Source organism: Spinacia oleracea, chromosome 3 (genome assembly GCF_020520425.1).
Source record: "Spinacia oleracea cultivar Varoflay chromosome 3, BTI_SOV_V1, whole genome shotgun sequence".
Taxonomy (NCBI): domain Eukaryota; kingdom Viridiplantae; phylum Streptophyta; class Magnoliopsida; order Caryophyllales; family Amaranthaceae; genus Spinacia; species Spinacia oleracea.
Window position 1 is genome coordinate 16874463 of NC_079489.1, and position 72089 is coordinate 16946551.

At 35.0% G+C, this 72089-nt stretch overlaps 4 protein-coding genes across 6 annotated transcripts; 2 read left to right on the forward strand and 2 right to left on the reverse strand.

Moving 5' to 3' along the window:
- The first annotated feature begins 553 nt into the window (after positions 1-553).
- Positions 554-10667, forward strand: LOC110805827 (lysine--tRNA ligase). Its single transcript, XM_022011437.2, has 17 exons — positions 554-816; positions 908-986; positions 1321-1386; positions 1505-1670; positions 1765-1858; positions 2009-2094; positions 2500-2615; positions 2699-2761; positions 5632-5757; positions 6393-6675; positions 6748-6844; positions 6940-7096; positions 7573-7716; positions 7810-7878; positions 7962-8105; positions 8295-8355; positions 10336-10667. The coding sequence occupies exons 1-17, from the start codon at positions 554-556 to the stop codon at positions 10353-10355; spliced, it is 2034 nt and encodes a 677-aa protein (XP_021867129.2). The 3' UTR covers positions 10356-10667.
- Positions 10668-20656: 9989 nt separating this feature from the next.
- On the reverse strand, positions 20657-23067 carry LOC110805823 (zinc transporter 1-like). The gene is made up of 3 exons (XM_022011434.2): positions 22244-23067; positions 21241-21390; positions 20657-21070 (listed from the first exon to the last, which is right to left on the reverse strand). The coding sequence occupies exons 1-3, from the start codon at positions 22862-22864 to the stop codon at positions 20765-20767; spliced, it is 1077 nt and encodes a 358-aa protein (XP_021867126.1). The 5' UTR covers positions 22865-23067; the 3' UTR covers positions 20657-20764.
- A 4683-nt stretch (positions 23068-27750) lies between these two features.
- Positions 27751-48796, forward strand: LOC110805816 (serine/threonine-protein kinase TIO). Of its 3 annotated transcripts, none has more exons than XM_056839159.1 (22): positions 27751-28006; positions 28095-28169; positions 29191-29283; positions 29515-29589; positions 29757-29855; positions 30365-30428; positions 30708-30792; positions 30967-31039; positions 31134-31202; positions 31297-31377; positions 31466-31535; positions 31684-31797; positions 32494-32632; positions 40956-41124; positions 41770-41868; positions 42651-43178; positions 44250-45374; positions 46160-46393; positions 46477-46620; positions 47034-47114; positions 47243-47431; positions 48452-48796. In XM_056839159.1, the coding sequence occupies exons 1-22, from the start codon at positions 27917-27919 to the stop codon at positions 48695-48697; spliced, it is 3942 nt and encodes a 1313-aa protein (XP_056695137.1). In that variant the 5' UTR covers positions 27751-27916; the 3' UTR covers positions 48698-48796. The 3 variants fall into 3 exon arrangements, with proteins under 3 accessions (XP_056695137.1, XP_056695138.1, XP_056695139.1); XM_056839160.1 differs by having other exon boundaries at positions 29763-29855; XM_056839161.1 differs by having other exon boundaries at positions 47243-47438; positions 48452-48594.
- Positions 48797-54646: 5850 nt separating this feature from the next.
- LOC110805821 (uncharacterized) lies at positions 54647-58159 on the reverse strand. The gene is made up of 6 exons (XM_022011431.2): positions 57611-58159; positions 56291-56458; positions 55855-56107; positions 55565-55731; positions 55317-55457; positions 54647-55210 (listed from the first exon to the last, which is right to left on the reverse strand). Exons 1-6 carry the CDS (start codon positions 57653-57655, stop codon positions 54860-54862), a joined length of 1125 nt encoding a protein of 374 aa, XP_021867123.2. The 5' UTR covers positions 57656-58159; the 3' UTR covers positions 54647-54859.
- Positions 58160-72089: the final 13930 nt, after the last annotated feature.

The following is a 72089-nucleotide window of genomic DNA, read 5'->3' on the forward strand; positions in this document are numbered from 1 at the left end:
AGGAAGTATATCTGTTTGGAAGTACTTTAAAAAGTTATAAAAATAGTTAAGGGTGTAAATAAAGTAGGGAGCAGACAGACAGGTGAACGCGTAGGAGAATATGGGGTGGGTATCATGAGTTCATATCCACCAACTACCCACAACCCATGGCAAGTATACTTTCGATATCCATACCCGCCCACTATCAGCCAAAGTCATGTCCATACCCACACCCATTCCCCTACCCATATTCGTTTATACCCACGACCATCTATACTCTTTAGGCAAGTCATACAACTAAACACAATCGACTTGTCAATAAACAATGTCAAACAAAGTCAACCAATTTTTTTTTTGCTTGGTCACCAAGTAATACTTCTTAATTACCTTTAGTTTTTTATGACTAACTTCATTACAAGTCCTTTTTTAACTTAAAACCTTTTGAATGTAACTTTCATTTTCAATTATAATTAAAAAAAACCCTTAAAAAAAATTAGGGGTCAAAGACTAAATTAAAATTTCCAAAAATTGGGCCAATATAATTTCAACATACACCATACTACTTTCTTCCCCCATGAATATCGTCATCAAACATTTCATAAAGCCCAAACTAAAACCCCTAACCCCATTTTTTCTCTCTCACTCTCCCACTCTCTCCGCCGTCCTTCTGCGTCGACTTATTCCTCAACCGCCACCTTCTTTTTCCTTCCTCCGCCACCTCTCCTCTTCTTCTCCGCCGTCAAACATGGCGAATCCCGCCGACGACGCTACCAAGTCCGTCGCCAATTTGTCAATGGATTCCAATCCTAATCCGGAATCCGAAACTCTCAGCAAGAAGTAAGTTCAGATTGAGTTGGTCACTTTTTTATTTTAGGTTTGTTGTACTTGCAATTTCGTAGATTTAGTTTCTTCTTCTTCCTGGAATTAGTGCGCAGAAGAAGCAAGCGAAGAACAAGCAGAAAGAAGAAGAGCGTCGCCGTAAGGAGGAAGAGAAGGCTGCTAAGCAGGTATTTGTGAAATTGGGGCTATTTTCTGTTAATGAGTATACATTTATCTTGAATTATTATCCAAAATTTTGTTTTTCGGAAAATTTCCATTGATTTTATGTAAATTATCACTTATATGGACATTTTCAGTTCATTTTTGTCATTGTAACTAAATTTGGCCGAATTATAATCCAAAAATTTGCTGATGTGAAGTTCTGTATGGATTTTATGTAGTACTTCGTATATGCGTTGGGAATGAATTGCTTATTCAAACTTTTATTTGCCTTTTTTGGTTTTAATGAATTGTTTTAAATACACGGAAGAACAATTTTATGGCGTTTTTTTTCCCTTGTAGGCTGCAATGCCAAGCACTCAAGGTCAGAAGTCTCAAGTAGCTGATGATGAGGACATGGACCCAACTGTATGTTTGCCTTACTTTTACAGGCTTTGATGATTAGTTCGTGGTTGTTATTAGATTAATTTCCTAAATAGAGTTGTTTGTTGATTTATTGAATCTGTGGGTTTTTAAATTCTGGCAGCAATACTTTGAGAATAGGGTGAAATCGCTGGATGCACAGAAGGCGGCTGGAATCAATCCCTACCCACATAAGTTCTCTGTTACACTGAGTGTAGCTGGATATATTGAGAAGTATGGTGTTTTGGGCAATGGGGAACATCTTGAGGATGTGCAAGTATCATTAGCTGGTAGGGAAGGCTTGAGTTTTATGTTTCTTTGGTGCAATTTTGGAGGGTTGTGATTAGCAATATTGATAACGTATGTAATGCTTTGTTTTTTAAGGGAGAATCATGAACAAGCGTGAATCCTCTTCGAAGCTTTTATTTTATGATTTGCATGGCGATGGTTTCAAAGTCCAAGTGATGACTGATGCCAAGTACTCCATCTGATCACCCCATTTCTTCTTTCTTATAATGCATTTATTGTTCTTAATATTTGTATGGTGGTGTTTCCCGGCGGGGAGGGGGTCTGGGGCATTATGCTAAAGGAGCATACCTGTTTACATTGGTAATTTATATTTTTATAGGATCTCTGAGCTTGGCGATGCTGAGTTTTTGAAGTTCCATTCTTCTGTGAAGCGTGGTGATATTGTTGGTGTAACTGGATTCCCAGGTTTGTGTTTTAGGACTTGTGATTTTGGCTGAACTTTCTAGATTTGTCTAGACTACATTTTTGAAAATACTCAACTTTCTGTGTTGTTTCATTGAGCTTTTACATTGCGTGTGATACTATTAGCTGGAATCTTTTGAAACACATAGTTTTTGTAAAACTTCCCAATGTTGTAAGGAACTAAGAAAAAATAAATGTTTCAGTTGCAACTTTTAGTCCATTGCTTTTAGAGAAGCATGGGAAGGTGCAAATGTCAGTTTACTTAATACTTTCAACAAGTGTTGTAGTGTGTAGAAATGTTTCTTTTCTAGAGTCAGCTTTAGAGGTTACCAACATAGTGTTACCTTACATATCTGAGCTGTCATCTTGCCACCTTTCTTCATGTTGACGCGTCTTCTTTGAATCCAGGGAAATCGAAGAGAGGGGAGCTAAGTATTTTTCCCAAGTCTTTTGTCGTTTTGTCTCATTGCCTACATATGCTGCCAAGGCAGAAGGCTGCTGCTGCTGCTTCAGAGAATGCCCATGTAAAGATACTTGGATTTCCCCCCTTGTTTGAGCATGCCTCTTTAGCTTTCTAGCTCTAATTATTACTTGTAATTTATTTCAGAAAGGTGAAGTTTGGGTCCCAGGAAGTACAAGAAATCCTGATTTGTACATCTTGAAGGATCAGGTATTGGTCTCTTTGTGAAATTGGAAATTTGAATGTCCTTCTTGCTTACTTCATCCCATTAGCTTTCTAGCTCCTTTGTAGCTTCATTTCACTGAGCTATGGCCTTCTGCTTTAAACAATTTCCTATTCCAAGAAGTCATCATTTCCTAGCTGGTCCTTGGCACTGCATTCACGCCGGATTATTATATTTTGTATGTGTTTTACCGTGTTGTAGTGTTCAGTGTTGGTTGAAACACCCAAAGGTTATTGCTAATGTGTTGTAGTGAAATGATATGCTGGTTCAGAATTTACAATAGAATCGTGAAGCTTTATCTTGATGAGTTACACATTATTTTATGCTATATATAGCTGTATTTAGAATATTTTCAATCCCTGCTATCCTGTCTAGTTTGTTATCGTCATTGGTATTGTTTGTGGCATTCTACTTTTTCTCAATGACTATGGTCTTTCCGTTGGTGGAGTATTTAAGTACTGATAGTTTAGTAGGAACACTTGACAAGAGGGGGGGTGAATTGGGTAAGTTTCTTGCGGAATTCAAACAATAAAGAGACTGAGAACAATAAGTGAAGAAAGATATAAAATTGAGGAACCTTCTTGATCCTAATCAAGAAGAACCTCACAATTCTTTTGTATTAATGCAATAACTCTATTACAAATACACTCTTTAACTCGAGTTCCTCTCGAACACGAGTTCCCCACAGCAATCCCCTTCGATTACTGTGCTACTCTTTCTCACTCTGACTCAACTCTAAGTCTCTCCTTTTCTCTTTGACTTAACTCTAAGTCGCTCCTTTTCTCTTTGACTTAACTCTAAGTCACTCAAGGATCACTCAACCCTTAAACCCAAAATAAAATATGATAGATAAACTCTAGTACATAATAAAGCTTATAGCAATAAGGAACTCAAGGGACACTCTTTTGAAAACTGATTCTCTTTTAAAACGTTTAAGCTCTTAAGATATATTTTGCAAAGATCAGTTGTGTGTTTTGAAAAGCAAAAACTCTTCTCCTTTTATAGAGGAGTTTTACATAAGGTAAAGTACCCATGTTCCCCTCAACTACCCATTAACTGTTACTGCTCAGTAACATGGGCATAGTTGGAGAGAAACAGTGGAGACCAAATCAAAACACTAATTGCACGTTTAAACAGAAATACGTGGGAGAGTTTCAAGGATCATGAAAAATATTTTGCTTGAGAAACAAGGAGAATGAAATCAGAATCCTATGTTCACATTTATTAATTAAATTCATTTTATTTATTAAAAAGATTTTCCAAGTTAAATCTCTTTTATAATTACAGTTAATATATTTCAATTAAAACGTACCAAAATACTTATGTCCCTTTCATTCCAAATTACGTATAAACATTATTAAATACTTACATAAATCCTTAACATAATCTCATATGTTGTAGTCTTCATGTTGCACCTTTAGAAGCTTCACTCGAAGTCTTCACAGTTTGTTCCTTCTCTGGAACATCGAGGATCCACATAATATATGAGGATCTCGCCTTAGGAACTCGCCTAAGGATCTCGCCTTTGTAAACTTGCTTAATGATTACTTCTTCAATGTAGTGTCTGACATGGATCAATTACTTGCTTATATTCCACGTTGCTTAGTTTATCCAACTCAGGATCTCCTTAACTTAGCCTTATCCCTCTAAGGATCTCGGAACCTATTATGCTACATAACTTAATCAATAGTCAGGAGTTTGCTTTGTCATCATCAAAACTTTAGGGTCAACAAGTACATTATCATTTCTTGTAGGTCAACCTGAAAACATTCTTACTTTATAGTATTAAGGTTTCTGAACCATTTTAATGCGGATGTTGGGGGAAGGTGCTGAGGGCCTGCATTTTGTAATGTCAGATACCATAAACGTGTGAAAACACAACTATAAGATGCTGCAACGGCCTTCCCTGTTACGGATATGTACATTTGTGACCCGTAGTTGAAATTTACTCGAAGCCCTCCCGATTGCTTACTGTTATATTGAATAACAAATATAACTAAAATAAAACCCAAATCGTTTAACTGCTTTTTCCTTTACTAGATGTCCATTCTGTTTGGCTTTATCTGCTAGCTGTTTCTTCTTTTCTCATCTATGGTTGTTGTTAACTATTGTGCTTCTTATCGAGTCTGCATGTATGGAATGGATGGCTTTTTCAAATACTCCTATTGCTTCGTTAGAGAAATAGTGGACTAGCTTTATGGGGAAGAGGAAAGTTGAGAGAAACTATAGTAAGGGTAGATATATCTTGTCAGAGAGAAGGGTGAGGAGAGGGGGATTACTCAAGAATGAGGATTATTGTGCGCGGTTTTCTCAAGAATGATTATTTGTTGTCTGTTTTATTTGAAAGGTATAGATTTTTTTTTCTTTTAATTTGAATAGATCGATGTATTTTTGATAAAATAAATTTGATATTTTTGTTAATAAATATATATTCAAAAACCGTGTCTGACTTGATTTTGTGTAGACACAATGGATGTCAACACAAGAATTATTATTTCAGATACGGATAGGTTTTGAGTGAGTCCTGACAGTGACTATTGTGTTTGGAATTGCACAAGATGCCAAACCATTAGTAATGTGTTCTATAGCAATTTTATGATCCACAAAGATCGAGGTTGTGTAAATGACAGAACATTCTAATGTCTGAGGTTCTCTCCATAGAGATGCTTAGTGATTATGGCTAGTTAAGGTTTACATGTTTGAAATGCTTAGTGTGGTTACTCTGTATGGCATGGTGTTTGAACATTGTTTTGTTTCTTTCTCAGTTTTTCAGATTTGTTCGTGGAAAAGGTTGATTGGCTTCTTGTTTTCCGTTTAACCATTGTTGATATCGTATTTGTTCTCTTACTGTTTGTAGGAAACCCGTTATCGTCAGAGATACTTGGATTTGATGGTGAATACTGAGGTCAGAGAGATATTCAGGACGCGATCAAAGATTGTTCAATATATAAGGAGGTTTCTGGACAACCAAGGTTTCCTAGAGGTAACGCTCTTTGTTCCCCTCAGTTCGTGCTTTCCCTTCCCTTCTGAAAAGGATATGGAGAATCTCTCTATCCTTATTTGTAAGTTGTTAGAATGTTAGATCTGATTTAGAATTCGTTCGTTAGTTGGTTGCTATAAGTAACCCTTGTTTGGTACTCCGTATTAGACACTGCCCCCTTCATTGTGGTATACTCACTAGAATATTTGCAAAATTGGTTCTGCTTGTTTATTGTCATCATATGTGATATTGCATGTAAAAGTATGCAGCTGTTGGACCCTTCAACCCAGAAACCCTCTCTTTCGTTGAGAAGCAGTCAACTGTGTACGATGCAAAATCAATTATTTATTGGGGTCATTGTGTCTCATTTGTAATTTGCTTGTTAGTGGGTGGCTTCCAGTAACTCCTGTTTTCTACTAAAACCACCTTCCTTCATTATGGTATCTCCCTAGAATATTGATTCAAAGTTGGTGGAGAATCTATTAAAATTCATCTTCTGCTTAGTTTATTGTCATCAATAATGTGGAGTTACATGTGAAACTATGAGGCTAAATGATCCTTTAACCCTAAAGTCCTTTTTTCTTTAAGAACCAATCGGTTGTTCATGATGCAAAATCAATTTCTTTCCTTCTCTTTAGGTGGAAACCCCTATGATGAATATGATTCCTGGTGGTGCCGCTGCACGCCCGTTTGTGACTTATCACAATGACCTGAATATGAAGCTGTATATGCGTATTGCGCCTGAACTTTATCTGAAAGAGCTAGTTGTTGGTGGATTGGACCGTGTCTATGAAATTGGAAAGCTGTTTAGGAATGAGGGTATTGACCTGACACATAACCCTGAGTTTACAACGTGCGAGTTTTACATGGCATTTGCTGATTATAATGATCTGATGGAGATGACTGAAACGTTGTTGAGTGGTAAGCAACTTTGTTATACATATTTGGATGGATTATTTTATTTCATTGGCATAAAAATTAGTGTTCCAACAGGGATGGTGAAGGAATTGACTGGGGGCTATGTCATTAAGTTCCACGCAAATGGGCTGGATAAGGAGGCAATTGAGATTGATTTCACTCCACCTTACAGGTTTGTGCCTCTGTGATCATATATGTATTTAGCGTCTTCTTTAAATTTGTTGGGTATTGCATGTATTAACACCCATCAAATCTCTGAACTTGCAGGAGGATTGACATGATAGAGGAATTAGAGAAAATGGCAAATCTGTCCATACCCAAGGATTTAGCTAGCGAGGAAACTAATAAATATTTAATAGATGCATGTGCAAAGTATGATGTGAAGTGCCCAGCTCCTCAGACAACAACTCGTTTATTGGATAAAGTGAGTTTATATTTTTCCTGTATGATGATCTGCATGTGATAATATTACTGCCTTTATATCTTCATTGCCCCAATCTTAAATTTTCCTTGAACTTGAGTTGGTGACTGCAAATCTGTCGGCATGTGAGTTTGTTCTGTCAAGTGTTTCTAATACATTGATGTGTTCACTTGGAATTCAATAATTTGAGTCTGATTAGTGGTGAAGACAAGATGACAACATTTAGGTTACCTGGAGTTTATGTTGGGCTTACTATAGAAAGTTGATACGGAAGAAAACAGGATATTTGATAAAGATACTTTTTATGTCAATAAAAGCGCGGCTAGGAGCTCACAAAAACTCACGTGCAGCATGTTTGATTAGGAACTAAACTTGTGCAAGCTCTTTCCCCTTCTTGACCCTCTTTCCAGTTCCGTTCCTAACTAGTTATACACCCTCAATTTCTGTTTGAAACTTATACTGTTGTATATTGTTTGCAGCTGGTGGGACACTTCTTGGAGGAAACTTGTGTAAATCCAGCCTTTATCATAAACCATCCAGAGCTAATGAGTCCATTAGCTAAGTGGCACAGGTCAAAGCCCGGGTTGACTGAACGTTTTGAGTTGTTTGTGAACAAGCATGAGGTATGTGGCTGACCCTTTCTTTTTTCCTTTTCAATTAGCCTTGTTCATATTTATATTAATTGATTTATATTTGTTTGTTGATCGACTACTCAGCTTTGTAACGCGTACACTGAATTAAATGACCCTATAGTACAGCGCCAGAGGTTTGCTGAACAACTGAAGGTGCTGAAAGCTTGCTCTTGATAACTGAATTTTTATTGTCTCAATCTTCTGGATTGTTTTCAAAATCTCTTCTGTTTTTTCAGGATCGACAATCTGGTGATGATGAAGCTATGGCTTTGGACGAGACATTTTGTACAGCTCTTGAGTATGGGTTACCCCCTACTGGCGGATGGGGTATGGGTATTGATCGACTTACAATGATGCTGACAGATTCCCAAAATATAAAGGTTCATTTCTTGTTCCCTCAAAATATGTGCACATCTCTGTCTGCATGTGGGAGTAGGTGCATGCTAACTAATTGCTAATTAGTCCTCTAGTCATCAACTTCATGTGTCATTTACAATTGATGACTGCCTATTGGGATATAAATGGCAAGTGTCAAGTTTTTAGGTCTGATTACTTGTGTGCATGTACAGGAGGTTCTGCTCTTCCCAGCCATGAAGCCTCAGGATGAGCCATCAGCTATACCAGCTAAAGGTACTGACTTTTTTTTTTAATTTAAATGTTTCTCTAGTTACACATGGTTTGTCGGTAGATGGCATGCATTTCTATCCGCAGGGGGGAGGGGGCTGCAACATATTTCAGTCTGGTCTCTATTGTAATGCGAGACTGGACTAAATTGTCAAAATATAAAGTTTATAGGGGAGAGACAGATTGTTTTTAATTATCAAATTGCTGTTTGCTAAAAGGTGTTTTTCTTCTTTGGGACTTCAACCTGCTTACGTAATTTTATTAGAAGAATCCTTGACAAGTCCGAAATTCTAATTGTCTTTATTTTTAAACAAAGCTAAGTATTAGTAAACAGCAACTGTGAATCATGTACAATCTAGATAGGCATTACGTTGTACTACCTCCGTTCCTGAAAGTTCTTTACGCCTTGGACTAACTTTGACTGTAAATTCTCACTACTATATATTTCAAAACGTTATCATGTAAGATCTTGTTAGATTGGTCTCCGTATTATTTTCAGAATATCAACTTTTTATAATTTTTTTCACATACGAAATTGGATATATTAGTGGTTAAATATTGCATTAGAGTCCGTGCAAATAGTAAGCGTAAAGAACATTAAGGAACGGAGGTAGTAGATTCTAAGTTGCATTCAAAATATTAGATAACTAAGTGGATATACAATATTAACATTGGTTTAATAAGCTATATTTGGCATAGGACTTTCTATTGAGATTTGGTAGTCGGGTGGGGGGTAAGTGAAAAAGAGAACTTTTGTCAGTAACAGGATAAAATTAAAAAGGTTGCTGATGGAGGAAAACTTGTGGTTAGAACTTGTGCCTGGAAACACTACAAGTGACAAGGAGAAATTTGTGACATGTGAGGTGAAACGGAATGTAATAGGGAGAGGAGTTGAGGAACCAAAAAGTGTGCTGATGATGATTTACTAAATTGCATTGAATGCTTGCAAATCCAGTGTATGCTTTCTTTTGTTTATTAAGTTGAGAAAAGATAGATGACTTCCAAAACTGCGTTTTAGTTTTAGAACTTCAAATTTCGCCGGATTAGATATACCTAAACCCTTAATGTTTGCCCCAAGTCACCAAAGGGCATGCTTGGATTGAGGGTAATGCATTAAGGGGTAATAAAAGTCAAACTAAAAAAAATAAGGTAATCGAAGGTGATGATGAGGGGATAAAGTGGCGGCAAAGAGAATAAACTAGTATCGGTAAAAAGAAAAAGAAAGGGGTAATACCGTAATAGTTAACCACCATCCCACTAGGGTGATTATTACCCTCATTTGGGCGGGAATAGCTTTTTTCTTCCTCCCTTCTCACAACACGTCAACACCACCACTTCTCATTCATAATACCACAACATCACCCTCCTTGCAATCATCTCAATCCACATTCTTTATTAAGATGGTTGATTTTTATTTTACCCTCCTAACCTATTGCACCCAATCTAGGCATGCCCTGGCATGCTTGGATGGAGGGTAATGCATTAAGGGTTTAATAAAAGTCAAACTAAAAAAAAATAAGGTAATTGAAGGTGATGATGAGGGGATGAAGTGGTGGCAAAGAGAACAAGCTAGTGTTGGCAAGAAGAAAATTAAAGGAAAGTGGGAATAAATACCCTCATTATGGGGGAAATAGTTACCCACTTCACTAGGGTGAATGGGTGATTATTATCCTCATTTTTGGGATAATAACTCCCCCTTCCTCTCTTCTCCTCACAACACCACCACTACCACAACTTCTCATCACAATACCACCACACCATCCTCCTTGCAATCACCTCAATTCACCTTCATTGTGCTTTTATTGAGGTGGTTTGACTTTTATTACCCCCCATTACACCCAATCTTCCCTAAGTCTCACAATAACGCGGGCTGCTTTTATCTATAATTCAGAGTATGTTTTTGGTAGTGCAATCTCTGTCACAATTTACATTTGCTGACTGCTCTATTTCCTCATCTAAAGTCATCCAAATTTTGGAATTTTGCAGCTGCAGCTGAAGCACACTGATGTTTACACCACTAGCAAATGTTGCGTGATGACTTGTGCTTGGTGATTGAGTCGTAAATCATTTATCAACACCACTCCGTTTTTGTTACTCTCTTGGAATAGTGTGGTTCATCATTTTCTAACAAAAATCAGCGATTCTAATTATTAACTGCATATGATTAGAATTTTACGATACCTGCTTTTTTTTTCCTTTGCCTGCATGCATATTATATTTTCATTAGCTAGACTGGTGCTTGTTTTTAAAGCTAGATGATCTACGCATGAAGACGTTTGAGACAAAAGTTTTCAATAACTGATAATCTTATTAACAAATGTCTTCCTTTTCGCAAAAAACCGCTACCAAAACTGGGTATTTGAACGTTTTTTACTTGCACAATTTGCAATCTAGAAGGGCTAAGATGTAAAATGATAACAATATCAATTTTTTATAGAATTATTTCATATTATACCATATTATTATTTAGTTGCAATATTGGTCACTTTAATTGCATACCAATGTACAACTTGGCCGCTTTGATAAATCTCTTTCAAAAGGTCTTGTTGGACTTGAAATTAGTTGGGCCCGTTAGGCCTTTTAGCTTCATGAAGCAATTTTGTGGGCCAGTGTAGATAAATAGGTACTTTGTTAACCCTAAATTACAAGAAATACTTTTCAGGTTTCTTTTTCTTCCTATTCAACGCGAGTATTAATTACTCTTTTATCCTATTTGGTGCCATCACATTATTTTCTATGTTTAACAAACATTTTTTAAATTTCAAAATTAGTTACAAAATTTTATTTTTTATTGGTTGGTTTCTAACGACTTACTATGCAGCGCCCTAATAACTCGATAAATATGGCTGTTTTAATTATATACATTAGATATATTGATATTAGATTAGATAAGATTTATTCCTTCAAAATTACGAAAAGTTATTCCAATGTACAATAAATTTATATAAGATCTTATTAAGGTGTAATTTACGATGTAGTTTACATTGTATATAGGGTTGTCAGATATCAACCCGAACTATTGAACCCGTTGTGTTAATCCGAATCGTTAAGAACTCAAACCGTTAAATAACCCGTTAGTTGGAACCCGAAAACTAAACGAACCGATAACTTTCAACCCGAACCGTCTCGAAAATAGTAAACCGACTAAGACATGATACCCTATAACAAACCGCTATGCGTCAACCCTAACCGTTTCTACCCGAATCGAATGGACCTAAAAATCGTTAATGACCTGATTTATTTCAACCCGAACCGTTTCATCCCGGGAAAAATTCGTTCACATCCCGAATTATTTCAATTCGAACTGTTTCAACCCGGACTGTATACAACTAGAACTGTTTCAACCCAGACCGTTTACAACTCAGACTGTTTAGAACTTGAATCGTTTATAACCCGTGATCCGTTTACAACCCGTTTAATTCAAACCGTTTATAGCCCACAATATCAAATAAGACACTAACATGAGTGTTTCTAGGTTTGATTTTGCAGGTGCTCCATTAGAAAAAGTATTAGGGTTATTAACCCCTTTCTGATTACTTACACGAAATGACAATTGATTTGAATTAGGAAAAAATTGGCTACTATTGATATTGTTATTGTTGTAGCCGAAATGAGAGATAATTAATTATTAAAAAATAAATTAAAAAAACAAAAAAATTATATAAAATTATTACCAAAGGGTTGTGTGATATGTGTTTGTTGAATTTTGATGATTGTTTGCGTCTTGGGTAGAAAATTTTATGTGAATATTATTTGATTTTGCCTTTTTAGAAATTCGAAACTGGAATTAATCTGGTTTTGTGACGTGGGTTTGTGGAATGTTAGATGTTTGATGGATTTTAATCTGGTTGATTGTTCAGTGACAAATTATTATTATTATTATTATTATTATTATTATTATTTATTTGTTTTTTTTATATTATTATTGTTATAATAATAATAATAATATTTATTATTATTATTATTATTATTATTATTATTATTATTATTGCGAAAGTAATAATGTATAACCATGTAATTGACTAATTGTGTAGCTGTGTAAAATTTATGTTTTAAATTATTATCATTCAAGAAATAAATCACTGGTGTTTCGTGCTCGTTGATTGTCTTATGATATAATTTGTTTGATTCATGTTCAATTAACTAATTCTTAATCATAATACTCATTTTTAAATATAATGACGAAATTTGTTCTATTCAAGATTATTTAACTCGTAAGTAATCAAATTATATGGCATCTTTTACCTTTCACTTTGCTTTAATAATGTAGATATTATAATATAAACGTATTGAAAATTGTGATTTTAAGAATAACCCGACCTTGTTTGTAATTTGTATCTGAATTGATCTGACTAAACATGAATCCGACCCGATTACAATCCGTCTAAACCCGTCAACAAACCGAACCGAATTGACCCATCTGACCCGACCTGTAGGAACTCGTACCACCTAACCCGAATTCGAACCGAACCGTAAAATTTTCAACCCGACCCGAACCGAACCGATAGCAAAATGAACCGGTTTCAACCCAAACCGATGAACCCGAACCGAAACCGAATCGATGACCCGATTTAACACCCCTGATTGTATATGATAGTTTCCTATTAGTTGTCCTATTGAGACACAATCTATCACTTAGCTTACATTGTTTAGGATAGTTTGCTATTGGTTGTAGACCTTGTAGTTTATATTGATTATTACTTCTCCTTTGTACGTCATATATATTTTGTCATCAATGATAATACACAACAAGTCTTTCCGTTCAGTAATATCTCAAACAAAATCACATGCATCTTTCTCCCCTAGATATCAGGTTTCTTGTTCTTCCTATCCAACTTGAGTTTTGTTTTATCTTCCTGCAATTTTGTGATTTTGCAAGTTCTATATTATTTCTTATTTTTTTTTATGCAAGCTAGGACTATTTCATTAAACTAAATTTTTTATTTTTTATTTTTAATTTTTATAATTATTTCGTGCCCTATTAACTAAATATTCAAGGTCCTAATACTGTAAAAAAAAGTCCAAATACTTTCACGTTCCATTCGACCGAAAGCTCAGGGCTTCCACATGATGAATTGATGATACGATCTATAATACATACAATATAATTATTATTCACATAGGCTATATCGCATAATCTCATCTTTTTTCTACAGACTTTTGTGAACGTATTGAGCAGTCAGCCCCGTTGATGAGGGTGTGCAAGGTGCCCCCTTGCACAGGGGCCTCACACCTGGTACCCAATTAGAGACCCAATTAGAGGGCCCAAAATGCCAACTAACTCCTTTAAATTTGGTTAATATTTAGATGTTCAATCTCATTAACTATTAACTCATTCACATTAATTGTTGGCAATTGTAAAGGTTGAAGTTAATTAATAATTATTCTCATTGTTCTAAGATATATGTCAACCTTCTCCTAATAATACATTATATTGTCCGACTGTTTTTGCAAGATTGAAGAAACAACCCTTCTTTATTGCACCCTATAGTTAATCAAGACAAAACTAATTAAACATATACGGTTTAATAAAATGACTTAAAATGAAAGGTTAAAACAATAACACTATTTATAATGTACTTAATGAATCTTAATTTCATAATTTTTTTTAATAATTCAAAATTAATCATCCTTCACTCACTGAGGTATATTATAGAGTTATACTAGTTTAGGGCCCGTACAACGCACGGCTACTACTAAAACAATTTATTATTTTAATAGTAATTAAAAGACTTGTGATATTAGTAAAACATGAAAGTAAAAGGATATATGAAAAAGTATAAATTCAAAGTTGTGTAAAAAAAAATATTCAAAGGAACTAAATTTGCATATTCCTATACAAAGTTAAAAATTATAGTCGTTTACTTGTATGTAGAACGATCTAACAACGTTAACCAAACCCGAATGACTCAAGACTAATTTTCGAAAAGACCCGAGCATAACCGAGTTAGTCAAATACAACATGTTTTGAATTGAGTAAAATCTTGATAAATAAACTTATATGTTAGTCTACTTGCCATGTGTTATTATTTTAATTAACATTCTTACTTACCAGTTACCATGTATTATACTATTAATAGTAGACTAACATTAGAAGTTCATTTATCAATATTTTTTATATTTCTTATCAGATTGTAATAATACATAAATAAAATTATATTATAAAGGAAAAAATAATATTGATTTAGCTTTCCTCCAATAATATATTATTGAGTACACATCTATGGTAATTAAAATATATTTTTGTTTTAGTTTCCTAACAAAACGTAATGTAATTTATTTATTTTAAAGTAAAAAAAAATATTTTGGCGGGAAAAAAGCGCATCAAGAAATGACACGTGTAATTCCTGGTGTCCCTTTTAGTATATAGTAATAGATTTTTAACATACTCGTTTAAATTTATTAATCTAATATGCATATTTAAAATACTACTCCCTCCATTCCTTTTTGTTGTTCCCATTTCCTTTTTTGGCATTTCTTTTTGTTGTTCCCCTACTGAATCTTTATTATTTTTGGCCATAGTTTTTTTACCAATTTACCCTAAGATTCCCCACTATTTACCAAAAAACCTTAAGATTCTACCCTTTTTCCACCCTCTTTTTCCCCACCACCCTTATTTAATTAATTTCCCATCCCCCATAACCCCACCCCACTACCGTCACTTTCACTCTCTCTCACCTCTCTGATTTCACTCTCTCTCACCTCTCTCACCTGCAGATTTTTATTTTTTTTATTATCATCCGAGCAAAAATTGAATTGGGTTCCTAGGAGAATATGAATTCTTCCTCGCTGATTTCACTCTCTCTCACCTCCGATTTCACTCTCTCTCACCTCACTGATTTCTCTCTCTCTCTTCAACCTCCTTTCATTTTTCTCTCTCTCCTCCTTCCTTCTCTGTTTCGATTGCTGATACCCTCAAGAACATCAAAGATGTTCTTCATTTTCATATTCCTCCTCTCACTTTTCTCTCTCTCCTCCTTCCTCTCTCACTTTTCTCTCTCCTCGTTCAATATCGCCGCCACCACCACCACAACTCCGCCACCGCCACCACCACCCGAAAAAGCTGTAGAATACGTATTATGGTTTTAGATGGTGAAATTCGACCACGAAAACCCTAGATCTAGAGTTTTCATGGTCGAATTTGACCTCTAAATCCTCAAAATCGTGAAATTGAGATCAATTGGGTATTTATTTATTTTTGTATTCACGTTTCAAATTTTTAGGGTTTTTTTTTTTTGCGAACTTATGACGAATTTCTGGGTTGTTTTTTTGGTTGATTTTGGTCGAGTTTTTGGTTTAATTTTTGTCGAATTTTTGGTTGATTTTGGACGAACTTTTTGCCGAAATTTTTGTCGAATTTCGGGTTGAATGTTCTCGAATTTTGGTTTGATTTTGGTCGATTTTTTGGGGTTTATTTTGGTCTAAATTTGGGTTGAATTATCTCGATTTTCTTGTCTAATTTTTGGGTTGATTTTGGTTGAACTTTCTCGAATTTCTGGGTTTAATTTTGGTTGAATTTGTTCGATTTGGGTTTAATTTCTGGGTTTAATTTCTGGGTTTAATTTTCTGGGTTTAATTTTCTGGGTTTAATTTTCTGGGTTGAATTTCTGGGTTGAATTTGTTCGATTTGGGTTGAATTTTCCTGATTTTCTGGGTTGAATATGTTCGTATTTATGGGTTGAATTGTGCTCGAATTTGTTCACGAATTTGTGAGTTATTGAAGTCTAAATTTCTGGGTTTTTGTTGGATTTTCTTATTTTTTGGTTATATTTTAAATCGAATTTTCTGGTTCGATTTAGTGGTTCGATTTAGAGTTGTTCTAATTTTGTTCTTTTTCTGGTTCGATTTTAATCTGATTATTTTGTTAATGAAATATCTCTCATTTATCTTATTTATTTAATATTTTCTCTCTCCTTCCTTTATTTTAAATATATAATCTCTTACACACAATCATTATTCTTACACCCAATCATTACTCTTATCCCAATACAAACAAAGATTCAATTTTCTTAAAAACCCCCCAACATTCTTTATGGGAACAACATAAAGGAATGGAGGGAGTAATATGGTAATTTGATCAAAATATTGAGTGCTATATTTTCTATTATTAATATAGCTATTTGACTAACATTAGAATAATTATTATTATTACGCCGTAGCTATTATTGTTATGATTTATAAACTTAATTTTGTTTCCATACATAAATAGTTAATAAAAAAAGGTAAAGAATAAAAATAAAATAAAATAGATACACTTTTTTGGGAAAGTAGTTTTTGGCGGGAAAAAATCGCACCAGGAATTGATACGTGTCATTCGTGGTGTCTCTTTTAGTATATAGTAATAGATTTATTAAATTGAAAATAATTAATTCAATTACAGGGCCCAATTTACATCTTTAGCATAGGGCCTTCAAAAAGTCTAAGATGGCCCTGTGAGCAGTTGAGGAATCTCGAGAGGGTTTTGATTTTGAAGCTTCAAACTTGATGAAGAATATGAAATCAAGTCGTTCCGTTTTTGAAGAAATCCCATCTCCAATTCTATGGGATATATTTTCAAGACTCCCAAGTCCCAACTAAAGCATGCTTGAATTGTAGTCTTGTTTGCAAAGACTGGTATAATATCATCAAAAGTCCTGAAAAGTTGACGAGTCAGGTAATCTTATCATCAATTCGGATGCTATGCTAAGATTCAAGTTCGAAATGGAAATCCCTTTTCACAAATTGTATGTGGTAAACGAATGCGAAGGGCTAATCTGTATGAAATCTGCGGAGAATGAATCTTAGCATAGCATATATTTAATCTCAAGCAAACTCGTAAACCATATAATTATTCCGTGGCGAGTTTTGGGTTCGGTAGCTGCCCTGTGACACACCAGTTCAAAGTCCTGAGAATCATCAAGATAAACAACGAAGGTGATTATGTGGCTGAAATACAAACAGTTGGGACTAATATTTGGACAAGTATTGGTAAATCTCCAGCACTATTGCAAATGTGGAAGAATAGTGTAGCTTATATCCATGGATCACTTCACCAGTACATGGGCTCTTATAAGGAAAGATGTATATGGTCATTCAATTTTGGAAACGAACAGTTTTTGAAAATCCCGATTCCTGACCGAATTATGAACGAATCGTATATAGACTTGTGTGTGTACGATTCTCATCTTTGTATGAGTTGTGTGTCTGAACGGGGGCCGCATGATGTATTTGATGTATGGGTTATGAAGGAATATGGTAAAGAAATTCACAAATTCTTATTTACACGGGGTGTACGATAAATATTGTACACCTAAGTTAAAATTAACGTAAAATACTTAAAAGTTACCCTTATATACGTAAAAGTTATCTATTTTTTTACTGATAAATTTTTTCATTTTAATAAAAAAGCATTTCTTCAAAATCACTAAGAATGTATAAAATCTATCATTTATCCAAGTTAGAGAAAACTAGGTAAAAGTTATGTTGGTGTACAATAAATTTATTATACACTTTGTGCATGCAGGACCTTTTGAAAGAAATTTGTGTTACGAGGATATTGTCCGAAACAAGTGTGTGCTGGGTTTCATCCGCTTCCTCTATTGCAAATGGATAATGGTAAAATCTTGGTATTTTCTTCTCGTGCTTTTAAGGGTCTTGTATTATATGACATGGAAACCAAATAATGGAAACAAGCACGCGTTTCTGGGATTCGTGATCGATCTTAGAGTGATGGGGTGCAGTCCCAGGTTTTCAAAGTTTCAACTTTGAATGATATCACAAGTCACGGACTCACGGTTAATTTATTGTTGGTGTTCTTTAATTTTTAATTTTGCAAAAAATATGATTTATTGAGGGATGATTTTACAATAGCCACAATAAAATAGTAGCCACCATAACTCATTAAATCTTAGCCCTTAAATAAAAGTGGACTATTCTTATCCATTGATTTTGCTGACTTTTAATTTATTTTTAACCATTTCATAATGAAATTATAATAAATTTTCGAACAAACTTTATACTAAAAAATAACATTCAAAATTAAAAATTTAAAACCGTCTCATCTACAACTATTGTCTGATCTTTCGAAAACAATTTCTGCAACAAAACAATCAAATTCGAATCCAGAAGTATTTGAAGTGGCCACTTTGAGCAACGGTTTCGATGACTAAGACCTTTAATCCACTCGCAAGTTTCGTTTTTATTTTCACAAACTTGCAGAATCGGTTTATGTTAAATATCAAATTACTTTGCTAAGTTTTGATGAGTTAAAAAACAGAACTGCAAATTACAAGTTTGATAATGAATTAATGGATATCCCTTTCCCTTCTTTTCTTTAGATAATTATAATTTGCAGGTCTCTGTTACGACTTGCCATTAAAACAAAACTTCTTTGTTCCAATTTCAAATTTTGTATTTCCTCGGAGAAGTAAATTTTCGAATTTTAATCAAATTAAATAATCTGAGATGGTTTTAATGTTAAAATAAGATGATTAGAAATATAATCATGTTTTCATTTATGTACTTTTTCGTCGAATTTTAATGGCTGAGCGGTTGGAAAATAGGAGAAGGGGCTAAGAAAGAGAAAACACCAGAAAATGAACGTGGAATAAAAACCAGGATTTTTTTTGTCAATTTTTAAAATAAACTATAAAGTTAACTGAATCAATGACCCAGATCGTTCAACAGTAATGAAGAGCTAAGATTTAGTTAATTGTAGTGTCTACCGTTTTGTTGTAGCCATTGAAAAACCTTCCTTTTTTGAGATAAGTTTAAGTAGAATTTCATCAACGTCTTATTCGCGCCGTTTTCGTGGATTGCTTGTTCTTGCTGTTTTCGTGGTTGCTATTTTCTGTTGCTTGACTTATATGGGCTTTGTTTTCTTTACTTTATTTTTGTTACTTATTAGATTGGACCAGAAAATCAGATTAAATCCGATCATATCAGACCAGAAAAAGCAAATAACACTCCCATACTGTTATAAATGAAGGACCTTTTAGGCTTGAATGTTGATTTGTATGACAATTTGATGTTTGAATAATGAGAAGAAATAATTAAAGAAATTAAAAATACACACAAAGATTTAAGGTGGTTCACTCTTCAATGAGCTACATCCACCATGGGGGAGGGTTTGGAGCTTGTATTACTCTTCAATGGAGAAAGGATTACAAAGAGGAATTCTCAAAGGTGAAGAAGAGAGAATTCTATGTATGCTTAGATCTAGGGTTTCAACCTCACTTGTGTTTCTTTCTCTTGATTCTGAAAATCTCATTACATTTGGTATTTATAGTGTTAGACATCAAACCAATCTAAGGGACAAGAAAAGGCCACGTCGATTGTACCGTGCGGAGAAGAAAACAGATTACCCGCAGAGTTCGGTCGAACCTTCAAAGGGTTCGGCCGAACCAGGTCAGGTTCGGCCGAACTTACCAAAAAGTTCGGACGAACCTCCAAAAAACATAGTTCCTGATTCTCTTCAGGTTCGGCCGAACATTCTAAGAGTTCGGCCGAACTTTCCCAAAGTTCGGCCGAACCTCCAAAATCACAGCTACTGACTTCAGGTTCGGCCGAACCACCTAATAGTTCGGCCGAACTTCCAGTAGGTTCGGCCGAACTTCCAGTAGGTTCGGCCGAACTTCCCCTGCTGCATGACAACTTCTCGTAAAACAGTCATAACTCCCTCATTTCTCATCCAAAATGAGCTTATGACTAGGCGTTGGAAAGCTATTGAGCCAAGCTTTCACCTCCAACTTGAATCAACTCAATCTAATGAGTAGATCATGAGATATGTCCATTTGAAGTCATACCTTCCACTATAACACCCTAACATCATTTAAGGAAGATTCGAGGCACACATAACACATACAACATTCAAATTACACCAAACTAGACAACAAATTAGAAAATCGGACCATATTAGGTGAAGACGGAAGAGAATTAGAGAACAAGGCCTTAATTAGAAAAGCTGTCAAGGAAAATACATTAAGAGGGGTAATCTTAGTTTCAGTAGAATGCTATGATTCGATATAGTCATGTCTAAAGTTAACAATGGAGTAATTTGCTTGAAAGATTATTATCATTGCGTTTGATACAGTGGAACTTTTTTTTTGTAAGACTAATCTAATAATATACTTACAATATCCCATGCAAGCAGTGGCGGATCCAGTGTATGGGAAGTGGGGTCACTTGGCCAAAATATTTTGCATAATTTTAGTTAATTTTTGACTAATTCATTTTAAAAAGTACCTAATTTAGTTAATTTTTCATTAATTTTGTAATAGTGACCCCACTTAGTACTATTTCTAGATCCGCCACTGCATGCAAGCATTAATCTTCCAACGTTTTATAATTTTTTTTAACAATTTTTTGGAAGTAACAAGTAGGAAAGCAAGCAATAAGAGAGTAGTTCACTATTTCTTAGCTTAAAAGAAAAAGAAAATCAAGCCCAGATAGCCAATATAGCCATAAAACCAGCACCAAGAAGCAAGGTAAGATTTGCTCCAAAGAAAAGCTTAGTATTGTTTTGCACCTTAGGGCTCATAAAGTCTTGAGCTAGTAGATCAACAAGCGCCATGTAAATCAAGATTCCTGCTGCGACTGAGTTCAACAAGCCTTGAACAATCAGAGCGGTTGGGCTACTATCATTATAAATACTATTTATTCCAATTCCAACTGCTATTCCAACTGGAGTTGTGAGGGAGAAGAATACTGACATGCACAATGTAGAAGATGACTTGAAAGCTGCCTGCATATATATATATTTACCAAAGTACGTAGTAATCAAAGTATTAGTACGAGTTTAAATGTGACACTTTATTTATTTGCTTGATTAACAACCAACTTTAATTCATCTCAAACAAAACCAGCTTAATTATGCACAAATAATTAATTTAAGAGGGGTCGATTGAAACAAACCTGTACAATGCATCCGCCAAGTCCAACACCCTCGAAGAACTGATGGAAGCACAAAGCGGCCATGAGAGGCTTGATTGTATCAAGGCTTTGAGAAGTACCCATTGATATCCCTATAATCACTGAATGAACCACAATACCCATCTCCAAGACCTAAAAAATCATAGTACGCAATATCATTATTGATGCACATCTCATAGTACTATGAGTATTGAGTAATACGGAGTATATCATACGTAGTACTTAATTGTATAATTTAGTACTAGCTCATAATGTATTAAAAATGTGTTTTTTATGTGGTTAAAACGTGGGCATTTAGTGAGTCTACGACACAATCATGGGACAGAGCATTCAAATCAAAGTTCCATAGAATAAGATGATACTCCCTCCGAATCTAAATGTTTTTCCCATTTTCCTTTAACACATATGCCAATCCACATTTTACATCGTTAATATCTCTACTTGCGTATTATTAAAAAATTAAATTTTTTATATTGTCAAAGTACTCATTGAGACGAATCAAACAAGACTTCACATTACTATGTTTTTTCTTATATATTGAAAATAACTCATAAGATTTTCTTCCATTATGAATAGTGTCAAGATTCTAAATGGGAAAAACATTTAGATTCGGAGGGAGTATAATTTTAAATAATTGTTTCTTAACGCTTAACTAGTTTATCAGCAAAATAAATTAATTAGTTTAATAGATTACAAATTCTTGTAAAAGACGGTCTGACCACGTGTCAAGTTACTCAATTAACATACTACGAAATTAATTATGTTTATGTTTTACATAATATTATCATTATGAGTAAAATAAAAAAAATTGATGATACGAAAATAAAAAAAAAAATACTAACATAATTTTAGGAAAGAAAACTTAGGTGGACCGTGTAGATAGGAGAAAAGGAGATTAAAGATAACAGAGAAACAACACCAAACCCTAAATCTACCCTAACCCTAATTCCAAAAATAGTTGGTCTAATTACGCCGAACATGTTACCTGTGATGTAACTTTGTATCTGATACGATCCAACTCATTCAAACCCTCAGGGGTAGCTCCAGGACCTGGACCATGGGCATGTCCATGGGTAGCATGTGTATGAAGGTGGATATGTCCGGTATGGTCACCACTCATCTCTTCATCAATCATAGGCAAAGTATCCTTCTTCCCACCAAAGTGTACCCTACGATAGTAACCGGTGGCAAAGGAATCAATCATCAAACTTCCTAGGGCACCCACCATGGCGAAAAGCCCCATAAAGGGAAACTTTCCCCAAGGATTTTCATCAAGGCAAGGGTTTGTGAGGTCTTCGTAGGCATCAGGTAGAATGTGAATAAACCCAGTTGACAAAATCACCCCTGCTGCGAAAGTTTTTACTAGAAAAAATAAATTACTATTCGGGTTTAGGGCGGGGAAATTCTTCCCCGCGAGAGGAAGGGAAACTCCTAGGGCACTTGCTGCCAGAATGGCGGCAATTGCCCCGAGTTTATATTTTAGGGTAAGTTTAGTATCATCATGTGTTGAATTTTCGTGATCGCAATTGCAATCACCTACCACCAAGGATGATGACAAGAGGAGAACGAGAGTGATAAGAATTAGATAGTTTAATACTTGCGCCATGTTTAATTTACATATGCAATTGAATCTTTGGTTAATGAATATATATAAATATAGGAGTTAAATTAGGTTGTGTTTTTTGCATCTAATAAATAAATTAGGTTGTGTTTTAGCGACACTTTGGTGTTATGATAGCAACATGGTTAATTAATTCAAAGACTAACCCAAGTAGATTAGCCAATAGGAGAACAAATGTAGATGGTGCGAGAAAGTCAAGGTTGAATTAGTGTCGCAATAATGTCGTCATATGTTTTTTTTCTGATTAACATGTGAAATTTGATCCAGCCAAAACAACATGGTGAATAAATCATAATGAAAAAACATACTCGTATAATCCAATCAGCTCCTATCTTGGGTAGAGGCTCGATCTTTTGTAGGGATGCTAATATCCAACGGATGATCTAATAACTCGGTCACCCGTTATAATCAAGGGGATGAAAACCCGAATTATATATATGGATGAAAAACGGGCGATGGATGCGGGTCGGATATGGGAGAGGTTTTTTATCCATCATCCGATCCGTCATCCATTTATTTTATCTCAAATTGTGTATAAGTTAAAATTATAAAAAATTGATATTTAAAAAATATATATCCATATGAATGTAACATGACCCTATATGACTACAATTTTCTTACATACAGATCACAAAAATGGCCAAAGTCGTAGTGTGAATAGTGTAAAACACAAGATGCTGCGATATTCACTGAACGGAGGAAGTATATTATTTATATTTATATTTTAAAAATAAAAGGTGTTGTTATATCAATTATGTATTAAATTTATTGTTCGTTAAAAAAATTTGTTTTATTATGCGTGAATAAATGCGGGATGAGAATTAATTATATGTTTCGGAAGGTGGGACCGGATACTAGTGGTAACTCTGAGTATGTTTGTATTAGTTCTTTCCCTCAAAGTATTACTACTTTGGCGGAAATCGACTTGATTTAATAAAATGTCCGATCTATCTTCCCCTAAAAAAATATGTTGTAATTGGGAAAACTAAAAGTTTGAGGTTGTAATTGGAAAACTAAAAGTTTAAGATTATAATTGGGAAAACTAAAAGTTTGACGTTGTAACCCGTAAAGACTAAAAAATTTTTGGGTGTATTTGACAAATTTTCCCAAAAATAATAATAAAAAGGTCAAAAAGTCAACCAATTACCCCTTAAGTTTCTTCTCCATAATGTAGGTTTGTTAATATTAAACTGCTAATAACTTGAAAAAAGATGACAAAATCCCTTGTTTCTCTCCATTTTAATTCATAACCCTAGCCTGCTCAAATGGCGGGTCAAGCCAGGCCTAGGCATAAAAAATCAGCTCGCTATGTCGGGCCGGGCCGAGCCAAGATTCAGGTCAAGAATTTGTGCCAAACCCGCTATTTTCGGGCCTAAATTACCGGACTTTTTCATTGAAAAGTGTAGGTTTGTGTTTGCCCAAAAAATTTAAAATTTTGGGTCGGGCCGGTCCCCGGAACCGGGCCCGAAAAATTCTTCTCAAACCTACAAAAATTTCGGGCGGATCGTCTTGATCAGATTGACATAACCCCTTAATTCTCTCCATTTTAATTCATAAAAATATATATATATATATATATATATGCTGCAGTCCAAACGGTGGAATGACGCTCAATGCTATAGTACAAATAATCCGCTCAATGGCATTCTTTCTCTATCGCTATCAAAACCTAATTTACGAAATCTTTTTTTCCAATTTCTCTAAGAAACACACTATGTATATGTGAACTTTTTTTTGAGGGGTTTATATGTTAACTTTCTTTACTTTAGTACTACAATTTAGATTTTTCATCTTATAATATGTGTATTGCAATGTTTAACTATGTAAATGCTTTTAACTAGAGATTATATCTAATTTTTCTTCATATGAACTTTTTGAATATTTCTAACATGTTACTCCGTATTTATTGTGATTAGTTGTCATAACGCAATTTTTAGTTTTTATATAATCTTGCACGCATAACGTGCATATAAGACGAGTATTCTCTATTCTATAAATATAAAGGATAAAAGTGAATTTACTAAAACTACCTCATCTCTTCACTTGAATAAAAGTGAATTTACTAAAACAACCTCATCTCTTCACTTGAAATAGAGATAATGTAACACCCCGACTTCTAAACACCATTAATTAGGTTAATTATCTTTAATTAGCAGCGGAAACCCTAATTTAGTCGGAGCGTCACTTGCCGTATCCCCCTCGTGGGAAATACAAGGCGACATAACTTTTTTACATTTACTGACTACTGTTGAGTAACAGTAATTATACTTCACTTCGATTAATTCTTTAAAATTTACATTGAAATCTAAGTAAACCTTAATAAATATTTCTAACATGTTTAAACATTAATTTAAAAATCTAACTCAAATCGTGAAATCAAACTTAGAGTTTAATTAATACATCCCTTTATTACTAATGACATAGTTATCTTTATTAAACATTGATCGTGAATTTGATGGTTGCATCCTCACTCTAAGGCATCCCATGATCTTCTTCGTACCTAAAACAAAAGCAACATCGTGAGCCGAGGCCCAATAACATACTACCCTAACAGCGTAAACTCATTTCAATTCATTTTATTTACTTTGCAATCAGGGAGAATAGAACATAGTAAAACATTTTCATAAATGCAATAAAACATCATTTATAACTTGAAACTTTGATAGTTCCCATTATCTTTCATAAAACCTTCTTTTTACTTGGTAACTGACAAGTTAGCCTTGCGGGACGTCTCCCACCTTGCGATAGTCCTCAAGGAGCACTCTCCCTTGTTGGACATACGCCCGTACCTAAATAGTTTCTCTTTTAGCTTGCGGTAACCCTCAAGGAGCACTCTCCCTTGTTGGGTGTCCCGCGGTACGGCGGTACGTGCACGACCTAGAAATAGTAACCCCACTAACTGCCAGAACCGGTTACACTTGTATTTATCATGTTTCGTATCTTATTATTAACTCATAGACATCGTTCTTATAAAATCATACATAAATATGCTTGAATATAATCATTATAAAACATACTTTATAAACACATTTCATATCCCACAATCCAATAAAAACATATCATTATAAACATATTTCATAATCTCATCAAAACACATTTCATAAGGGGATTGTGGGTGTTAGCAATAGATGTTACCTCAACCGTAGTTTATACGTCCCGTTCGATGGATCATTCATCCTGAGCTCCAAGTCCGATTTCTTTTGAATATTAAATCATTGAATTAGTTATTAAAACGATAATAACTTAAAATCGATATTTTATAAATAATAAATTTTATAAGTAACGAATTTATAAGTAACGGATTTTAATAAAAAATAAATAAATATAATTTCATGTTTTACTGAAAATATTATTAATCAAAATATTAATCAAACTTTCTTTTGGGTATATATATATCATAAATCGATTTTTATAAATATTATTTAAATTTCGTTTTTGTTAAATAAATCTAGTAATTTATTTTAGTAAAATCAATAATTAAACCTGAAAAGTAATAACGATTTATTAGTGAATAATTATATCGAAAACAAAATTCATTAAAACATAAATATTGATTAATTGAATCTGAAAATTCATATTTGTTTTAACCAAAGCCTAAAGATCTAGAATTGGGCCAGCTGGTTATGGGCTTGGTATGTGAAATAAAAAGTAAACGAGGTTCCAATTTGGAACCTGTTTTACACGAAAGGGGAGCACGGAGCAGGGGAAAACAAGGAACAGGGGAAGCAGGGGATGAGGGCACGAGGAGGAGTAGGGAGGAAAAGAGGGAGGTTGGGCGGCTGAGCTCAGGTGATCCGGTGTCGCAGCAAGGAACCGCGCCGGAGAGGCGGCGGCGGTGGTGGTGTGGTTTCGCGGCGGAGAAACAACAAGGGAGGGGAGGGTGGTCGCGCGAAACAGGGGGAAACAGGGGAGGAAAGAGGGGCGGCTGGGCGGCGGCCCTGGTGTCGCAGCAGCGCGAGACCGCGTGGGAGAATGACGGTGATGGTGAAGGTGGTTGTTCGCGGCGGTGGAACAACGCGGAAGGGGAGAGAGAGGTCGAGCAAAGGAGGGAAAGCAGGGGAAAGTTCGGTGGTGTTTCTGGCTGGCCGAGTGGTGCTGGGGTGGTAGTCGAACAGTGGTGGGAATGGTGGTGGTCGGTGGCTGTTGTGGTGGTTAATGGTGGTGATGGTTCGAAGCAGAGATGAGGAGGAGAATTGAAAATCAGGATTTGTTTTTGATTGAATTTCCTGAAATGGAAATGCAATTTGTATATCAATATTGAAAAGTTTACTTGGGGTCCAAGGGGTTGAATTTGGACAGAATTGAGGGAAGGAGGGAAGGAAATTTCCTTCCTGGTTTATACGTGGAGAGCAAGGGAAGAGGGAAAAAGTGAATTTTTGGTTCCTTGAGGGCATTTTCGTAATTTCACAATATTAGGCAAAAATTCAGAAATTGTTGTAATTTTCAGAAATTTATAAAAGTAGAAATGTTTAATTAAAATCAAGTTTTAAAATAATTCTTTATATATAAAAAAAATATCGTTAACGAAAAATAAATTTAATTTCCGAATAAAATAAGAACGTTTCGAAATTATTCAAAATTCTAAATAAATTACGAAATAATTAATATTTAAAGAATAGCTCAATCTCGTAAATTTGAAATTAAATTATAAACTGAAAAATAAATCGTGTAACAATATTAAAAATTCAAGCGAAATAAAACTTCGTTAATTAAAATAAAGTTCGAATTTAGGACTTAAAATGATTTTAAGTTAAATAAAAATAATTAAGCATAATTAATCGAGTTTTAAAAATTCGGGGTATTAATAAATTCAAACAATATGACCTAAAACCCTTTGACAAAAAAATTTGAAAATCAAGGGAGCGGCAAAATTCAAAAACTCCACCCTTCGATACCGTTAATGAATCACCCCTCGCAGGATTTTGTAAACCCTAACCGAGAATTTGTGCTAATTCAATCGCATTGCAATTTTAAATTCCAACATCAAGCTTATTGATTTCAAGCATATTCATCAAATTGCGTCAAAGATCGGAAGAAATGGGGGTTGAAAATTATCACGTCATTAAGCTTGTTGGCGAGGGACAATTTGGCAAAGTTTACAAGGGAATAAGAAAGTTCACTGGCCAGGTTAACTTTTTATTTTTTTTATTTTTTATTTAGGGGTTATATAATTTTCCGGCGGATTAGTTAGTGATTTGGGTTTGTAAAATTGTAGACTGTTGCTATGAAGTTTATAATGAAGCATGGGAACAGTGATAAAGATCTTCACAATCTTAGGCAAGAGATCGAGGTGATTTATGCAGATTTTTTGATTAATTTTATTCCAAAAATGGCAATTGGTTGAATGCATGGATAGTTTGGACTTTGGAATTCGAATTATGAGTTGCAATTATAGTTGAATTTTCTGAATTACTGTACTTCTGATTCGTATTACGTACTTGATGAATGATGATTGGTGCTGAAAATGGAATGAAGGTTTGTGGTTTGTTGAAACTGTAATGTAGAAGTGTTATCCAAATGATCCAAGTAAGGAAACAGTAACAGCAATTATTCCATGTTTGACAATCTTGAATTATGATTAACCCAGAACAATCTCGAGTATCGGTCACTGGTCTTAGTAAATGCTCAAAAAGTCATATGCTTACATTTGATATTTGTATGTGATCAGATGAACATGTATTGTGATCTGTTAGGATAGAGTGACATAAATTTTGCGTGCTACACGGTTTATATGTCTTGATGAAGCCTGGGGTTTCTTCAATTCCCTTTTTATTGTGTAAATTCTTAGCTTTACTACAGACACTAGGTGCGTGTAACTGTGTACTTTTTATAACATAATTTCTTTTGAAATTTGAGGAAGGTTTTTGTAGAACTCGAGGTTTGATTTGATAAGTTATCCTACAAATATCACATAAATGCATTATGGGTTTGGTACCAGAGACTTACATTTAACAATTCTTAGACAATGGACTTGAAAATATTTTAGTTGCAATTCTTGCAAATATGTTGAACATACACTAAAACAAATCTACATTTGTTCTTGTGCTATTTCCCTTTATTATCTATCCTGTTCGTTGCCCTTGTGTCCTGAGCTCATGCTGTTCAATTTTGTTGAGGTCTGCAAATTAGAAGTGTTTCTGTTTTACCTTCAGTTATTATGTGTATTTGTTCTTCAATTGCTTGTCCTCAGATCTTTTTGCAGGAGCAATTTGTTTGTAGTCATCTATTCCATTCTATAATATAATCACTGTGACATTTACCTGACTTACTGATGTTTACTTTAACACTGACTTTTTTCATGTAAATTACAGATACTCAGAAAGCTGAAACATGAGAATATTATAGAAATGCTTGACTCCTTCGAGACTGCACAAGAAATCTGTTTAGTCACAGAATTTGCTCAGGTTTTTTTCTTCCCCCTTCAAATTTTTGAAAGGCAAACTGCAGGTGCATGTCTTACCACAGTTGTCTGTATGAATAGTGCTGGACTTGAAATAACTTGGGGACCTTGATGCATGCATTGAAGAAATATTATTGTTCCCTTTCATACTGCACAAGTATGTTAAGGCATCTACTACTTGCATTTCTCTAGTATTTTCGTGTATGAGAATTGATGGAATTTATTTATGGTCTAGGGTGAACTTTTTGAGGTCCTTAAGAAATATAAGTGCCTGCCTGAAGAACAAGTTAAAGCAATCACAAAGCAGTTGGTACAGTTTCATCTTTAGGTTTCTTTTATTTATCTACTTCGTATCATTTTTCTCTTCAAAGTGGTTCTCAATTTTCTACATTCCCTCGCATCAAAGTACTGTGTGATATTTGATGTGTTTCACTTGAAATGAAAAAAAATGGTTTTTGATTGTGTTGCTGGCCAAAGTTCCAGGTAAAAGCGCTGTATTACTTGCATTCCAACAGAATTATTCACAGGGACATGAAGCCGCAAAATATCCTTATTGGTTCAGGCTCCATTGTTAAGGTTAGGTATACAGAAACTGTCCATTTACTCTACTTTTCGCCTGACATATTTACTTTCGGCCATTTACCTATCCTTAGTTTCTATCATCATTTTCTTTGGTCATTGTTTACATTCATTGCTCAAGAAACATTATGTATCTGAACTCTTCACTAGTTCACTTCAAGTCAACTTGCTTGTATTTTCACGGATTGACATAGTCTGATTGATATGAGTATGACTGTAATAATTAATTGTCCGAGAAGGAGTCAAAGATTCACTATTCGCTGGGTTTTATACTATAATGGCTTGACTTGAAATGGCTCAGTAAACTGATTGTGCCTTTTATTGTCATTGCTTCTCAATCATTCTATTAGCTGTTAGCATAAGGATGAGTCCCCTTTTCCCACTGATTGTGGTCGTCTCCTTAAAGACAAATGGGTTAAGTTGGTGTTACTTGATATGATTGTACTACCGTTTCATTTCCGAATTTTGTTTCTGCTTGCACTTATATGTGGTCTTCTTTACTTCAGCTTTGCGATTTTGGGTTTGCTCGTGCCATGTCAATGAACACTGTTGTACTTCGCTCCATTAAAGGTCAGCTTTGTGATTTGTTTGCTTTGCTGGTAAACTTGGACCTAACTTCTACTTTCGAAGTTCATTATGGTTGATGCAAATGGTTTTTGCTTGTTTTTCTATGGACTTAATTCCCCCTTTATGTTGTTCAGCTAGTTTTCTTTTACATTGTCAAACCCCTTGTTAATTTCCCACCAGGCCCAAACAATGCAAGAAAGATAAGGGTTAAAGAAGTTGGTCATGTATCCATGAAAAATGTTACTGCTGTTTCTTTTGCTCATACGCATCTGACTGTATCAGGTACTCCATTATACATGGCTCCTGAGCTTGTTCTTGAACAACCATACAATCAGACAGCTGACTTGTGGTCTCTTGGAGTGATTTTGTATGTACCTCGACATTATCATATGCGTAACCAACTTTACCTCAACCTCCTGAATGATATCATTGGCTTACAGCCTACCTCAAAATATTACTGGTTATCATTTCATTTTAATACTTGTATCAGCATAGTAAAAAGTTAATCATATTTGACTTCAATAACTTGCCTGTGCACCAGGTATGAGCTTTTTGTTGGCCAACCTCCATTTATTGCCAACTCAGTTTATGAACTTATACAACTTGTTATCAAGGTACTACTTACAGTTTAAAGTTTAAACTGCTGATGTTATCAGGGATATAAATTATAGCTCCACCAAAGCGTGAGTTTATTTCCTTTATCTGCAGGACCCAGTTAGATATCATGAAAATATGAGCCCAGAATTTAAAAGCTTCTTGAAAGGATTACTTAATAAGGTCATTTACATCATCACATCTGTTTTCTTAGCCTCCTGAATAGTCTGACTGGAACTCATACTAATTTATTTATTATCTCATTTCTGTGTATCAGGTCCCACAGCAAAGACTTTCTTGGCCTGGCCTTCTTGAGCACCCGTTTATTAAAGATTCTTCAGATGATTTGGAGACAAGGGTACTGGGGTCTTGTTTTGCAGGTGTTGGCATTTTTCAAATAATTTTGGTAGATGACTAATATTGGTCTTTCCTTAATTATTTCCCAGGAATTGCTTTCTCCAATAAAGCCGCCAATGGGGTGTGAAGCCGCTCGGAAAGGTGAAGCTGCTCGGAAAGGTGAAGCTCTGAGAACTTCCCTACCAGTACGGTCTAAGACTGTCACTCCTGAAATTAAGGCCTTACCAGTAACCAATCACCTACAATCAGCTTACTGTTTGTTAGGCAACTATAGTTTATTGAACTGTAATAATTGCTACTGGCACAGGTAATAATCATACCCCTTGTGCTTCTGATAGTGAAAATTCATCAGGAATTCTTTCTGATGCCCGACCCAGTGAGTCTGACTTGGCCGTGACAGAGGCATCTCTTGGGCCTACAGGTAATTGTAATCTTATCATACTGTGCTGAAATTCTATTGTCCTATTGTCAAATGTTATTCTGAATCTATCATGTAGTTATTGTTTGGGGTGATGATAAAGGTCAAGTTGCGACAACATTTAGTTGTCGCAATCTTACGTGTCGCAGTTTCATTGGTACATACAGGCGCCACGTAGGCTATGCGTCATCAGAATATTTTTACTATCAATTCAATATTTTTACTATAAAAATATATAAAAAAGGTAATCAATGTAAAGAAGGAAACAAATTAGAATATTAAGATTTTCCTACCTTTTTTTGAAAGGTATATAATAGATTATATAAGTTAAATATTTTAGTTTCCAATTTAAATCATGACACATAAGCATGCCATGTCATCATTGTGACACGGCTTAAAGGTCGCATGTTGCGACCTTTATCATTTTCGATTGTTTGGATACTGATGCACGTAATGTGACTGACTGACTCATTAACGAAGGCTATTATGACAGACTCAAATACCGTCTTTTACGTGAAATATTAACAAATCATGCATTCCCGTTGTAATTTTAATTTATTGATCCGTGCATCGCACGGGCTTAATTCTAGTTGCCACTATAATCATCTTTTTTATATTTTTTTGAGGATTCGGTTATAATCATCTTAATTATAGTTACCTATTCTGTTATCTTATGTCAAGAATGAATACTTTGTTCAGGCAGTCAACCAGTAGATAGGCTGGAAAATAATTCTCGCACCATCAAAGGTGCGAAAGTGATAGGCAAAAAAAAGGAGGCCTTAACACTCATTCTGGAGCCAGTCAAAATCTTTTCTAAAGGAATAGGGAACTCTATCAGGTAAAGGAATATTTAGTGTCTCTGCTTTCATAGCTTCAATTTGATTATGTACGTTTGTTGACTAAACTTTTGTCTAATTTATTCTCCATGGAGTACAAGATTTCGATCTGTTAATAGGAGTTATCTAACAGTTTTAATAGCCTAGTCATTTTGTTCTTTTGTGTTCTATATATGTTTCTGTCAACAGCATTAGTTGTAATCCTTTGTGTTGATTCTGAGTTTTGATGATGACAACGCAAACTTCCTAATCGTTGGTTAAGTGTGTTTTTGTATTGCTAAGTTAGGGAGTGCCTGAGTAGGACAAACTAAGCATGTGGAACAAACACTAAGCAATGCAGGGAATTCCTAACGAATCGATCAAGTCTGCAAATGAAGGCTGTTCCCAAGACAGCTGTTCCCAAGACGGCTGTTCCCAAGACGGTTGTTCCCAAGATGGCTGTTCCCAAGACGGCTGTTCCCAAGACGGCTGTTCCCAAGATGGCTGTTCCCAAGACAGCTGTTCCCGAGATGGCTGTTCCCAAGACAGTTGTTCCCAAAGACGGCTGTTCCTAAAGAAGGCTGATCCTCAACGGCTGATCCTAAGCAAGTTATTAAGGTGTTCCTCATATATTATAAGGATCATCAATGTTCCGGGGAAGGAACAATGCATGAAGCGTTCAAGCGAAGCTTCAAAAGGTGCCAACATAGAAGCTACAACATATGAGTTTATGTTTAGATTTTATGTAAGTATTTTAATAACGTTTATGCATAATATGGAACAAAAGGAACACGTGTGTTTTAATATGTTTGAGAAAATAGTTTTTGTAAATAAAATAAATTTTTATAAAGGAAAATCTTTTGGAAAATAAATAAAACGATTTTGAGAAAATCAACATTGGATTCTGATTTAGAATTCCTTGTTTTCCAAGAAAAGGTTTTTACTTGTTCCTAAAACTACTCCCACTATTTTCTCTAAAATTGAACGTGTTAAAAGTGGTTTGAAGAAGTCTCCCTGTTTCTCTCAATCAACGTGCACGTTACTGGTTAGTGGCCGTTGAGGGGAACATGGGAAACTGACCAAGAAAGTTCCTCTATAAAAGGAAAAGGTTTTTCATTTCTCAAATCACAACTGACAACGCACAATATTTCTAAAAGAGCTTAAGAGTTTTTATCAAAAGTCAGTTTACAAAAGAGCGTGTTCCTAAAGTTCCTTTATTGTACATAAGCTTCATTGAATACTAGAGTTTTCATAATTCGAGTTGTAATTGTGGGGTTAAGGATCGAGTGATCCTTGAGTTGTGGGGTTAAGGATCAAGTGATCCTTGAGTTTTGAGTGTAAGGGTTGAGTGATCCTTAAAGTGACTTAGAGTCAAGTCAGTAAGAGAGTGTGAAATGAGCAAGCACTGTAATCAAAGGGGATTACAGTGGGGAACTCGTGTTCAAGTGGAACTCGAGTTATTGAGTGTGTTGTATTCGAGCGATTACAATATATAAAAGAGTTTGAGGTTTTCCCTTCTTGATAAGGATCAAGAAGTTTCCTCAGTTTTCACATTCTTCGTATTAATTTGATAGTTGTTCCTTTAATTTCTAAATTCCGCAAAGGAACACCCTAAGTTCAAGAAACAATTCACCCCCCCCTCTTGTCAGTGTTCCTACTGGAATATCAGTTGGTATCAGAGCAGGATCTCACAAAAATACAGGAAACCCTGTTGAGAAAAAGTTCCTGGAAAGTATGAACACTCACGAGAAACTCGAAGAAGGTTATTCAACTCAAAGACCTCCAATGTTCAATGGAAAATTCTATACATATTGGAAGAACAGAATGGAGATCTTTATCAAGTCAGAGAACTATCAAGTTTGGCGAGTCATAGAAGTCGGTAACTTCGAGGTAACAAAAACCAATGCTGAAAATGAGGTAGTTCCTAAACCTATTTCTGAATTTGTGAAAGAAGATTTTGAAAAATATGAAATCAACGCTATGGCTGTTAAGATTTTGCATTGCGGCCTTGGACCTCATGAACACAATAGAGTTATGGGGTGCAAGAGCGCAAAGCAAATCTGGGATCTCCTTCAAGTAACACATGAAGGAGCAAATGAGGTCAAACGTTCTAAAATTGATTTACTGATGTCTAAATATGAACGTTTTGAAATGCATCCACAAGAAACAATTCAGGAGATGTTTACTCGGTTCACTAACATTACTAATGAACTTGTTTCCCTTGGAAGAATTATTCCCTCTGATGAACAGGTTAGGAAAATTCTAAGGAGCATGCCTCAAGATGATCGATGGAGAACCAAGGTCACTGCATTGTTTGAAACCAAGGATTTCACCAAATTCAACATTGAGCAGCTGGCAGGATCCTTAATGACACATGAACTACATCTAGGATCAACTGTTCCTGAGAATCCCAAGAACCAAGGTCTTGCTCTCAAGGCTGAGGAACTGGAGGATTCAGAACCGGATGAAGAAGAGGCTGCCACTTTGGTTAGAAGGATGAAAAGATTATACAGAAACCTCAGACCGGGAAATCAAAAAGGAAGGAACTCCGGAAGAAGAACAATTGGTTCCAAATCCGGCCAAGGATGCTTCAAATGCGGTGATCCAGACCATCAAATCCGGGAGTGCCCTCAGTGGGAAAATGAAAAAGGAAAAGGAGAGGATCGGCTCAAAGAAAGATGCAACAAACCCACCTTTTCCAAAAAGGCAATGATTGCAGCATGGGGAGATGTTACAGACTCGGAGGACGATGATGACCAACCAGAAAAAGAAACTGCCAACCTGTGCCTCATGGCAAAGATTGATGGAACAATGCAAGATCCATCAAACGAGGTAAGTTCCACAACCTCTCAATCTTTGTCTAATAACAGGTTAATTGAATCACCAATTGAAACTCTAGTATTTTTTGAAAAGCTTAGTGTAGTAAAGGAACAAAGTAATAAGGCATTGGAGCCCAATAAAGATCACATGACCTACCTAAATAATGTTAGATATGAGGTACAAGGTAGGTTCTTGGAATTGCTTGTCAGGAACAACTCTCTTAAAGACTCTTTTAGAAGAGTTAAAAATGTACATACTATTCTTGATGAAACTAATAATGCTAATGAAGTTCAGGAGACGGAGAATTTCGATATTGGCTTGATTCGCCTTACAGATAATGATGAGGAAGATTCTCCAGCTGAACTACATAAGAAAGATCAAGGAATTCCTGTGCAAGAGGAACAAGCAGAAAATCAGGGTGTTCCCATGCAAGAGGAACAAGCAGAAAATCAAGGTGCTCCCATGCAAGAGGAACAAGTAGAAAATCAGGGTGTTCCCATGCAAGAGGAACAAGTAGAAAATCAGGGTGTTCCCATGCAAGAGGAACAAGTAGAGAATCAAGGTGTTCCTATGCAAGAGGAACAAGCAGATAATCAAGGCGTTCAAAGGACGGAAGCAACCTTGGATGTTCCTGTGGCTCAATTTCAACCTAAGCCATGGAAACATCAAAGCTCCCATCCAATGAAACTAATTGTTAGCGACATTAGAAAGGGAATTCAAACAAGGTCTCAACTCAGAAACTTTTGTGCCTTTCATGCGTTCCTTTCCACAATAGAGCCAAGAAATCACACCGAAGTTCTGGAAGATGCTAATTGGATAACAGCCATGCAAGAAGAGCTAAATGAGTTCGAAAGGAACAAGGTGTGGCACCTGGAACCCAAACCTAAGCACCAGAAAGTGATAGGACTGAAATGGGTGTTCCGGAACAAGAAAGATGAACATGCAACAATCATAAGGAACAAGGCAAGGTTAGTGGTCAAAGGCTATAATCAACAGGAAGGTATTGATTTCGAAGAAACTTTTGCTCCTGTTGCTAGATTAGAAGCTATAAGAATCTTGATTGCCTTTGCTGCTTTTATGGGTTTTAAACTGTACCAAATGGACGTCAAATGTGCTTTTTAAAATGGTTTTCTAGAAGAAGATGTCTATGTGGAACAACCTCCTGGTTTCGAAAATCCTGAATTTCCCAACCACATCTATAAGCTTGATAAAGCTCTTTATGGATTGAAGCAAGCGCCTAGATCGTGGTATGATAGATTATCTAAATTCCTTTTGCAAAATGATTTTAAACGAGGCAGAATTGACAAAACGTTATTTCTAAAATCAAAAGGAGCAGACTTGTTAGTTGTACAAATTTACGTTGATGATATATTATTTGGTGCAACTAACAAAATTTTATGCAAGGAATTTGCAAATTTAATGAGCAGCGAATTTGAAATGAGTATGATGGGGGAACTAAATTTCTTCCTCGGTTTGCAAATCAAACAAACCAAAGAAGGAATCATGATCCACCAACAGAAATACGTGAAAGAACTCCTCAAAAAGTACGAAATGGAAACTGCCAAAGTGAATCACACACCAATGGGAACAACCACAAGATTAGACGAAGATCCCAGAGGAACAAGTGTGAATCAAACAAGATACAGAGGAATGATTGGATCCCTGCTCTACCTAACTGCAAGTAGACCTGACATCTCATTCAGTGTAGGCTTGTGCGCAAGGTTCCAGTCAAACCCAAAGGAGTCTCACATGACTGCTGTAAAAAGGATTCTCAGATACCTCAAAGGAACAGACGATCTATGTTTGTTCTATCCAAGAAGTGGAACATTCGACTTAAGAGGATATGCTGATGCTGACTATGCTGGTGATCTGGTAAATCGTAAAAGCACATCAGGTATGGTTCAATTCTTAGGTCCCTGCATGGTTTCTTGGGGTTCCAAGAAACAAAACACTGTTGCTTTATCCACAGCTGAAGCTGAGTACGTAGCTGCTGCTGCATGTTGCTCTCAAATCCTTTGGATAAAGCAACAGCTAAGGGATTTTGGTATCATATATGACTGTGTTCCGATTTATTGTGATAATACTAGTGCAATATGTATTTCTAAAGATCCAGTTCACCATTCCAGGGTCAAGCACATACATATTAGACACCACTTTCTTAAGGATAATGTAGAAAAAGGTTTAATTAAGTTGGATTTTTGTCAAACAGAAAATCAAATTGCAGATATCTTGACTAAACCTTTAAGCAGAGAGAAGCACGAGAAAATGAGACTGGAACTGGGAATGATCAAGCTAAGATAAGGAAGCAGGAAGATCCTCTAAAGGTATAAACTTTAATATTAAATGCCTGACCTTAATATATATTCATAATTTTACGTGCGAAAGCATAGCTGAAGTTTACCATCGTTAGGGATCAACCTACATAATGAAAGTGCATAATACATGATTAAATAAATGAATCAATAATACGAGATGCAAAAATAAGCTGTTCCACAACCAGGTTTACCGTTATAATTTTTCCTGTATTCTCTCCAATTTTTCAGTTATCGTTTATTTTTATTTTTATCTTTATCTTTTTTTTTCCTCGAAATTTTTTCTTTCCGAAATTTTTTTTTGTTTATCTTCCACATACATAAACCTCACAAATTTATTTCTTAATCCTCAAATTCTTCCTGTTCCCAACATCTAAGAAAACAATGGAAACAATCCCAATGGATCTCAACTACTCAACCCCCACACCAACAAATACACGTTTATCCCAGCCCCGACGGTCGCCCACACATCAACCACCCCTCCTGCTCAGGTCGCCGAAGAAAACAAAGAGGACCACCACCGACCCGCGAAGAATCCGCGGCAGTCGGCTGGTGTGGTTATTTTAAAAAAAAAAAAAGAAAAAAAGAAAAAAAGAATTACGGATTGTTCTAAGGGGGAATTTACCTTATTCCGGTTGATGATGCAAATTTGATGACGAGGTTTGCAATTAATATTGAGGATTCATGGGTTATGTACTATATTAAAGGGAAAACGTTGTTATACCAAAAAAAAAAAAAAAAAAAAAAAAAGGTTAACAACGTGGTTCCTAGGGTGAACAGCTCTCTGTTTGTTGAAATTCTTGTGAGGATGAGGATGATGAGGGGGAACAAGGTGAGGAGGATATTATAAAGGAAAAGGAACAGGCATCCAAAGTCCCTCAACCCATTGATGTTGTTCCTAAGACTAAACCCTTCACCCTTAAACCTGATCCGCTACTTTGATTGTTACCTTGGTTTTTTATTTGTTTGGAACAATTTTTTTTCTCTATTTTATTCTTTATGTAACCCTCAGTTTGGGTGACATCATCATTATTTTTATTTTTAGAACATGTGGAACCTAAAGCTTGCATCTCTAAAACTTGGTTGATTTCTTTTGTTATATATTATGTTTACAATTAATTATGCATGTTGAGACTTGACTTTGAGGCTAACTTAGTTTGCCAAACGTTGATCGTGGGGCGCTATGAATATTATATTTTTGCCTTGTATTTTTTCTTTTTGTTAATGCCAACAGGGGGAAAAGAATGCAAACCTTTTTAACTTGATCTTACCTGTCTCCATGTCCCTCATTGCCTCACTTCTCGCTGCTGTAAGATTTTATTTTATTTTAAGTTTTCAATTTGTTTCACTTTTATTTTTCCCGTAATTTTTCATTTCTATTTTTTTTGAAAACTTGTTTAGGATTGCAAATAAGTTGATTTTTTTGGTAAAAGTTTGCTTATGTTGTCATCACCAAAAAGGGGGAATATTGTTGATTCTGAGTTTTGATGATGACAACGCAAACTTCCTAATCGTTGGTTAAGTGTGTTTTTGTATTGCTAAGTTAGGGAGTGCCTGAGTAGGACAAACTAAGCATGTGGAACAAACACTAAGCAATGCAGGGAATTCCTAACGAATCGATCAAGTCTGCAAATGAAGGCTGTTCCCAAGACAGCTGTTCCCAAGACGGCTGTTCCCAAGACGGTTGTTCCCAAGATGGCTGTTCCCAAGACGGCTGTTCCCAAGACGGCTGTTCCCAAGACGGCTGTTCCCAAGATGGCTGTTCCCAAGACAGCTGTTCCCGAGATGGCTGTTCCCAAGACAGTTGTTCCCAAAGACGGCTGTTCCTAAAGAAGGCTGATCCTCAACGGCTGATCCTAAGCAAGTTATTAAGGTGTTCCTCATATATTATAAGGATCATCAATGTTCCGGAGAAGGAACAATGCATGAAGCGTTCAAGCGAAGCTTCAAAAGGTGCCAACATAGAAGCTACAACATATGAGTTTATGTTTAGATTTTATGTAAGTATTTTAATAACGTTTATGCATAATATGGAACAAAAGGAACACGTGTGTTTTAATATGTTTGAGAAAATAGTTTTTGTAAATAAAATAAAGTTTTATAAAGGAAAATCTTTTGGAAAATAAATAAAACGATTTTGAGAAAATCAACATTGGATTCTGATTTAGAATTCCTTGTTTTCCAAGAAAAGGTTTTTACTTGTTCCTAAAACTACTCCCACTATTTTCTCTAAAATTGAACGTGTTAAAAGTGGTTTGAAGAAGTCTCCCTGTTTCTCTCAATCAACGTGCACGTTACTGGTTAGTGGCCGTTGAGGGGAACATGGGAAACTGACCAAGAAAGTTCCTCTATAAAAGGAAAAGGTTTTTCATTTCTCAAATCACAACTGACAACGCACAATATTTCTAAAAGAGCTTAAGAGTTTTTATCAAAAGTCAGTTTACAAAAGAGCGTGTTCCTAAAGTTCCTTTATTGTACATAAGCTTCATTGAATACTAGAGTTTTCATAATTCGAGTTGTAATTGTGGGGTTAAGGATCGAGTGATCCTTGAGTTGTGGGGTTAAGGATCAAGTGATCCTTGAGTTTTGAGTGTAAGGGTTGAGTGATCCTTAAAGTGACTTAGAGTCAAGTCAGTAAGAGAGTGTGAAAGGAGCAAGCACTGTAATCAAAGGGGATTACAGTGGGGAACTCGTGTTCAAGTGGAACTCGAGTTATTGAGTGTGTTGTATTCGAGCGATTACAATATATAAAAGAGTTTGAGGTTTTCCCTTCTTGATAAGGATCAAGAAGTTTCCTCAGTTTTCACATTCTTCGTATTAATTTGATAGTTGTTCCTTTAATTTCTAAATTCCGCAAAGGAACACCCTAAGTTCAAGAAACAATTCACCCCCCCTCTTGTCAGTGTTCCTACTGAAATATCACTTTGAACTGTTTCGCGTAGTTTATTAGCCATTTTTATTTATATTTTTTTAATTGATTAAAATGCAAATACTTTATTATAGATAGCTTCAACATCTAGAGCATTGAAATGTTGGATTGTTCCTATGTTTCATTAAGAAATGTGCTAGAACAACAGTATCAGAGCTTTGTCTGAATGCTGATTCGAGGTGTGTGGTTAAGAAAATTTTCTTCAGGATTTTGTCAAAACTCAAGTGAATCACCTGTTTTTGGCTTTATGCAATATCAATGAATTTTTTATTGTAACTTTGGCAGGAAGGAAGACATTCTCAATTTGAGTCAGTCACTCAGAATTCTTTCAAACTTAGTTGCAGCTTATGCTGTCACACATACCAGTCGGGATGAAATAATTTTTGATCTTCTTGGGCTGACTTCAGCTCTTCTTAGCCAAAAAAAGATTGACGATTATGACTTGATTGCTAAGGTATTTTTTTTGTTTCTTTATTGGAACTAGACACCAATATCATTACTTTGTTGCTTTAAAATTATTTGTTGCTTTATCATTGAAACTTGTGATTTTGAATATAATAGGTTGATAATCCATATGAGATGAAGGCTAAAACACCCTTTCGTCGAGTTCAATTATAATTTTTTATTTTTTTATTTTTTATATTATAATAGCACTTGTGCAACACTGATTGTTAACTATAATTTGAATTTTGGAAAATGATGTTTGATTTTATTACGTGCGTCTGAATATTCTGATTAGTCAAGAAATCCTGGCACCGCCACTGTTTACAATGAAAAACGTCTCTGCTTCAGTTATACTGTTGGAAATACCAATTAGTATCGTTGAATTATTTTACTACTACGTGCAAATACACAGTTTGATGTCTGATTTTAGGCCCTGCTTCAGAAAGGTCTATGGGAAGAGCTAAAGAACATACGAAGTAGTAATTTCAAGAAACTCAATAGCACTACTTAATTGTCTCGCGATCTTTTTTAACTTACAACTAAATATCAGCTTCACTTTAAAATCTCAATTTCATTTATATGTTGTCACGCCACTGAAAGAGTTTTTTACCTTCTATTGGAGAACCCCTTTGAGATATGCTTTATGTTTGTGCAGAGTTTCATGATTATTAGAAAATTGATTGATGGTGGTGGAGACAGCTTTGGGAGCTCATGTTTTACCCAGTGGGTTGCCCTTGTTGAGATGTTTTTACAGGTAGTTTTTCAAATTTCCAGTAGGTGTTTGCTGTTTATATATGGATGTTTTATAGATGCGACAAGTTATGTATATATTGCATTTAATGAGGATAATCTAATAAAAAAGACTATAATAGAATGTTTTTTCACGTTTTGTGTTAAATATGCATTTGCACTGTTCTATGTGAAAATTTTCCATATACCAGAAAGTAGGTTGTCTGTTTGGAAGGCACTTGTGTTATTATGTTTCATTATTTTCTTCTATGAAGAGCATTGCCAGACATGTATTCTGCTTCACTCATAGAAAAATGAGTCAGATACCAGAGCAACTACTTGTTTGACTTTTGCACTATGAGCACAATATAGGACTTGTAAATTATTTTGCAATTTAAATGCCGTTTTATTTTTATTTTGTGATTATGCTGGGAAATTTCTCTTCTGTAAAAGTTAATTCTCAGGTTGAGTGGTGCTTAGTTGATGTAGTTGTTATTGATCTGGTTCCCAAAGTTATGTCACCATCATTTATTGGCAAGGTTAAAGGTGACGCTCTATACTTGATATATGGTTTTCGAAGGAGTGGAACCACTTTTGAACCCTATTTACTGCAAATTTAGCACTTAACAGTCTGCTAGCAAAATGTTTTGTGCTTCTTCCCTTTCATTCTATTTGAGTATTCTTTAGCACTTAACAGTCTGCTAGCAAAATGTTTTGTGCTCTTCCTTTTCATTCTATTTGAGTATTCTTTAGCTAACTTAAAGTTAAAGTGATCTCTCAAATCCGAAACTTTTACCTTCATGACAGGTCCTTAGTAGCTCAGAAGATTCGAGTGGTAGACTTCTTTATGAATCTACCTCCTCTATTGCAGTCATGTTAAATCAAGTTACTTCAGCTATTAAAACATTTTCTCCTTCCGTCCCTCCTAAAGCTATTGATATACTGAAGCAAATCCTTGATCATGCTAAAACAAGTGGTTTGGTTGATCAACTTTGTGCGTGCTTAGCAGCTTCAGGAGCAAGTTTGATTCCAGGTTCTGGTAATTTGGCCCGTGTTGCTGAGGAAGGGTGTAGAGCACTTTGGTTTTTAATTAATGCATTGGAATGTTTATCACTCAAAGAGAAAGCTAGGACATTTCCACTCACTTCTTTGCGCAGCCATTCATTAGCCCGACTTGATATCAGAGAGCACGACAGGTGTCCAGATATTGGAACCGATTATGAGAAAGTTCTTGATGACATAACAAGAGAATTTCTGTATTCCCAACCAGTTCGTTGTGCTATATTGTACTGCCTTCATCAGCGCAATGAAGCTGTACTCTTAGCTGCTATCCAGGTTTGATATTATGCCTTTGCTTCGGATCTTTTATTTCATCCTTTGGTGTGAATAGGCAGTTTACTGCTGATAGCCAGGAATGTGAAAAACTTAAAATGGTGCACAATTCTTTATTTGTTTTTATAAAAAAACATAATTTATGGAAACTTAAAAAGGGTAACATAGAAAGAAGACAAGCTGTCCTCACAAAGAAACTCTACTGAAATTACAGATTACCCCAATTCTTTGGTATCTCCTGAATGTTTGAAGAGCACTCCCAGATCTCATGTTTGTAGATTTCACAGAGTCTTTTTCTGAGATAACTAGCGATTTCACAGTGCACAAAAACATGTAAGCTAGACTCATTGTTAGCTTGGCAACTTTAAGTCTGCGCTTTTAAAGCATATAGTTCTTGTTGATCCTTCCCAAAGTGAGTGTCCGAACATATCTTTTACCTTGAGAGTGACCTTCGCTTTCCAAATGAAATTTGCTAGTGGAAATGTAGGATATTTAGGAGGGCGATTCAAATAGAGGACTAACCGAAAAAACACCCTGACGAATCTCCTTAACCACACCCTAGAATCATCCGTGTCAGTTAAATGATTAGGCAAGAGGTCACACGTACAAGTGAGTTCCTTTTATCACCGTCTTGTAAGAAATTTACAAGTTATTAGAGATTCTTGAAATCCTGCTTTACGTAAGAACAAAGGCCTTCTATTAGTAATGCTAACCAGCCCTGTAGTAGGGACAAAGGAAATGGCAAACTGTATTCATCATGTAAAAGTTTTGGGTAGTCAGTTTCTTTCACAGGTTTATCATAAAAAAAGATTGCTTCCTTATCAGAATTTCCCTTACTAGTAGGAGTATATCAGATATCATATCATGTATGTGGTGGAAATGTTGAATATTTTATTTTGTTCAAAGACTAAAAGCAACCACCTTGTTTCTGTACTTAACTCAAGATATCAAAACGGTAACTATAAATCAATAAAGCAAGAATGTCTTTCAGATGTGTCTCAAAAAGTCCGATCATGTAAACTTACATTGATATTCTATTAAACAAATTTAACATGAGGTTTCCTTTTGTTTCAGCTCCTACTGAGGTGTTGTATGCGCAGTGGAACAGTGCCGGGAGTACTTTGTGGCCTTCCGAGTTCTTTGACTGTGACAACAGAGGTGAGTGGTGGAGGGGATCACACATTTGTTTCTGAGATATTCTCCATAATATCTCTTTGTGGATCATATTTGAACAAAAATTCCCAAATTGGTGAAGCAAATGGCTCGGAGTGCAAATTAGCTAATCCTCACGGTCTTGCTTTGCATTCATGCTTGCTGCTTGCAACGATTGCTCAATCATTTAAGTCGGTTCGGAGGAGATACTCAGCTTCCATTCTGACTACTTCCTCAAAGAAACAGCAGTCAAGGCTGTCATCACTTGCGCAACTTTTTTCTATTAATGATGGTGTTCCATCTTCATTTCACCCTCACTGTGCATCTGCCATGCTAGCCTTTGCATCTATTCTATCTCTTGAGACTGGATCTTCAGTTGAGTCTTCATTATCTGACATTGCAATGCCTTTTGTCCCTCCAACTGCTACTCTGTGTGACCTCCTCAAAACGAATTATAGAATCGAGCATGAGAACAACTATTGGCATGGGCAACAGGATGGATATGTTGGCTTGCTTGAATGTGGATTAAAATGGGGAGGACCTTTGGCTGTTCAACAATTTTGTGCTAGTGGACTCCCACAACTCCTTATAGATTTGCTGGGAAACAATCCTAGTGTTGATTCTCAAGCAACCGGTTATGATCTAGTTGGGCTATCTCCTACTGGAGTATTGTGGGCTATTTCATGTTTAAGCCATTGCCTGCCAGGTGGCTCTGCGACGTTTCGACAGATATTACTGCAGAAGGAACATGTTGAATGTATTCGTGACTTGGTATCTGATGCTCATCTGAAGCTCCTTAAAACTTGGGTTGGGCCTAGCGGGGGGAAGAGTGGAATGAGGGATATCATAAATGCAGTGATTGATATTTTTGCCTTTCCTTTTGTTGCCATTCAAAATGCCTCTGGTTTGCCATCTACCACTGCTTCCATGAGCAGTGGACTTGTACTTAATGTAGGTTCACCTGGTGCAAAAGTATGCAGCAAAGACTTAGACATTATGAAAGCAATCAAGGAAAACATGGAAAAGTACACAAAGATTCTTCTAGAGGTTAGATAGCCTTTTACCATTTCTCTATCCAAATTGTACCACTCTTATGAGTTACTCCCTCTGTATTTTTTTAAGAGATACACTTGCCTTTTCCGGCCGTATTTATTTAAGAGATACACTTGCTATTTTTGGTAACTTATCAACCCCACCATCTAATTAAATAATCTATTTACACCCCACCCCCACCACCATCCCCTAAAATGACATGGTCGCCACTTATTTTACTTATTAAAATATCTACTCAACCCCACTTGTTTTATTACTTTATTTCATTCAATTCTTTTTCTTAATACCCGTGCCCGACCAAGTGTATCTCTTAAAAAAAAGGAGGGAGTATGCCTTTTTGATGAATGAATACGGAAGCAAGTTTATGGACATGTTTTCTGATAATTTATACATGTACTTTATCATAATTCTACGTGACCAGCACTGAGAATGAAAGTGTATGTCCTGTCTTTCTGTATGAAGAATACTACTCATGTTCACTTGTATGAATAATGAGTTATACTTATAAGTGGTTTTACTGCTGTCTTTCATGAACTCGTTGCAGTTTATGGAGTGCATTCACTGAAAAACTTTTACACGAGTTTATCATTTTCAATGTTGCACATGCCTGAGTAATGAGTTATATGTTGTTTAACTGCTGTTCTTCATGCACATTTCACAGTAAATGGAAGCATTAAGTATATCATATTGAAACAACTTCTTGAAAGCTTTGCCTTATTTAGCTTTTATGCTCCTCGTCCATAATTTTTTAATAAGTAATCCCTTCTTCCTGGCTGCAGGCAGGATTGCCTGTCATAATTTTGCGATGTGCTGATGGTTTGGAGTTAAAAGACATGCAAAGGCCAGTGGCATTCCTTGCAAAAATGACTAGCCATGAACCATTGGCAATTCATCTTGTGCGGAAGGGGATGCTGAAAGCTTCCAGGATAAGGAGATTGTTTGATTGTTCATGCCCAAAAGGGGTCATCTGTGATGTCCTCATGATCGTGTCTGAACTAGCATTTATGAACAAGGTTAGTTTGTTTATAAACAGATTTTTGTTTTTTTCTGCTATTTTTTTTTGATGGAAAATGCTCGTATCATGTATGTTTTGCAGGGTTTCTATGAATACATCGACAAGGCAAACATATTGACACGCTTAAAGGAGTTCCTCACTGCTAAAGATCCTGATTTACGTGCAAATGCTTGTTTTGCTATAGGAAACATGTGTCGACATAGCTCTTACTTTTATTATTCACTGGTAGGTTACAGACTGAAGCTCAACTCTTTTACTGTTGTTAAGCAATCCTTATGCTTACAGGGATTTCCTCTCCTGTAGCGATGACATGTGGTTGCATAATTTTTTTCCTGGCATTCTTCAATTAATACTCCCTCCGTCCCATTTTAAATGGAACAAATGAGTTTCAACACGGATTTTTAGGGGGGGGGGGGGAAGAGAAAAGACTTCTTTAGAATTTTTTATTGCTGATGAAGAGATGTAGTTGAGACAATTATATGTAAATTTTATGTAGGGTCCACTTTTATATGGAAATGTTTCAACTAAATTGGGACAACTACAAATGAGAAACATGGCAATTAAAATGGGACGGAGAGAGTAATTTACTTCCTACTATGTACATGCTAGTATGTGTTTCCTAATTGTTTGGTGCTTAGGCAAGACATGGAATCATCAGTCTACTCATTGATCGATGTGCTGACACGGACAAGAGTACCAGGAAATTTGGCTGTTTTGCTGTAAGATTCAATACCTATTATCTTGCTTTACGTAGTTGTTGCCACCAGTGTACATTTACTTTGATTACCATCTTTGTATTGTCAGTACTTTTGGGATATGAATGTTACTCTTTCAAATGCTGTTTCAGATTGCAAATGCAGCGTTCCATAATAGTTTGCTGTATGAAGAACTTAGAAGTTCCATACATCAACTAACAAATCTGCTACTTTTACCTGAGGAAGACAAGACAAAAGCTAATGCTGCTGGTGCTCTAAGTAATCTTGTTCTCAATTCAAACGAACTCTGTGAAGACATTGTGTCTCATGGTGCTATACAGGTAACAGGTTAGCTTCATTACATTTTGGAGTATTATGCTTGCTTTAGCTTGTTTTTTGCTGTTTCTTACACAACTGTCAGTGTTGAGTTCAGTTGGCTAGTGGGTTTGAGAGGAAAGAACATTCACTTCGCCAGCCATTTGTTTACATTTGGAACTTTTTTCTCAATATCTTAGTGGTATATTATCTGAGGGGTATTAAATGGAAATTGAAAACTTGAATAAGGATTTAATGGAAGAGAAAGAAGTAAATAAGGTTGGAGATTAGAAAATTACAGGTTCAGCCAAAAAGAAAGAGTTCATATAGAATTTGTCAAATGGAAAATGCCTCCTCGTAGACCAGTAAAGGGGAGAGGATCATGTTAAAATATAATCATGGCCACAGGTGTGCATCTGTCCAAACCCGGACCGGACCAGACCGACCCGGACCGGAACGAAAACCGAAATTTGATAATTCAAGACACGAAGACCGGATCGATTATGCTTGGACCAGACCCGTACCGGACCGAAAAAATCGGTCCAAAACCCGGACCGGACCGGTTTGGACCGTTTGTAAACCTATTTTTACATAATATTTATTTTTTCAAAAAATTATGGTAAAAAAAGAAAATATATATAAAAAATCAATTGTTTAAGGCTTTTTTGGAAGCTAAAATAAAATATATCATAATATAGTAATATTTACAACATATTAAAGGAGAGAATTAAATTGTAAAATAGTTTATATTATATTTTATTAAGGAAAAATCGATCCGGTCCAAAATCGGGTTTTGGACCGGACCAAACCGAAGACCGGAAATTGATATTTCTCGACCCGAAGACCGGACCGATTGCCTTCGGTCCGGTCCATTTTTTCGGTCCGGACCAATTTTTGCACAACTCTAATCATGGCAAAAATACAAATCTTCTCTGAGATCTTCCCATTAAGGTTTGTTTTGCAAGAATATTGATTTAAACAGATTAGTTTCTCAAATGATATATGCTTTGACTAATAATAATACAGATTTGCTTACAATTCTGCAGGCTTTACTTAAGGTGGTCTCAGACTGCTCAACAGTAGCATTGAATCCTTCGAGAAGGGATGATGTGAAGGAGTTTCCTCTGAAATTTGTTCTCATTGCTCTGAACAAAATGTGTGCACACTCACCTTGCAGACAATGTATTCATTCTTCAGAGTTGTTTCCTGTGTTATCACAACTTCGACAATCACCTCAAGTCAAAATAGCCGACTATGCGTCCCTGATTTATGACAAAGCTAGTCAAGTTTGAACCTTATCTTAACCAAATAGAGAATCTAAATAATCAATCGAAAATTAGGAATTGGCGAATTGCAATAAAAAGTTGGAGAAAGAAAATCCTCAATTTCAATTTGTTTTTCTTCAAATGAATTTGATGATTTGTTTGAGAAAGGTAGAAATATTTAAAGGGTAAATAATCTAGCCGAGAAAATGTTGTTGAATGAAATGTCTGATGAAAGAAAAATATGGTTTATGCACCCGAATGCACAATGCTCATTGTGCACACTGTTTTTAAATGAACTAATATTTCAAATACAAAGAACATATTGTTCATACCCAAAGAACATATAGTTAATGAACATATAGTTCAAATTCATAGAACATATAATTTAAATATTTTACTAGTACATGTACATTGAAATCATTCTCCATGTTCATTAGATTTTCAATGATTGTTCATCAGGGTGCACAATGAGCACTGTGCACCCGGGTGTATAATCTAAATTGCGATCAGATGAATTCTTCCGTTGAAATTCAAGAGACTGTTTAATGGAAAGTTGTTGATTAGAATATATAAGTATTGAAATTGGGAATTTGGGATAATATTGAAAACAAGGAGTAATTTAGGGGGTTATACGATGAGCGTTGAAGTTCTTGAAAAATAAAAGCCTTACTTTTGGGAGATGAATGGCTGAATTAGCAGCATTAACTTTTTTTTAATATTTATACTGGGCTGCGAAAATGGGCATTGGTGGCCCTCGGGGCCATCGCCGGACCTGATTGAAAGTTATAAACTCGAAATCGTGGGAGAAGAGAAGGATAATAGAAATATAGCCGTCGAAAGGGGTCTATATAATGTTTTTGTGATTTTTGCAGTTAAAAGGTAGTAAAAGATAATTTTTGTTATTTTATTAGATTTTTCTTTTTTTTGATAGGATGTTTTTTTATAGGTGGTACGGAGTAAAGTCCAATTTCTATTTTTTAAGTGATAAAAAGTAACTTGTCAATTTTTTTAGGTGGTAAAAAAATAGTTAATTTATCCTAAGACCTTTTTCTTACTAACTTTATTTAATTTATCTAGTTATTTATTGTTTAAAAATTTAGTTTGCTTAAATAATCTCTAAATTTTTAGTACCATGATACAAAATAAATCGAAATATCAAATCTGTGAGATATTCTTGTAAAAATATGATAAAGAAGCAAGTGCTTGGTTTTAAGAAAAAGTTAATGATGAAAATGAAAAGTTCACCAAATAAAATTCAAGAATGCAGTGTTTTCTTTTACTTACAAATAATAATAATAAAAAATACAAGTATAATCGACTAACTTATAATTACATTACTTTTTTCTACAAACATATCAAGCGGGCTTGCCGTGGCAAATACTATCTCGCACATGCACGCCCGTTAACATTAACCGGTTGGGATAAGCTTGCACATTTTAATTTTTTTTATAAATTGTTGTCCAAGGCCGCTATTTATACGGGTGGGGTGGACCAGGTTTAGGGGGTCATCCCGCCCATAAATAGCTCTACATAAATCTATTGAATACTTAATAAATCTTGAACTTGTTCAGTTAATCATCTACGAAGTATCACACAATTTTCGTCCTATTACTTATTGCATATTTTATAGGTTTAATATGTTGAGTAAATATACTTTCCCATCATTAATAAGTTGATTCGACTAAAATATTATCAACAGTCAACTCTAGGAAATTATTATTATGTTTAGTTTTTTGTTATCTATTAATCTATAAACCAATATTATTTTTTTACATACATAAATAGTTAATGGAAAAGGATAGATAATTTAAAAGTAAATAAAGAGGTTTCTGAAGGGAAAATTTGTACCAGTAAGTGACATGCGTCATTTTAGTAAAAAGTCAGAGATTATATATAGATTCTGCATGAAATGCTACGACATGGGATTTTTAAAGATTATGTTAGATCGGACTTAAGGTTGTTTTTAGAAAAAATACAGATAATATCGGATCTGTTATAAATATATTGTATTGTGGATGCCCATTATACCCTTTATATAATTAATGTTTGATGTATGTGTATATTTGCATTACGTCGCCTATTTTCATAACACGTTATTAGCGCAATTGCTAATTGTTGACGGAAATTAAAGGAATGTAATTACGATTGGACCTCGGATATTGGTATGCTAATTTTATGTTTTGATTCACTGTAAATTTTCTTTTTCCTAGTTCTATACTTGGTAAAATTTTGTTGTTTGTTATTTTCTACGGAGTATGAGGCAAAATTTAATATGTTTTGCGGTTCCTTACGATAATTAACTAGTTAGTGTTCCGGACAATGCCTTGTAGTGTTGAATATAGTTTGATTTTTGTTTATTCATTTCAAATTTACTTATAGTTTTATATATATATATATATATATATATATATATATATATATATATATATATATATATATATATATATATATATATATATATATATATATATATATATATATATATATATATATATATATGCAGCTTGAAAATAATATGAATTCATCATATATGCAGTTTAAGAATAAAATTGGTTAACCAACAATTGTTGAACTAAATTTTTGAGTATTTTTTTTTTATTTTTATAAAACTTTATTTTTTATCCTAGTTTATTTACAACATATAAAAAAATTAAATTAAATTGTATATTGAGTTATAAAGTCGAAATATATTTTAGAGTGAAAAAACACATTTTATTGGCTAAAAGAAAGCGCAATATTTTTTTTTCCAACTTTCTCTTTTAATGTCATGGTTTTATGTTTGATCTAAATAAATTTCTAGAAACTATATATGATTTGATTAGTAAATGAATAGAAATTAAGAAAAAAAATTGTTATCATAAATTGTTACTCAAATTGTGATCGTTGGAGTGATGGATAAAACTTAGCATTAACATATAAAAGGTCATAGGTTCAAAAATGAGTAACAACATTTTTGTGGTGACACAATAAACAACCATGTGTGCGTATGATGTGGCACTATGATGCCATCACTTGTTAAGTCACTTATCCTAAGTCTTTTACTAGTAGCTCCAAGAACCACTTCCAACTTTCCTTGTTCTCTACTTCAACAATACCCCATGCAACAGGAAACGGATTGTTGTTTCCATCCTTTCCAACAGCAACCAAGCAGATTTCAGGCCAAGTACCCCTTAGGTGACAACCATCTACCCCTAAAATGAGCTTACAACCATGCACAAACCCTTCTTTGCAAGGCTGAAGACAACTGTAAAACCTCTGGAATAATGTGGGGGGTCTCTCAATGTTTGTAACCCTCGCAAATGCAGAACTATCAAGCTTGTATCTCCTAATAGAAGCAGCATAATCCCAAACTCTACCATACTGATCAACTGCACTTCCATGGATGAACTGCAATGCCATTATCCTAGCATAGTAAGCGATGTAATAGTCAACCTCTAATCCCAAATGTCTTCTTATGTGATTCTGAAAAGTCTCAATTCTCATCTTGGGATCATCCCTAAATTCATCCATGAACCTCTCATCTAGGAACTCAGATGAAGCTTTTGGAGTTCCATCTTGAAAACCACAAACCTGGCCTAACTTTATGTTCCTAATCGTCCATGACTCATCTCCTCTCATCTTCCTACTATGTATTTTGAATCTTCACTTCCTAGGATTATCACAAAACACTTCACTTTCTTTGAATCCTTCCAAAAACAATCACATCTATGTCTACAATAGACACTAATCCTCTTTAAGTTGTTATGCAAAAAGTAATAGTCATAAACATTTTGTACAGCATGCCACCTAATTACCTTTCTCAAACAATCTGAACATGGAAATCTTAAACCCAAAGTTAAAGGAATAAACCTTTTAAAGTCAACATCTGGATTAAATGAAGGATACCTTTCAGCTTCATCATATGATCTATACAAGCTTCCTTCTTCTGAATCTTCATTCAGGTCCTCATCTTCACCCACCCAAATTTCAGCAACATCTTCATCTGGTTGTGGATGAGGTGGTTGCTGATTTCTTGGTTGCTGAGATGGTGAAGTGGCAGGCTTGTTTCTGGTCTCAACTTGCTGATTTGCTGGTTCAGGTGTGTAGGGGAGAGGATTAGGCACGCCAAGGCTTTGGTTAACAGCCTCTGTAAGACCCTACCAACACTGTCTGAAAACAGATCAGGTATTGGTCTATCCTCATCTCCCCTTCTTAGTATATAGGATATCATCAATCAGAATACCCATTTTGTAAACTGTGAAACAAGTTTAGGGTTTAAGGTGGAGGCTACTATTGTTTTTTTCCTACAGGGAATTAGTTTTGAGGTCTGGTTGTGGATGTTGTTTGTGGTAGATTTCAGTTAGGTAAGTTAGGCCAACTTAATTCTGAGCTTAAAGCATCTGAACCAGATATGCTCCCTACACAAATATCCCAATGCAGTTTTTGGTTTAGGCCCACATTAAATAAAACACATAATTATCCAACTCATCCAATCCATCAAAATATTCCATAAAAGCTTGATCCGCTTTTGGAATATCATTCACTTTCTGCATCCCCTCACCTTTCTCACCCTCTCCCTCCACCTAATATCCTTGCCTTTCCTGAGTTTCAACACTTTTCAGATCTCCCCCCCCCCCCCCCCATCATCTTCACTCCCATCATCATCTCCATCATCCTTCCCACTTCCATCATCTTGTCAGGCCATCACCATCTCCATCAGAATCTCTCTCGTCTTTTTCCTCATCCTCTCCCTGATTGTCATCATCATCCTCCACAAACTCCTTTCAACTGTCCTCAATATCAGATTGCCTTTTCTCCAACACAGGTACAGATTCTTCAATGTGCTCAATAAAAACAGTTATGAAGTTGTTGTACTCTATTGAATCAACCAACTCATTGATAGACAAATCATCTTTCTTCTATTCTTTCCTACCCTTTGCTAAGCTAAGACATTTCCTCATAAACCATATTTTTTCTCCACTGTTATACCCAATATCATGTTTCACAACATCTACAATAGTGTAATAGCTAATCCGACTAACCCCTTATTTAATGTAAATCCCCACTCCATCATATTCTACCCTCTTATTTTTCTTTGTTACAAAGGTCCCACCATGCCAAACTTTCAAATTCACAGCCTGTTGCAATGTGGAACAATGAGTTGTGCTCTTTTGGTCTTCATCCTCTGTAATTAACATAATTTACTAATTTATTAACTAATCACATGAACCTTAGCGTAATTAACCATCTACATTATATTAATTCAAGGAAAATTTGTCCGAAAAGTCGACAACTCAATTGGGCAAAGTCATCAAATTCAACAGACAAGGGAACAATAATACAAAAAATTAAGCTTTTTGATTAGTTTAATTACATCATTTTTAATTACTGTGCCTGCATATTAGTTTAATGGCAAAAGTGTTTGATTACTGTGTGAGCATTTCTAGGGTTTGACAAATTTTCTGTACTTATGCTTGCTAAAGTGACAACAATATACTTAAATAATTGGAATTACCTGAAAGATGTTCTAGATGGTAAGAAAATCAGGGTTGATTCTCTCACCTTTTGTCCAAGGTACCAAAGGACAACACTTTTTCTTTTTTTTGTCAATCGAACACTGCAACTTTCTAGACCACAAGGAAGGACGATGACAACAAAAGTTGGAATCAATGACAACAAGGAAGATGGTGGTTGAGGTTTTAATTTTGACTGAAAATGGTGGGTGAGGGAATTCAATTGAGAAGAGAAGACAGAGAGTTAATGAGAAGAAGAAAGGGCGCTGGAAGTACTTTGAATTTGGTAAGATGATGAGCACGTATGAACACGCGATGATTTCCCTCTAAAGTTGTGGCAACAATCGGAATCAATGGCCGAAAAATTGTGATTTTGGCCGGAATGTTGCAACAAGGTACCATTCTTAAAACAAGTATTTAATTCAAGGTACTACTCCGTATTTGATAAAACTGAAAATATAAGGTACTAACTCACAAAATGAGGCAAAAAGAATGTACTTTTGATAATTTTGCCTACATAAAAATACCCCTATTTCAATATTTAATGAATGTTTCTCTGAATTGAATACAATTTCATGTTTTTTAGTTACCAAAATTGTTAAATTAGGTTTTGTACTCCAGGCTCAGCTGGTATACACAAGCAAAAAGAAATCACTCTTTTGTACACAATAAATTATGCTATACAAGTAATTTTGGTTTAAACTCCTTTGTTGAAAGCAATTTCTCTTTGCCATCTTTGAGGTTGGTAAGGAGTGGTGATCACAACCTTTCTACCTTCCAAGGATGGCAGCTCAAAATCCGATAGGATCTTATGCTGCCACACAAATTCATTTTCTTCCTTGTACTTTTTAAGCATAAGGGATATCTTATTAACTTCATTTTTGAAAATTTCTCGCCAAGACTGTTCCCCGGGCAAGGTCTTTGTGTTTCTCAGTGCAACGTTAAGTAGGCCAATAGCAACTCCCACTTGCTCTGACTGTTTGTAGCTTTCAGCAAGGTGCCTATAACTTCTCAGTTCATGTAGGTTACTGCATGAAACTATATACTCCTTTAATTTGGACAACAAAATCAGAGGTATTATAATTAGAAACCACAGTTACGTTGTAAAATCAGAATTACAGTAGGGCAGAAATGAAATGAATTGATGTGCTTACTAGAAATCTACGAGAAATATCTTTAGGTCCTAATTGCAGAACAGAACTTGCTTCATCCAAAAACTGTTTAACTCCAAAGTGCAATTTTGATAGAGCACCATCAGACAATCCCTGCTTCTCTGCAATTCTTATGGCTATCGCCTGTAAATTATAAATAACTCTAAAATTACATCTGATTAAAGAAGCAGTAAGAGCTAATTATCTAAGTGCAGATGACATAAATTATTAACATTGATTACATAACATACCTGAGCCTCAGCCAAGCAAATACTATTCATGGCAGAAGCGACATTGGCTGTAGTTTCAGGTGGCTTCTCTGGTGGCAAGATAGACTGCAACAGTGGAAGGACTTGAGCATTCAAATAGTTGTAAACTCCAGCTGCTTTTCTCAAAAGACTGGCGGACTGCTGCATATCTATTAATATGACAATAATCCAATTCAAGTTTTAACATAGATGAGGCTATGTTATGAGGAAACCAATACAAAACTTGGATAATTAACCAGGTGAGTTTGAGATTATGAGACCTATCTACTAACCTTCTGAAAGAAGTTCAATAGCCCGCTCACGGATAGTTACACCATACAGGAAAAGAGACATCCCAAGTTCATAATTCAGGCTATTGATCTGGATAAACTTTGGACTACCAATTCTAAACTTGGAAGAACAAAGGGTGCTACTCCACTGTATTTTCAGCTGTGAAATTAACAAATTTTTGTTTCGACTAATTGAATCAACTTGGACGATGAAATTCCCTAATATTGGCAGATACTGTTCCAGTTTCTGGATATCCTGAAACATTTGAGAAAATGTTTTTGTCAAGGGACAAATTGGCTTTTCAGAGAGGTTTCAAAGTGGGACAAACACCACAAATTAATAAAGAAGCAAAGAACGAGTGAACGACCAACTATCATCAAAACCAAGCAACAGCTAGAATTCTTAGTCATCCTTACAAGAAACAAGACTTTTACTAACCTGTTGACTACGAGAAGTCAGGCCTCCAGACATCTCCCTTGCAGTAGCTTCTGTGATGTTACTGGTAGCATTAACAGATTCTTCAATTAATCTACGCTTTGCAGTTAGTTCTTTCAAATGCTCGAGACTTGCAGAATCAAGCACACTGAATACGTTTTCAAATACAATCTGCGAGCAAACAGAAACCAATTCTTACAACTCAACAGGACTAAAACCATAATCTATAAGCTCGCTCTTCTTCTCATCCTTGAAATCCCGTCACTCTTGCAGAAAGAGTAAACATAAGCTAAATTACTTGATGAAACAGGACATGAAGTAAGACAATGTCACAAGTTCATAAAATTAAACTACCTAATGAATTCTTATTAGCCAAGGAATTCCAGCAACATTATTCCTAATATTCTATTTACTTTGTTATGATCAAACAACATATCATATGTTTTTCCTCACTAAAATATCACTAGGGCACCGTTTGGTAGGGTGTAAATCTCTGTTTGGTAAGGTGTAAAGCTCCGTTTGGTAGGGTGTAAAGCTCTCTTTGGTCAGGTGTAAAACATTTTCATGGAAAACAATTTTTCCTTAATTTTACATTATTTGGTTTGACAAGGGACGGAAAACAATCTTCCATAACTCCTTCAAAGGTGGAAATACTTTTTCCATTTGAAAGGGAGGGAAACTACATTTCCACCTTTCTCCTTACCCCTCTCTCTCCTTTCTTCCTCTCAATCTTTACCATCTTTTCCCATTTTCTTTTAAGGAACCAAACAAAGGAAAACTAGTTTGTAATTGTGTTCTCCATGGAAAATTATTTTACACTGAAAACGTTTTACACCAAACCAAACGGAGCCTAGAGAGCAACGAAAAACGCGGCCATGAGATCCACTGACCTACCAAACAGCATGTCGCAGATGGCCGGAACCTACAATGACCCTACACCCAACCGAGTCAGGCAATGACAATAACAATCCTAGTAGTTAGCCAGTACCTTAGCTCATACCATACCATCAACTTCAACTTGACAAGTTAACCACACTTAAACATCCCAATACAACCAAGTTTGATAATTTCAACAGATGAAATTGATTTTGGTTTCATAAATCACTAAACCCCCAATCAATAATGTTATACCGATTTCCAATTTTGAAGATTCAGCCTATTATGAGCAATCAGAAAACAACACATAAATCTTGATTTCCCAAATAAAACTGAATCACACAAAACAAGAATGCAACCAAATTACAGATAGTATGATCACCAAACTTCGACCTAGTAAAATTCAGATAAATAATTCAAAGTTAGAAATTAAAGAAGAAGGCGTACCCTTTTGGTCTTAAGCCCTGAAAAACCATTATAGTGCAGCATCATCTTTGCTACCACGCTCGCACTCTCTGTCTTTCTCTCTTCTCACCCTCCCAAAAATCGAAAATTCCAAAAAAAATAGATGATTTTGTATACTACAACTTAACTCGTGTTAGGTTTTCCTAATACAATTAGAACTAATGCATTGTAACCCGTATTGATATTGATCAACGGAATGCAGTTGAATTCGGAGTTGGGTTTTAACTCCAAACAAATTAAAATAAATGCAATCCGAAATTATAAATAGAAGAGTAAAATATTAATATTATATAACAGAAAGAACTGGTAAACAGGAGAGTGTAAATTGATTAGAAATTGGGACTCCGAAATTATTCAGGAGAAGAAGAGAGAGAAAGGATGATCATGTAATTAGTTAGGAAGGTTCCAAATTCCATGTTTCTGGGTTTCGTTTTCATTTCGGATCATTGGTTGGTCGCTTGGTCGTGGAAGGCGGGAGGGAGTTTCACTTAGAGTAGGGAACTTAGGGGCCCTCCTAGCACAATTTTTTTTTTTTTTAAATAAGAGAAAAGTCAACAGCCTCTAGTAAAGAGGGCTGAGGGCCGGACCGGCACGAGGTCAGATCCAGCCCGGCACGAGCACGAAAAAACACGGCCCTGACATAGGCATGAAGTCGTGAGCCGGGTCTGGGACACATTTATTTGGAAAAAGCATGACAACAAATGACACGATCCGACCCGACCCGACCGACAAATTACACTAAATCATTACTAATATATTAAAAGGCGTTTATGAAAACGTATATCCTTATTACGCCATGTCACCGCTAATAAGCATCATGACATGTTGACAACCAAAAAACATCATGTATCAAGAATCGAACATCAAACCTCATGGATTAAAGTTTCACTTCTTACCATTTTAACTAGCTACAATGTATGTTATATTTTTCCATATAAATGTAAAATACAATCTTTTAAAAATGGGCACATTTTTACAAAAAGTAAACCCTACTAAAAGTAAAACCCGGAGCAACGCCAGGGCCATACACTAGTTAATTTAGTAAAATTAGTCTTAGACACGATAGTCTAGCTCGGCACGAGGGCCTGGGCCCAATTTTGAAATTTTTGGCGGCCAGATACAAACGGGCTTGTCCCGAAGCCCGTCCCACAGTCATCTTTAGCCTCTGGTCTTAACACAAATTATATTAAGTATAGGTCACTTCCTAGCCAAAGGTTTAGATGGTGTAGTCGTTAACTCGTTACGAGGGGTGTCAATTTGGACCAAGGGATTAAGTTTGAGTCGGGTTTAATCATATACGGTTGAAACAGTTCATTTGATTTACGGGACATATTGGATCGGGTTAGAAACTTAACGTGTCGAAGCGGATCGGGTTTCTTAAGCACGGGTTGATACTGGGCTAGATTCATATCCGATCAGGTTATACTCGGATCGGGTTGGGTTGAAACATGTTGAGTTGTAAACGGGTTAAGAGAGATTGTAACGGTTTGGATCATATTAAATCGAACTAATATCTCGTCGGTCCATCGAATAACGGTATGAATTGGTCGGATTGTACAAGTTTAGTCAGGTTACATCGGGTTTGTTTTCTTATCGATTTTGGTTCTTTTCGGTTCGCGTTCTTTTCGATTATGGTTCATATCGCTTCTGGAAAATTATTGCGGGTTGTACTTCGATCGAGTCAATTCGGTTCCAAATGATAAAATCATCCTTATCAGATTGTTATGAAAATCACACTTTTCAGTTCGATTATAAATTATACTTCGGTTCCAAATGAAGTAATACATATGCCTTAATTAGGGGACATGGACCGTAACTACTTTTAAAAGTGTTAAGCATTTAATTAAGATCATCGGATTTATTGAGTATATATGTGTATAACTTAGTTTGAAATGGAGTAATCGATAATGATGGCCTATAACTAAAAAAGTTTATCACTTCGTATTAACGAAGCATTTATTGATAAATTAATAGCGAATAACGTAATAATTAATAATCAATAATGATGAACTGACAAATAATAAATTTGTAATTTTTAAGTGCAAGCTTATCATATATTTATATTTCATACTAGTTTAAATAACGAGACAAAAAAGTTACGTTCAATCACGAAATGAGACAAATAAGTTCAACTGATAATGAATTAAGTCGATTTAGTTAAACTCGATGCAGTAATTAGTTATAAGCCTATAATGCATTAATTTAGATCAATTCAATTTAAACAACAACTCATATAAGTTCAGTTTACAATAAGTTCAAACAGCAATGTGTCAATTGAGCTCAGTTATCAACAAGTTCAATTAATCGGTTGAATATGAGACAAAAAAAAGTGCAAGACTAATAAAAGTAATGAGAGTATATATAACTACACAAGTTTAGTAATTGTTTGTGTTAAACGGATTACGAGTTGTAAATCGTTCGAGTTAAACGAGTAGTAAACAATTCGGATTAAATGAGTTACGGGTAGTAAACAGATCGAATTAAAATGGGTCATGGGATATAAATGGTTCACATCAAATGAGTCAAGGGTACTTTGAAAAGGTTCGTGTTGGATTATACCCTTTTTCTCGGGTTGAAACAAATTGTATGGAAATGGATCTGGTCATTAACGAGTTTCAGATCCATTGGGTTTAAAATCTAACCGGGATAATATTTTCGGGTGTTCAACTTTGGTTTGAATATAATCCGATTGGAACGGTTTCAAAATCGAACTCGCCGGTTAAAAATGGTTTGGGTGCAAAATGGTCGGACAAAACCTACGGGTTTAACGGTTTGTTTTGAGAATTGACAACCTTATTTATGGATCTAGAAAATAACGTAGTTAGTCGACTCTATAATTTTGTAACCTCATCTCCACTTCTTACTGAAGCCATGACTCTTCGTAATGATCTTTTGGGGATGACAATTTATTGATCATTAATATGTTGCAGGGAAAAGCTTAATTCCCGTGGAAGAATCAAGTGTTAATGAAATATGTCAAGCAACTTTAATTTGATAGGGAGTGGTTTTTCTTCTCGACGCATCTATCAAGAAGTTAATCGTGCAGAAAATTATGTTATTTATTTAGGTCACCACATTCAGACCCACCAAGATCTACACATAGATAACAAATAATTTAAATAAGTTGGCCTAGGAACAGTGTTCGGAGAAAACTATCCTCACTTATATCATATATTTCCTTTTTCTTTTTAAATGCGAAATGACGAACTCATTTCGTCTTATTATTTTTCCTCTGATATAATCATTCTTTTTTAAAAAAAATTAATTAACGATTTTTACATGAAATGCCCATGATTTTCAACAAAATGCACCAAGTATCCTCAAGTTTTTCCTGAATGCATCAAATACCACTAAGATACTAAATAATATTAAAAAAAAAAGGCCCTCAAGGCTAATGGACGTCAAGTCCCCATTAGCATTTGCATGTTTACTATTTTACCCTTAACGTTGTTTCTAGCGCCATTACACGAAAAAGTAAATAAAAAAAAAATCGGATGCCCTTGAGTTTTGAAGAAATTTACCAAATAACCCTCGAATTTCCAAAATTCACCAAATACCCTCATTAATAAACTTAATGCATGAAGTACACTTGTTGACTATTTTTTACCAATTTCGTTAACATTCCATTAACTTTAGCTCTAATCTTACTTTTTTCTGCTTTTTTGGAAAAATTGAGAAAGACAATCTCAAACTCTCAATTATGAACGTTAACCTTTAAAAGGTTTCAGCTATGTATTATTACTGACAGGTTCCAACTATACGGGGTGTCAAATTCGCATGGTCCCATCCAGTGGCGGATCTAGGAATTATGAGATGGGGTGCGATTCTACTAATGTAAGTTTCAATATGCTATTAAAAAAAATTGGTGTAAGTAATTCCCCTAAAAAAATTGGTGTAAGTAATTCCCCTAAAAAAATTGTGTAGTGCATAATTATATCAAAATCATTCGCTTCAATTACATTATTTGACTTTGTACATCTCTGGCAACAACGAAGTACTCCATATATCCAACTAGACTATGTAACTGATTAATTTTTTTAAGGTTCAATTCATTTATCAATGTTAAAAAAAAAAAAAAATTAATCGTACCGTTAGAACATATTACATTTAAAAAAAAAAAATGGTTAACCATATTTAACTATACTACTATGAATTTTCAAATATTAATAGTAAATATTGTGTTTGCAAACAGTGAAACGACTAATTTTTTATAGGGTATTAATTACTTTTATGTATAATATTTATAAATTTTGTTAAAAATGGAAAGATACTACTCCCTCCGTCCCAGATTAGTTGTTACACTTTTCTTTTTCGTCCGTCCCAGATTAGTTGTTACACTTCTAAATAAGGAATGATCCCACAATTATTATATTATCTATCTTTTCCCACTAAATTTTATTTTGTCCCCACTCCCTCTCTCATAACCCAGAACCTTCTTTAAACCCATGTAATTATCCACACAAGTACCAGCTGGGATAAACATCATTTTATGACAACATATAACACATTAAATAAATATACAAGTTTTCTGATAATCAGCTTTACATCAACTTCAATTTTTTTTCCTCGGGGAATGGGGGGCAAGTGTACCCCTTGTACCCCCTAAATCCGCCCCTGGTCCCATCTAAAAAATGATTGGCTATAACATGTAAATTGATGTCGTGTAAGGTTAGTACTACCTAAAATGTCACTTGTCGCGTTTTAGTTGGTTGTTTAAAAAATTAATCATAATAATAATAATAATAATAATAATAATAATAATAAAAAATTAGGCTCATTAGACCGTGAGCAAGCCAAACCTGTTTAATATGCGGGTAGGACAAGGAGTAAAGCAAGCAAAAAAGGCTTGGTTTTCCATTTCAAGTCCGTTAAACAAAAAATAAGCTTAGGCTCGGCCTATTACCCGTCCAAACTCGTAAATGATCACCTCTAAATTTAGGGGATGTTTCAATAAAAATATCTTATAAAACAAATTGTGAAATAATAATTTTAGAATATCCGTGTGTGCAGAAATCTAATACTATAATATATGCACTTAATTGTTATCTTGTTAATATTTTTTTGTAAGAAATTTTTTGACATGCATATAAAAATCTATGGCATTCTATCACCTAGGGAAAACTATCAAAGGTTTATTTGGCGCATAATGACTAGACTGATCCAATTTATTAAAGAAACACTTTCAACTGCAAATTTATATATCCGGATTCCGGAATTGCTAGAAACTTAACCCCGACAGGCCGAATCTTTAAAAAAACCTACTTCATGCAGAATTCTCCCAAGAACAAACCATTAACAAAACATAATCTAGTAAAACTCTATATCTATATCCATATTACTATATTAGTATTATGTTCTTATCCAAATTATATAATCCTTATCATAAAAAAAATCCAAAGAATAATAATAATAATAATAATAATAATAATAATAATAATAATAATAATAATAATAATAATAATAATAAAATAGGTCGGTTAGCCCGTGGGCAATAGGGGGTACGGATAATAAGTCAAGCCCGCAAAAATCACTTGATTTTTCCATATTAGGTCCGTTGGAAAAAATATAAGCTTAGACCCAACTCATTACGCATGTAAACTCGCAAATGATCACCTCTACATTACGGAATATCTTAGTTAAATACTAGATTTTTAGCCCGTGCGATGCACGGATTCTATTAAATTATTAAGTTAAAATAACTCTCCTATACATACCAACTGTTATATTTATATAATAGATTAGATTAGTTTTTTATTTTGGATTGAACTTCATTTTGGTTTTAGTTTTTAATTATTAGAGTGTTTGATTTTGGATGAAGTTGTATATTGGATTAGTGTTTGATTTTGGATTGAATTTTATTTTAATTTGGTGTTTGATTTTGGATGAATTTTATTTTAGATTTATTTTTTGATTATTTGAGTGCTTAGTTCTGGATGGAGTTGTATATATTAGTAATTAATTAATTGAAATATCTACGTGGCACCTAATAAATTATCTACATGACACTTGATTTTTTTTTAATTCAAAAATAAATTAGAAATCTTATTTTTCATTGGCCGAAACCATTAGTGATCATAGGTGGCGCTCTAATATTTCAGCAAATATGTCTCCTTTATATATATATATATATATATATATATATATATATATATATTAGATAGATCACAAATTCTTATTTACATGGGGTGTACGATAAATATTGTACACCGAAGTTAAAGTTAACGTAAAATGCTTAAAAGTTACCCTTATATAGGCAAAAGTTATCTATTTTTTACTGATAAAAATTTTCATTTTAATAAAAAATGTTTCTTCAAAATCAATAATAATGTATAAAATTTATCATTTAGCCCTTTAAAATGTTTATCTATCAACTTCTTTTAAATAATATAAAAGTTAGAGAAAATTAGATAAAAGTTAGATAAAACTGGATAAAAGTTATGTTGGTGTACAATAAATTTATTGTACACCTTGTGCATGCAAGGCCTTTTGTAGATAGATTAGATTAGATTAGATTAGACTAGTATAGGACCCGTGCCATGCACGGTAATCCAAAATTATTGATATGTTATAAATATATATTTTTAAAAATAATTCGTATCCATCTATTATGTACCACTAATATTCCGTTTTTCAAATACTTCGTATAATTATTAATTTCCATTGTTCTTACGGTGCATAAGTGAACAATCTATCTACTAATAATATGAATATATACATGAATAAGAAACAATTTTAATTTTTTATACTAAATATGGATATACAGTTTGGCAAAAAAAAAAGACATAATTTTTTTTTGTAAAAACACGTTGCACTTATAATATTAAGACAATATTATAATCTCATAATTTACTAAGACAATATTCTTGAACCTGGTAATTTGAATAGGCGTTAAACCAAAAAAAAAAAAATTGAGAAGCAATTTTCTCCTCTGTTCCACCGCCTAAAATTGATTCATGCCAAAAAAAACCAGATCGATTCAAGCCAAACCAAAAGACAAAGTAAATTATGCCTAAATTTGTAAGTTTGCAAGATTTGTTTCACGCCTTCCAAAATTTAGATCAAGATTTTACAAAACTGTTTTGGTTATCCAATACAAAACTCCAAATAAATCTTTCACACTTTCCAAAATTTGAAGTTGATTTAGTATATAGCGTAGAAATCGTTCACCATTTCCGTCGTTCTTCCTCCAAATGTCTTCCAGGTTAGTATAATACAATTTTGGTTGAAATCTGAATTTTGAGAATTGAAATGAACGAATGTTTTTTAAAATAGTTTGATCGAAAAAGTTCATGAATATATTCTGGATCGTTGAAAATATATTGATAGAATAGTCTTATTAATTGTTTTATTTCATTTGGATCAATTCCCACTTGATTTCGACTCTTCTGGCATTCAGATTTGTTCCTAATACAAAGGTGGTGACACCAGCGGTTATCGGTCATCTTTGGAAGAATCGGGTCATGTCAATTGTTCCGATTGAAACACCGGTGGTGACACCAGCGGCGGTGGGGGTGGGCGAGGGGTTTGGGAAGACGCTGCCGGTAAATGGCGGAGGTGGCTGATCGGGTGAGGAAGAGTTGGTCGAATAGTCATGGCTGTTAGGTTATGATACATATGACAATTCATAAATCATGCGGAAAAACCATAAACCCAGGAAAACATATTATTTACACATAATCATTTAGCATAGAATAGATGCATACTCTTTGTTGCGTGCCTTCCCTAGCTGCGCCCGAACCGAACAAGAACAAGTCTTTAGGACTCCAAGTGTCGTCCCTCCGTAGATAGTCCACAGCACGTCCGGATCCGCCTTAAGATTGACCAACTAGAATCGCCCTTAAGGTACTATTATTTTCGGCACTTTATAGGCAAATGTGTGACTGAATTTTTCTCTCAAAAACTCATTTTGAATACTTTGAAACTTGTGTTATAAATTGTGAGCCCTAGCCTCATATTTATAGCGGTATGGAAAGGGAATCGAAATCCTATTCAGATACAAATTAATCAAACCTAGAATCCTACAAGAACTCTAATTTAATTAATTTATCAAATAGAATTAGGAATTTAATCATTAACCGAACTCTGCATGTTTTAGGAAACGTGCACGAACACAAACACTTGCACACACACGCACGACAGCCACGATGGGCCTCATGCGTGCGCGCGAGCAGCAGCCCACTCAGCGCCCGCGCGCGCTGCGCGCTGCGCGCGCTGTGCGCGCTGTGCGCTGCGCGTGCTGTGCGCGCTGTGCGCAGCCTGCTGGGCCTGGCCTTGCTGTTTGTGCGGCGCGCTTGGCTTGCTGGGCGATGGCCTGGCTTCGTGCTGGGCCTCGTCCGGCAGGCCTCGTCCGATGCTTATTCGTACGATGCGCTTCCGATTAAATTTTCCGATTCCGGAATTCATTTCCGATACGAACAATATTTAATATTTCCGATTCCGGAATTAATTTCCGTTTCGAACAAATATTTAATATTTCCGTTTCCGGAATTATTTTCCGATTCCGGTAATATTTCCGATTCTGACAATATTTCCGTTTCCGGCAATATTTCCAATTCTGGCAATATTTCCATTTCCGATAATATTTTCCGATACGTACCATGTTTCCGTTTCCGGCAACATATACGACTTGGATAATATTTATATTTCCGATACGATCCATATTTCCGTTTCCGGCAATATCATCGTTTCCGGAGTATTCATTTCTTGCCTGTGACGATCTTAGCTCCCACTGAAACCAAGATCCGTCGGTTCCGAATATTCATAGATAGAGTATCTAATGCCATTAGATACTTGATCCGTTTACGTACTATTTGTGTGACCCTACGGGTTCAGTCAAGAGTAAGCTGTGGATTAATATCATTAATTCCACTTGAACTGAAGCGGCCTCTAGCTAGGCATTCAGCTCACTTGATCTCACTGAATTATTAACTTGTCAATTAATACTGAACCGCATTTATTAGACTTAACATAGAATGCATACTTGGACCAAGGGCATTATTTCCTTCAGTCTCCCACTTGTCCTTAGGGACAAGTGTGCATTTCCTAATTCCTTTGTCACTCGATGCTTGCTCTTGAACATAAGGTAAGAGTTGTCATCCTTATTATGTCCAGAGGTGTTCCTCGGTTTCAGAGTTCAACTGATCAAATAAACAGATAATCATAGCCTATGATTCATCCGAGCACGGCCATGCATTTCACAGTTTCTAGCTCTCCGAGTGGCCTTGTACAACTTTTAAGCATCTCATCCCGATTTATGGGAGGACAATCCCAATCTTGCGATCTTGAGATTAGACTTCGTTTGATAGGTGATTACCTGAGCGTTGCCTTTATAGCCTCCTTTTACGGTGCGACGGTTGGTCAACGTCAAAGCAACCAGTTCTCAAACAAGTAATCTCAAATCACTCAGGTATTGAGGATTTAGTGTCTAATAATTTAATGAAATTTACTTATGACAGACTTTCATCTCTTACAGTAAAGTTTCATAGGTCTTGTCCGATACTAGTCTTCCCAAAGTAAGTATCTATGCAAATGATTATGACATTGCCATGTCCACATAGTTCAAGAAACAGAACTACTAGTCATCTTGCATTCTAATCGTCTAACGTTTTCTATGCGTCCAATTTTATAGAAAACTCCGACTAGGGACCATTTTCAACCTTTGACATTCAAGTTCACTTGATAGACATTTCTTAGTCACAGGACTGGTCCTGACAGTCTATCTTGAATATATCGTCAAATTTGAAGGGACTCATCATTTAATACTAAACCAAGTTTAAATGGAATATGAAAATACATTTCATATATGATAAATGTTCAACCCCAATGTTTTATAACCATGGGCCTCAAACCCATCTTCTAAAACAATTCATGGAATTCAAAGCTATGCTTGATTTCCAGTGTGACAATGTGAGTGTTGCTTCTCACTTGTTGCATAGGTTTAGTTATCATGCTTTGCCAATCTTAATATCCTTTTTCATCGAATGTTCTTCGAGATATGATGATAAGATCTTTTGAGTATGTTTATTTTGTGATCTAGTCTTTCTTGCTACATTAGTGGTTCTACGCATTTTGCAATGAAGGACCATCAAGTTAGCAGACGTTTTTCTTGCTTTCAAGAGTGGTTCTACGCATTTTTCAATGAAGAACCATCAAGCCAGCAGATAGGTGATCTACCCAAGTTCAGTGAAGAACTTTAAACAACCCTGTTTTATTGCTTCTTAGGCAATAATCACTTTTACTTCAACTGTATAGGTTGCTAGTGATGCTTTGTTTGGATTTACCTATCCAAGCAGTTCATAGATATGTGGAAGTCTCTCCAACTATATCTTAGAACATAGAAATTATTATTTTAATTTCCCACGCAACAACTCATGGTCTCCAACCCATGTTGCCATTTTCAAAACACGATGCTCTATTGCTCGTCCTTATCAATGGTTAACTCCAAAGGGTCTTACTTGATCCTTTGCCAGTGTTTATGCGTGTAGCATCAATATTTAGCATATCTTTATTTCCTTGAATCAAGAACTATTCCTATGTACCTTTTCAAGTACCATAAGTATTCTTGATCTCAATCTAGTTGATCTTCACTTAGATCAATAGAGATTGGTATATGTTCGTCATGCCTAAAGTCATACGATACGTTTTTGGCGATCCTCATATTATATCATACATGATAAATTCTTTTGCAGAATATTTCCCCATTGAATTCTATTCATGTAACTTTAGCTTATCTAGTTTCAGTAGATACTAAATTCAGCTAAATTCTTTGACATATAATATAGGTTAAGAATCTCATTTAGACTCTTTGATGTTTAACTTAGTAAATGCTTATACATAGTTCAAACATCCTTTACTTAGATTTATTCACATGGGTCGAATATCTCCAATGGAGACTTTCGTGTTTGATTTAGTAAATGCCATTACTTAATCTAAAACAATATGATAAGATCTTTGTAAATAGATCTTAATACCCAGTATGTACTAAGTTTTGCCATGGTCCATCATTGATGAATAATTTCAAATCTAAGTCATTAGCATTTGAATGTTGTTTCACAATAGAGAGATATGTGTGTAATACACATAGGACCAATTAAGTTTTAAGTACTCCCACTAAACTTCTTATATATCTATAAGAATCATGTATATTTTATGAAACTAAAATACTTATTAGTTTCACTAAAATACAGTTCCAATTCCCAATTGCTTGCTTAAATCTGTACTTAGATTTTATAAGCTAGCTTTCCTTTTCAAGCATTTATTTGGATCCACAAACTCTATGACATACCATGTACATATTGTATTCCATCATTTGATTGAGGAATACGTTTTGTCATCCAATTGCCATATGTACCAATATGCAATCATTGCTTGAATTATAGACTTAAGCATTACGATTTTGCATGAGGTTTCAACACAATCCATGCCATGAATTTGCTTTTAACCTTTAGCAACTAATCTAGCTTTGTGTGTGAACACAATTCCATGTTTGATGGTTTTTATCCTTAAAACAAACTTGCAACCAATAGGTGTGAAACTATTCTTGCAAATCAACAAATTTTCAATTTTGTCATCAAAACATTGAGTATGTTTTATGGCCTTTAACCATTTAAAACATTTGAGTCTATATATGGCCTCTAACCATTTTAGGGAATCTAGGTTTCGTCATAGCTTTCTTACAAGTCACAAACTCATTAATCTACATGATAATAGTTTGACTGCAAGTTGTAGGTTTCTTCACTATCTAATGGAAGAATTGCATAGTTTCAGTGACCTGAACTCCATGTTTCTTCACTATCTAATAGAAGAATCTCATAGTTCCAGTGACTTGAACTCTATGCCTACTAGGGTATAGAACATCAAACAATAGAATATCAATAGCTACTTGAAAGTCCTTTGAATATTCTGTTCTCTTTGAAGCACTTGTAAAGTCTTCTAAGAGATGTCTATTCTTTAAAGCCACTTCTAAAGTCTTAAAGAATAAGTTCGGATTTTCTGAAGCACTTCGAAAAGCCTCCGGAATGTCCGTTTATGTTTGTTGTTCGCCTCGAAGACTTTCGAGGTCTATTTTCTCCCACTTGTCATTTTGGAAACGAATCTCCAAAAGGACATTATTTCGAGCAAACAAACATTATGTTCTCAAAAATTTGTGGTAGAAACAATACCCTTGTGTCTCATCACAATGAAACATATATCTATACTTGGGCCTCAGTTTGTCGAATGACAAACACTAAGCTCCCACTGAGTTTTGCAACTCTCTAGATATTTTATGAAAAGTTATTCTGAAATTACTTTTCAATAGCTTTGACGAATTTGGTTTAGTTTGGTGGTAGTTGAGCATTTTGTTTTAGAAATTATAGGAAAAGTCTTTATGATCCATCATTGATCGAATCAAGTACTAATTGACTTCGATTATTCCAACTAAGATATGCCATATCTTATGGACCTAGATTGTGAAATTACACCACACAATCATTGATGATCATATTTGGTCTCAAGTAATCATCAACATGATCTAACCTAGATCTTTATGATTTCTTACCAAGTGGATTTTATACTTTGAATCTTTGAACTAGCCAAACAGATTCAACTTATATCACATTTGAGTAAATAAAACTATATTCACTCAAATCCATGTGAAATAATAAAATCATAAAACCTTTCTTTAGCTTTGAACTCTATCGTCTAGGCGTTCTAACAATAGTTCATATTCTTTGTTACTTTCAACAAGTAAGACTACCTTGTCTTAAGTTGATCTAGAAATCAACCAACTTTCAAAAGTCCATTAAAATAGAGCTTTTGAATGTTAACTTGTTGATATGGTCTAAGCAACAATGCCAAAGATTAGTGGAACTCAAATCAAGAAGTTGATTTGAACCTAGTAAAGTTCTTTAAAGAGTTGTTTGTTTTAATCAAGCATATTGACTCAATCTGTAATTGACCATTTTATTCAAATAAACCAACAAACATTGTTTTTGTTTTTCTGAATGTGAGTCTTTCTGTGTTTGAAGCAGAAATTTAGGTATGCTGATTATGGAACAAAATAGCCATTAAGTTCCAGCCTTTGAAAGGACTTAAAACAAACTTAGATGATCCTACAATCAATGTAGCATTGCCATGCTTCATTTCCCACTTGTAGGTCATTAGTGTATCCTAGCTTCCATTGTTTGAGTTATTACCGAAGTAAGAACCTCAAGCGGTATATGATACCAAGGAAGTTTGATTGCTAGGTCACTTCTCTTTTAAACATAAACTTATAGGTAGAAACGGAATCGTAAATTCCTCTCATTTGTTCCTCGTTTTCCTATTTCTTGTACCTTTTCTTATAGTCTTAAGAATTGAATTCTTTAGTGTTGACTTTTATACTTTGTTAGACATGTCCAATGTCACCAACAAGGTTCTTTACCATTTTAATTTATGTTGAATATTTTGTTTCAACTAGATGATCTTACCAGAAGCTTCTAAAGTTCTCTAAGCATCTATCTATTCGAATGTCTAGGGACTAGACTCATTCGAGAATTAAATGGACAAAGATATTAGGTTGTTAACCATTGGTAAAGCTGAGCGTATTAAACTCAATGCTTTATGATCTCAAAACTACATTGTATTTTGAATTCACAAGCACCAATTGGTTTGCCATTCGATTTTGATCTTCGAAAACAACCATAAAAGTCGCTAAAAGAAACGTACATTTTAAATTGCTCACTTTCTCTCATTTCCGTGAATCGTTCTTGGATTCACTACCAATCGAGGAAATTTACTGTTACCTTTCTAAAAGGATTTATTGCAGTGCAAGATATTTAATTATAAACAATAATTAAAACATACATTGAAGCATGCAAAGTCTAAACATTTATCATGAATAATAACTTGAAATTAAAGCAACCATGCAATTTAAACAAGTTATTAGCATTTTATTCGATTTTATTGTTCCGGCAGGTGTGAATAAAATGATTCCAAGACCCTAAAATCATTGAAGAACTAAGCACAGTTTGTCGACTTAATCCTAGAACATCTTAGGTAAGCAAAAGCCTTTTGCTAATAGTCTAGAAACTATTCTTGGTTGATAGGTACGTCTAAGAACTTATTAGGTAAACCTATCGAATTTGCCACGACATAAAAGGACTCCTTACTTATATCGTTGAGTTTCACCAAAACTAACATGTACTCACAATTATTTGTGTACCTTGCCCCTTTAGGACCAATAAGTAACACCTCGCTGAGCGAAAACTATTACTAGATTGATGTAAAGGATATCCAAGCAAGTGTATATTTTGGCATGGCACCTTTTAACTCAATTTTTTAAGTTTGGAACTTAAGGCTCTTACTATGTTGGTTAGATTTTAAGTGAACTAAAATCCTTAATCATGCAACATAATCAAGCTTTTGATCTCATGCATTTTAAGACATATTTAAAACAATAAATAACTTAAAACATGCATAAGATATTTGTGATCTAGTATGG

Bases quoted from the DNA above. Each gene is read 5' to 3' on its own strand.
- LOC110805823 (XM_022011434.2), bottom strand. From the start codon at position 22,864: ATGGCGCAAGTATTAAACTATCTAATTCTTATCACTCTCGTTCTCCTC. The intron at 21,391-22,243 runs GTAACATGTTCG...ATGATTTTTTAG, and splicing joins GATACAAAGTTACATCACAG to GTCTTGGAGATGGGTATTGT. The intron at 21,071-21,240 runs GTTTGTTTCAAT...ATATATATGCAG, and splicing joins TTGGCGGATGCATTGTACAG to GCAGCTTTCAAGTCATCTTC.
- LOC110805821 (XM_022011431.2), bottom strand. From the start codon at position 57,655: ATGATGCTGCACTATAATGGTTTTTCAGGGCTTAAGACCAAAAGG. The intron at 56,459-57,610 runs GTACGCCTTCTT...GTTTGCTCGCAG, and splicing joins CAGGGCTTAAGACCAAAAGG to ATTGTATTTGAAAACGTATT. The intron at 56,108-56,290 runs GTTAGTAAAAGT...CAAATGTTTCAG, and splicing joins TGACTTCTCGTAGTCAACAG to GATATCCAGAAACTGGAACA.
- LOC110805816 (XM_056839159.1), top strand. From the start codon at position 27,917: ATGGGGGTTGAAAATTATCACGTCATTAAGCTTGTTGGCGAGGGACAA. The intron at 31,378-31,465 runs GTACTGGGGTCT...ATTATTTCCCAG, and splicing joins CAGATGATTTGGAGACAAGG to GAATTGCTTTCTCCAATAAA. The intron at 41,869-42,650 runs GTAGTTTTTCAA...CCTTCATGACAG, and splicing joins TTGTTGAGATGTTTTTACAG to GTCCTTAGTAGCTCAGAAGA.
- LOC110805827 (XM_022011437.2), top strand. From the start codon at position 554: ATGAATATCGTCATCAAACATTTCATAAAGCCCAAACTAAAACCCCTA. The intron at 7,097-7,572 runs GTGAGTTTATAT...TATTGTTTGCAG, and splicing joins CAACTCGTTTATTGGATAAA to CTGGTGGGACACTTCTTGGA. The intron at 7,717-7,809 runs GTATGTGGCTGA...TCGACTACTCAG, and splicing joins TGTTTGTGAACAAGCATGAG to CTTTGTAACGCGTACACTGA.